This window comes from Rattus norvegicus, chromosome 6 (assembly GCF_021556685.1).
Source record: "Rattus norvegicus strain SHRSP/BbbUtx chromosome 6, alternate assembly SHRSP_T2T, whole genome shotgun sequence".
Classification (NCBI taxonomy): Eukaryota; Metazoa; Chordata; class Mammalia; order Rodentia; family Muridae; genus Rattus; species Rattus norvegicus.
In genome coordinates this window covers 98940174-99012262 of record NC_141539.1, presented here as the reverse complement: position 1 = coordinate 99012262, position 72089 = coordinate 98940174, and the positions used below count along the sequence as shown (strand labels likewise).

The 72089-nt window shown below is 40.3% G+C and overlaps 2 protein-coding genes, 1 long non-coding RNA gene and 1 pseudogene across 23 annotated transcripts in view; 2 read left to right on the top strand and 2 right to left on the bottom strand.

Moving 5' to 3' along the window:
- Snapc1 (small nuclear RNA activating complex, polypeptide 1) overlaps positions 1-5129 on the bottom strand; it is a 21428-nt gene extending 16299 nt beyond the window's left edge. Inside the window, 2 exon segments of the mRNA NM_001108033.1 lie at positions 28-187; positions 4941-5129. Of these exon segments, the coding sequence (NP_001101503.1) occupies positions 28-187; positions 4941-5125 (345 nt within the window). The 5' untranslated portion in view covers positions 5126-5129.
- Positions 730-1799, top strand: Tmem183a-ps2 (transmembrane protein 183A, pseudogene 2; annotated as a pseudogene).
- Positions 5130-17793: 12664 nt separating the features above from the next.
- On the top strand, positions 17794-46407 carry LOC120103553 (uncharacterized). The gene is made up of 2 exons (XR_015623124.1): positions 17794-17962; positions 45461-46407. It is a non-coding gene; the product is annotated as an uncharacterized LOC120103553 (long non-coding RNA).
- Positions 20468-65538, bottom strand: Hif1a (hypoxia inducible factor 1 subunit alpha). 21 transcript variants are annotated; one of them, XM_087552409.1, is made up of 16 exons: positions 65178-65502; positions 43930-44076; positions 41759-41952; positions 40373-40518; positions 40206-40290; positions 37454-37566; positions 36050-36252; positions 30750-30856; positions 29441-29588; positions 27552-27772; positions 26683-26966; positions 25612-25734; positions 25071-25504; positions 23187-23301; positions 22342-22468; positions 20468-21815 (listed from the first exon to the last, which is right to left on the bottom strand). In XM_087552409.1, exons 3-16 carry the CDS (start codon positions 41946-41948, stop codon positions 21664-21666), a joined length of 2448 nt encoding a protein of 815 aa, XP_087408535.1. In that variant the 5' UTR covers positions 41949-41952; positions 43930-44076; positions 65178-65502; the 3' UTR covers positions 20468-21663.
- Between the last annotated feature and the right edge of the window lie 6551 nt (positions 65539-72089).

Sequence of the window (72089 nt, the reverse complement as noted above, 5' to 3'; positions counted from 1 at the left end):
AACTGACCCCCCCCCCCCCCGCCTCACCTTTTGTTTCGGCTGGCACAGCTGTGTGTTGTACAGCCCGTACAGAAGATACAAGGCGCCAACTCTGATCTGGAACGTGTACGGAGGCAAGAAGTAGCACCAAGCCAAAGCCAGAGCTTCTCTTGTAAACATGTTCTTTTTTAGGTTTCTCATTTTCCCGCTGTGAAACAAAGAGGAAATATTTCCGTTGCTAGATGAACATGGACAGCGGCCACGGGAGGCGCATGCCTCTGTGAGCATTGCCTAGGAGTTAGGTGGAGAACGCACACCTGAGCCTCTGTAACTCAAGCAGGAAGAGCTTATTCTCTACTGCCTCAGGACCACACACTGCCAGGTAACCGTGACACAGCCACCGAGACTCCAGCCCTGCTGCCAAACCGATGACCATTCAGTTCACCGGTTCAAAGCTTCAAATTCGTAGAGAGTAAACCATGTACTATTGAGATAATCATGTTGTTACAGGCTCAAAAACTGTGTATTTTAACCTATACTATACACTTCTCCCATAGTCTCCAAGACTTTCATCATTTTAGGCCCAGGGGAAGCTGAAGTCGAAGTTGGAGAGAGCCCAACCTAAGCCACCTTCCCACTCCGCAGAGCACAAAAGCAAGTCTCTTACACGTCTGAACAAGGGGACAATGAAAGCAACTTTGAGCGGCCTCGGTGCGGGATGGCCTCGCAGCCAGGTGGAGGTGCCGAGACATGACCCGGGGCCCTGGCCAGCTAAGCGGGCCTCGTCTGGACACCGTCACCATGCCCAAGAGAGGAAAGCGGCTCAAGTTCTGGGCCCAGGACGCCTGCTCGGGCCAAGTGACCGTGGCGGACGATGTCAACCCAGATCCGGCAGTGGTGAGGTCCGGATGGGTTAAGAAAGCCATGGCCAACGCTGTTCAGCAGGAAGTAAAATCTCTCTGTGGCTTGGAAGCGTCCCAGTTTCCTGCGGAGGCGGCTCTTTCCGGAGTGGGGGAGCCGAGTGACATCATGGACAGCAGTGATGAGACGGACGCCCAGGAGGATGGGGCTGGAGAAGAGGATCCTGTGGATATCTGGCTGCTGCTGGCTTCCTACATCCGTCCTGAGGACACTGTGAACTTTTCCCTGATTTATAAGAATGCTTGGACTGTCACTTGCACTGCTGCCTTTTGGACCAGGTTGTACCAAAGGCACTACACGCTGGGTGCTTCTCTACCTTTGCGGCTGCGACCAGAGTCCATGGAGAAGCTGTGCTGTCTCTGGGCATGTGTGATTCGATCTCTGTACCATATGTATGAACCGTTTGCTGCTCGAATCTCCAGGAACCCTGCCATTCCGGAAAGCACTCCCAGCACACTGAAGAATTCCAAATGCTTACTTTTCTGGTGCAGAAAGATTGTTGGGATCAGACAAGAACCAGCATGGGAGTTCAACTTCAAGTTCAAAAAACAGTCCCCTCGATGAAAGAGCGAGTGTACGGAACGGTTGCAATCGCCCATTCAGTATCAAGATGTTCATACCAACCCTGACCAGGACTGCTGCCTGCTGCAGGTCACCTCCCTCAACTTCGTCTTTACTCCTTCCCATTGCCATGGGAATGATATTTACCTTGTTTACTATTAATGTGAGTTCAGACATGCGGCATCATCGAGTGAGACTGGTGTTCCAAGATTCTCCCGTCTGTGGTGGTCAGCATCTGCACGGTGAACAGGATGTGCAAGCCGTCCTGGACCCAGTGAACAGTGTTCGGCTCTTTGACTGGTGGCATCCGCAGTTCTCCCTGAGAGCATAGTTCCTGCTTCCTGTCCCCTGGGCTTCCAGTCAGTGCATTAGTAATGAGAATCTGTTTGGAACGGGGCTGGGGCTGGATCTCGTAGCTGATTAGCAATGCACAGGCTGTTTGGGTTCCTGGGGCTCCTATTACAGGAGGTGAAAAGGTTGAATCAGGAGGAAAACCAACTATGACTTATAAACATTTTAATGTAAGATTTGCATATCTGAAAGGAGAAACCTGGCCTCATTTTCTGTGTTAAACTTCAGTTGGTGCTGTTGAGTTTGTTTTTTATTCTTTTATCTCGGCAAATGGATGATCTTGTGTTAGGGGAACGTTAAACTTACTCCTCAAGGAAGAATGTTTTCCCTTAGGGATTAGAGGAACCCAGAGGCTTAAAACGGTTGCTCCAATGTTGCTGCTCCTCAAATTCAAGTGAATATTTTTTCTTCTCCCTTTACCCTTCTCCAGAAATAAAGCAGGTGACAGGGTTATCGGGGGTAAAAAAAAAAAGCAACTTTGAGTGCCTCCTGAGAGAATTCTGTGATGGGCCTTAAATTAGCAGATTAAAAATGTTCTCCACGTTTTGAAGCCAGACATGTTAGCATTTTCTGGAAACCCGAGCAATTAAAAAAATAGAGGGAGAAGGATCAAAAGGTTTAAAGTTATCCTACATACTGAGGTCAAGGCCAGCCTGGGCTACAAGAGACCCAGTCTCAAAACAAACCAGGTTGGGGGTAGTAGCCCAGACTGTAATCCCAGCACTCTGGAGACAAGAGGTAGCAGGACTGCTACAAAGTCAATCTTTAAATACAACCTTAGCTAAAACGCCTCAAAACACATTTAACACATGGAAACAACTGATATTCACATAATCATAAATATGTTGCATTCTTCACGTTAATAACAGCAAAATAAAACGGTAAAGACTTAAGCACCTTAGCTAATATAATTTATTACATTTCGTTACAAATTGGGGAGGAAACCACTTTGGCTCTCAAACAATAAATATAATAAGTACAGTAAAACACACACACACACACACACACACACACACACACACACACACAAAATACCTCCACGGTAGTGTTGAGACCAAAATGATTCCTAAAGAAAATCCAACCGGGGTGGGGGTGAGGGGTGGGGTGAGGGGGTAGAGATGGGGTGCAGGGCAGAGTGGTGCACACATTTAATCCCAGCTCTCACTAGGCAGAGGCAGGATGATCTCTGTGAGTTTGAAACCAGCCTGATCTAAACACTCAGTTCTAGAACAGTCAAGGCTTCACAGACAGACCCTGTCAGAAAAGAAAAAGAGAGAGAGAGAGATAGAAAGAAAGTCCACCACCTCTCCAGTGGAGTAACGTAGAAACACTTCCTTGGTGTTACCCAGCCCCCTCTCTTTAGTACAGTGAAAGAGTAAGGATTTTAGAAACAGACAACAGGTTGTGAAAGGTGGTACACATCTTTAATCCCATCCACCTGGTACTTTACAGGCCAGACAGGACTGTATAACAAAACCCTGTTTCAAATAATAATAAATAAAATTTAATTATATTTAAGAAAGAAACAGGAAGCCATAATAGATTTAGAATTTTTAAAGATGGGGCCCATTTTCCAGTCTGGGCTGACCTCAAACTTGCAATACCCCTGCCTCAGCCTCTTGATCACTCTAATTATAAGACTATGATGCCACACTTAATAAAATTAACTTCCTCTAAGCCTCAAATTTCTAACCTCTAAAACATGGACACTTATCCCAGCTTCCAGGGTTTTTGATTAGGTATATCAAACAGTGTTCACATTACAGTTAGCTACATAAAACATCAGTTGTACAATAGATAATTTCTGTTGTTATTTTGGTTTTTGAAACAGTGTCTCCTGCAGAATTCTCTTTGTAGCCAAGGATGACCTTGTACTCTTGGCCTTGATTCTCCCCACATTCTGGGCTTAGAGGAATGCAGCCCCATAACCAGTTAATTTCATCATCTGTAATAATTTACAACTTCATTTGTAATAATTTACAAACTACCTAGTAGTTTATATCAATAGTATAAGAAGTCCTATTTTATTCAGCAAAAGTTCTAGTAAGATTTCATTCAACCATTTACCCTTTTCAAGAACTTATATGGTATGGTAATTAATACAAACACCATATTCAAACCTGGGCAAGGTGGTGAATGCCAGACCGTAGAAGGAAGATGCTGGCAGATCTCAAGGCCAGGCTGGTATAAATAGCAAGTTTCAGGCCAGCCATGTCTACACAATGAGGGTATGTCTCAAAAACAAGTAAGAACAAGGAATACACTTTAATCACATCACTGTTCTCACGAAGTTCAGTCTAAGACGGAAACCAAAAAGTAGTAATAACTTCTGAACGTTAATTTCACACGTGGAACCACCAAATATATTGGTTCATTTAATTCCCACACTATCATGAAGTATTATTATCTGTTTTACAAACAAAAAAGTTTGTCCCAGATCTGGGCCGGCGGGGTGGGGGTGGGGGTGAGCCTGGGGAGCTGTATTCCAATCCTGATGCCCAGGACCCATCATCTCTGCTCTTCACTGTTACCAAGACTGCGTCTCCAATTAGGAATTATACTCTGGAAGGTGAGATAAGCACTTCGTGCTGGGGGTAGACAGAACTCGAGGTTCTCACTTTGTCCCAAAGGACAAAAGAATTCCCTAAAGAACTGTCATGAGGCTTCAAATATGATTGAAGAAGTGGACAAGCAAAAGGAGATAGAAATTTCCCAGGCTAGGAAATGCCAGTGGAGTACCAAAGGCAAGCCAAAGCAAGAGAGTGCAAGGTGTGGACACTGGAAATGAGGCTGGGGACAGAAGCTAATGGGCAGAATTTGGGCTTTATTCACCTAAAGGCGCTAGCTACACAGAGGCTCAAATCTGTATTTTCAACCTCGGCTGTTGTATGCTAAAGGAGTTCGTTAGTGGAAGACCCGGTGTTACTGTTAATACTTTGTTTCTAACGGTTGATTCATTCCAGGCAAACAAGTTGGAAGAGGTCGAAAGGCAAACGTCTGGGTGCGGATGGAGTCGGTGGAGATGCAGTGAGGGAGCCAGCAGAGCGCAAGGGCGACCCACGGAGACCACCCAGGCGGAGGTCAGGGACCCAGGCTGCGTTCCCCCAGGAGGGGCGAGGCACACCCACCAGAAGATGGTCGCGAACTTCATGCTGCGCCAGAGCTCCGCGAAGTCCTCGAAGCGCACGCTGTCCATCTCTTGGAAGCGGCTGAGCAGCGTCTCACAGTCGGTCTGCAGGCCCGGAGGAATTCCCACGCCTTCAAGGGTTCCCGCGCCCATGGGCCGGGTGCTGGAGCCCGCAGGAGCCTCCATGCTCCTTCCCTGCTGGGCCATCCCCGCTACCAAGAACAAGCTCCTGTAGCACCGCCCAGACACGTCACGCTCGCGCGCTCCGTGACGCATTATCCGGGACCTCAAGCCCCGCCTTCATCCGGGTCTTTCATGGCGCCTGCCGTGCTTCTTGCGCGTGCGTGAATGCTTGGCGCTTTTATTCTACGAAGCCGGGCGTGGTGACACACCCCTTAAATTTCAGCACTTGAGAGGCAGAGGCAGGAGGATTTCTGTGATTTACAGGCCTGCCCGGTTTATGTAACGAGTTTCAGATCTACATAGACCCTCAAAATAATTAATAAATAAATAAATAAATAAATAAATAAATAAATCCCTCAAATTAGATAGACAGACAGATAAAATAATAAAAGTGCCCACTAGCTCAATTGGTAGAACATGAAGACTCGATTTCAACAAACCCCCAAAAGGATTTGAAGTCTTCATTGCTTCCTGGCTTATGTAAACTATACTCAGCCTGCCAGTCTTCTTTAAAGTGACCCTACAGTAGCAACCACCCTAACCTCCCTCCATGTGGGAAGATAATCTAAAGAAAACTTCTTAGGAAAGGTTCTTCCTCATTGCCAAGATCCCCTACAGTCTATACCTAATTGAGTGATTAATTTGTAGCTCTCCTAGTAATATGCAACTACTGTGTGCAACACTTCTGTCTCTTACCCTTGTTGCCTCTGACAATCCCACGCAGTACTGTGTCAGGAGCACCTACTGGCCACACTGTTGTTTGGCTGAAGTGGCTCTCTGGAAATTCCACTTCTTAGCTTCTCCCAGGAGCTTGATATGGGTTAGCATTCCGTATTAACGGTATTTCTGTTTTGAAGGCATACTAATCTTTAGATAAGGCATTCTGTGGTGTGCTTGTATGGATACATTTATTGTTATAATGGTGTGTGTGTGTGTGTGTGTGTGTGTGTGTGTGTGTGTGTGTGTGTGTGTGTTTTCACGAACACACCTCCTGGCCCATGTGGAGGCCAGAAGTCAAAGTCTAGAGTGTATACATATATTTTAGTTGTAGTTGATTTTTAATTGTATGAAAACAGAATTGCAAGCATATTCTTCAAGTTATTTTTAAACATTTCAGGGTATATCCATGCAGTTATTTGTAGCTATAGTTCATATTTTCACTGTTCTTTAATACTCAGTGGAATTAATACTAATACTTTGTTGAATAAATACCCAATTTGTCCCTCATTCCCTCTTGGAGTTCATTTAAATTCCAGATTATGCTATCATAAACAAAGCCACTACAATCACATGTCTTCACCTACTTTTTAAGGATAAAATACAGAAGACTCAATCAAATTTGAATTTTCAGATCAACTTTAAAGCTTATATCCTGTGACAAAAATCCTTTAAGATAATTGACTTAAAATGAGAAAATGTTAGCTGGGTGTGATGGTGTAAACCTTTAATCCCAGCACTCAGAAGGCAGAGACAGGCAGATCTCTATGAGTTCAGGGCCAGTCTGGTCAACAAAGTGAGTCCAGGATAGCCAGGGCTGGTCACACTTAGAAACCCTGCCATGAAAAACACAAAGAGAAAAAGAGAGAGGGGAGAGGGAGAGAAGGAGGGAGGGGGAGGAAGAGATGGGGAGAGAGAGAGAGAGAGAGAGAGAGAGAGAGAGAGAATGTTCATTTGGACTCACTAGTGGAGAAGTTTTGATTGATTATTACTGAGCTCTACTGCCTTGGGAAGAATACAAATGATGGAGCTCTTAGGGGTATGTGTGCATGTGTGCATGTGTGTGTATGTGTATTGTGAATGTGTATGTGTATGTGTGGTTGTGTGTGTGTGATTGTGTGTGTGGTTGTGTGTGTGTGGTTTGTGTGTGGTTGTGTGTGTGTGTTTATGTGTGTGTATGTGTGTATGTGTATGTGTGTGTGGTTGTGTGTGTGTGGTTTGTGTGTGGTTGTGTGTGTGTGTTTATGTGTGTGTATGTGTGTATGTGTGAATGTGTATGTGTGTGTGGTTGTGTGTGTGTGGTTGTGTGTGTGTGGTTGTGTGTGTGTGGTTGTGTGTGTGAGTGTGTTTATGTGTGTGTGTGAATGTGTATGTGTGTGTGGTTGTGTGTGTGTGGTTATGTGTGTGTGGCTGTGTGTGTGGTTGTGTGTGTGGTTGTGTGTGTGTGAGTGTGTGTATGTGTGTGTATATGTGTATGTGTGAATGTGTATGTGTGTGTGGTTGTATGTGTGTGTGATTGTGTGTATGTGGTTGTGTGTGTTTTAGTGTGTGTGTGTGTGTGGTTTTGTGTGTGTGGTTGTGTGTGTGTGGTTGTGTGTGTGGTTGTGTTTGTGTATGGTTTTGTGTGTGTGTGTGTGTGTGTGTGTGTGTGTGTGTTGAGGTTCAAGAATCGCCACCCAAACCATACAAACACTGATCTAAAGCAAGAATTAGTTTATTGACCGGACACCTTAATACTGAACATTCAGGACTGCAAAAGGGATGTGGAAGTGTAACTGTAGTACTTACTAGTCTGCTCTCGGGATAGACTTTTTACAGGTAAAATCATGTTCAGAAGTTTAAAGGGCAAGGAGGGGAGCAGTTGGCTTACTAGGCAAAGTATTATCAGCTAAGCTTTAAGCTCATTGGTCCTGAGTAAGGTAAGGGGAGTGGGGTGGATGGGTGGTGAACAGGGGAATTTCAGAGCATTGAGATAACAGAGCACGTGTGCCATAAACATAACTTTTGTGCTTATTACTAGCCTTCTTCAATGTCAGTCACGGAAAAACACAGTGAGCTCATGCACAGAGGCAGGAAGGGCTTCTGCAGCTCTGACTCAAGATATCTTAGATAGTACAGCTCATACTGACCTTTGATTTGATGGGTCCTATGTAACATTTTGCAGAATTTCTTAAGATTAGCAAACCTCATACTGAACAGTCATACAGAACAAAACAGGGTATGTGGTCAGGATGTCCTTACTCTAAGCCCAGTCACTTCTCTGTGTCAGTGACTGGCAGGCATGTTACAGCAATAATATGAAATAGCTGGTAGGCAAGGAACAAAATGGCCACAGCTATTCTGGGGCGAGGGGATGTTAGACCATAACATGTTGCTGTTGTTGTTTTATTGACATTATTTTTAGGGGTCACATGTACATGGAGACTAATGCACACTTTCACCCAGTCACTTCTCTCCTGCTGTACACAGATCCTGGTATTCTTAACTCAAATCTCAGGTTTTCCCCTGCAAGAGTTTCACTAAGTCATCTTACTGGCCCAGTTTTTCTTTTTCTAGTTAGTATTACTCATTTATTCATTCATACATTCTTTCGCATATCAATTTCGAGAGAGATCCTTACCTGGGACCTCCTAAATAGTTCAGTCTAGCTTAGAACTTGAGATTTTCCTGCCTCGGCCTCCCTGGTCCTGGGATTGCATGTGTTCACTACCATGCAAGGCAAAATTTAGCTGTAACTGGCAATAGTTCTCCCTATCCTGGGTTATAATATAACATTTTGATATTTTTATATTCTGTGGGAAGATCAAATTGGGCTAACTAACATACCACCACCATCTCCTTACTTAAAATTCTTTATTTTTTTGCATTTTCATATATATATGTGTGTATATAGATACACACACACACACACACACACATATCCAGGTTGGATTGCCCCTCCTCTCCTCCCCTATCCCTCCTCTCCTTCTGCCTCCATTCCCACATTCCCACTTAACTCCTCCCATTCTCCCTTGCAGCTGTCTATCCTTTACTCTTTTGAAGCTCATCATCTCAGGCATTTTGTTCCCATACTGAGCTTAGTAACACAAGGAGGGTCTAGTAAAAGCCTATATTGCCTGCATCATATCATGATGAAAATCAATCTGTGTGTGTGTGTGTGTGTGTGTGTGTGTGTGTGGTGTGTGGTGTGTGTGGTGTGTGGTGTATGTGTGTGTGTGTATGTGTGGTATGTGTGTGTGGTATGTGTGGTGTGGGGTGTGTGTGTGTGTGTGTGTGTGTGTGTGTGTGGTGTGTGTGTGTGGTATGTGTGGTATGGGGTGTGTGTGTGTGTGTGTGTGTGTGTGTTACTATGTAGCTCCAGCTGGCTTGAAACTTGCTATTTTGGTCAGGCTGGCCTCAAACTCACAGAGGTCACCTGCTTTGGGATTCCTTCTCAGTGCTGATATTAATGCATGCACCACCATGCTCAGCTCTCCGTATATTTCTTTGTTGCTGAAATTCCTTCCCTGTAGGAAACATAAACAAAATTTGTCTTAATCTAAAATCCCAATGACAGACTGAAGCATGATTCTACCAAAGTTTATGCTGAGGAACCAATGACTCTATTGGGCTTCCTTAAGGAGAATGGGTAAGGGGTTACTTACAGGGGTGTGTGTACTCCTCACAGAAGTCATACATGAAAAGCCTTCAGCCAGCAGAAATGAGCCCCTACCATCCGTTAGTCTTCCCCAGTCTTTATATTCTAGTTCTTCCAGAGGCCTTGTTCAGGTAGGACAAAGCTGTAAACCATAGGTATCATGATAATCTGTAAGTGGGCATAACTGAGCTCCCCAAGATAGAGTTTGCTTGGTTCCATGGACAGTCAGGCTGTAACAGGCCCCCAGACCTTAGCATGATTGACGACATAATGAAGAACCACTCGGGCCTTGGAACCCAGCAGGTAGACAGTGCCACCTGCCAAGAGATGAACAGAGGCCTATTCTAGCCAAGTCCATAGCTCTGTGAGTCTCTAAATGCCCTAACCTAGCTTTTGGCCTCTGCAGTTCTGCTTCTGGCTAACTGGTCTTGCTAACTGAGGTGTGTTCACCCAGGATGTGGGTTTGTTTGTTTGTTTGTTGGAATTAAAAGCCCACCCTCTGAAAGGCCCAGGAATGTTAGCTCCCAGTGTAGTTGCCTAACAAGCCCTGGGTTCTGTCATCAGCTCCTGAGGGCAGGGTTGTGACAGGCAGGGGTGTGGCAGGCAAGGGTGTGGCAGAGATAGGGGTGGGACAAATAGAAAAGTTTCTAGGAAGTTTTTCCTAGAAATCTTTGTCCTCTAAGCTGTTTTCGAAATCTTAAAAGGATGAGGACTTACCTTGCCTTGGGATTTCAGTCTGTGGTTACCTGACTCCACTGTGTCTGTAGTGAGGCAGAAGAATCTCACGGAGGGAGGTCGTGACCTCAGCAAGCTGCTCATATGGTAGCAAGAACACAAGGGAAGGGCGCAGGACAGGATCAGCCCCCAAGAATAGCAAGGTCCTACCTCCGAAGGCTCCCTAAAGGCTGCTGAATAATGAATTAAGCCAATGATGAAGACAGCCATCACAGACCAACCACGTCCCCACTGCTCCATCTCAACCCTGTACTGAAGACCGAGACTGTAATGGGGGCTCAAAACATTACTAATGCTAAATTTAAGTGTTGAGCCTCGAGCAAGTGTCTGTGAAGGGGCTGGTTCCGGCGGGTGCTCAGCGAAGCATCTGCTGGCCTCTTCGTTTCCATTATTTTACTCTGCAGCGCTAGGATGTCTATCTAGTGCGTTAAAATAATTTTAATTAAAAATACTGTCCACTGTAGGCTCACTTTTCTGATGGAAGCACTGCTTGGAAAGACATGGAAGCTTCGAGAGGCAGAGAGCTTTGCTGGGGGAAGCCTCTCTCTCTCTTCCTCTCTCTCTCTCTCTCTCTCTCTCTCTCTCTCTCTCTCTCTCTCTCTCTCTCTCTGTGTGTGTGTGTGTGTGTGTGTGTGGTAAGTCTGGTTCCTGACTGCTGGCCCCATGCTGCTGCCCTGACTTCTCCTATAGGGCACTAGATCACCCTAGAACCGGAAGCTAAATTAAACCCTCTCTTCTCTTCCTTCTTTTTTCTTCCTTCTTTTTTGAGACAGGGTCTCAGTGTTCAGGCCTGACCGGCCTGGAATTGGCTGTGTAGACCATGCTGGCCACAAACTCACAGAGAGAGGTCTGTGCCTCTCAAGGGGTGGAATTTAAGGGGGACACTACCCAAGAACTAACTCGCTTATCACCAAGCTATTTTATCACAGAAACAAAAGAGAAACTAATACGCTATTTATCTGCATCCTGCCTTTGCTGTGACGCTGTGTTCATACACTCCTTGGACTCTGAAGTGTGCTTCCCCTTGGTTCTCTGTGTGTATTTTGAACGGCTGCTTTTAATGCTTTTGTCAAATTAGCCATCTGGGCTCTCTGATCATGTACCTTTTCTTCATTGTTTTTCTCGGGTGATGTGCCAAATTTCCCTGTTTCTTTTCATATCTCATAATTATTTTGTTTCAAGTTGACTCTTTTGGGGACCTTGCTATAGCAAGTGTTGATTTGTGTGTGCGTCTGAAGTCCTTCACACACTCCCTATGGCTCGCTGCTGTTACTTGGTTATTAAGCCACTTGGCGGACTATTTTACTCATTTACTGAACCTCTGAAGCTGTAAGCCAGCCCCAGTTAAAGGTTGTCTTTACTGCCTTGGTCATGGTGTTTTGTTCGTAGCAGTAAAACCCTAAGACATGGATAATTTTAAATTATTTTATATTGTTCTGCTGCTATTTTAAACCATTTTGCTTTATTAACAGCTCTGAAAATGGATTATTGCTTACCCTTTTCAGACACAGACGTGGTTTTAAAGTCCAGGGTCAAAAAACAGGATTATTGACTTATAAATCGTCGGGTATGGTTAAAGCTCATAACTCAGGGTTAGTAATTGAAAGCCTATGTTTAGTTAATCTTAAACCAAGTGACGTGACTCCATTCTGTAATATAAGCAACGCACGGCTGTTGAGGCAGTGGACCATGCCATGCCATCAGACAGGAAATCCAGTAAGGATGAACAGATTCAGGAACCCCAGCAATTCTCATAATTGAGAACAGTAGATACTTGAAACTACTCCTGACCAGGTTCCTGTCTTGGAACACGTGACCATGACATCCCATAGAGAGGCCTGTGACAATCAGTCACGTAGGGGCAACACTTAAAACCCTTCCACATTCAGATGAGGCATTCCTAACATCTCAGACCAAGCCATCTGCCTTTAGACCCCAGCCCACCCCAAAATGTTTATAAGATCCTATCCATAAGGAATAACGTGCATGGATTATTTCACCAAAGACCACCTGAGAGTGCCTGTCTTATGGAGCTCTGGGGAAGAGGATTCTCTCCTGAAGCTTTCTTCACTGGAAGCTGCACAAACCTACTGAAGCCACTTCCTGCTCAGTGGCCTTGACCTCGGCTCCAAGCGGCCTGCTGCGTCCCATCGCCTACTACCGACTCTGGGGCAGCCACAGCTGGAAGAGGAGTGGCAGCCTACCTCGCTCTGGCTTCCGCTAGGAGAGCTGAAACTTTTAGGGCACTTCAGCTGACCAGAGATCTGCAGATCCTTGCAGAATGCGCCTGGTACAAAGACCAGCATATGGCTATCACCATCTTTGCTAAGGGCAGGAGAAGGTAGAGCCATAGCTTCACCGCCATCTTTGTTATGGGCAGCCCCACATGATGTTAGCTCCCCAGGGTAGCAGGACTCCAAAGATACTTTTAAATTGGGATAAGAATTTTTTATGATTTCTGTTCTGTCTTGATAAATTGTTTACATTGTTGTTCTATGTCTTTATCCTTAAGGTGTCTTATTTTAATATTACTAAAAACACTAAAGTAATAAAAATATTACTTTAAACTTTTAAACTTTGGAGGGTTACAACATTAAAACGACTAAAACTAATTGCCTTGAAAATATGTTTAGCGATGTTTTCTGCTAATATTGTTAAGCTATGATATAGCTTTAGATTTTTGTAAGCTACAGATATTTTATAAACATAGACAGAAAACTGTTAATGATACACCACATATAGGCCAAAAAGCTCCCAGTCTTTTTGTGGACTATGTTTATAGATTAAGTTTTCTTTTGATACCATAAGATTAAATCTTTTAACGCTTTCAGAAATATATTTTAAGTCATTCTAGGAACTGATGTAGTTAATTACAAGATAAAGCTTTATTTAGCCCACTGTTTTACATTTGCAAGGTACAGTTTAGAGCAGATGACTAAAAACAAAGCTTGTTTAACTCAGATATACTTGATAGGTAATAGCTCTCAAGCCTGTCAGAGATCTGCTGAATATGGCATTAAATGTTAAACTTACTGTGATAGACAAAGACTCCCAAGTCCTAACAGTGACACCACCATCACCCCACCCCACCCCACTATCCACCCCCACCCCCCACACACACCCAAGGTCTCCAAGAAGATATAGGACAGGGACAAAGAACTCTACCTGGATTGTCATACACTAACCACTATTAGAGGCTGCTTCAATGCCTTGCTTCCTGCCAGGACCCAGGCTAAACTGTGGACAAACAGAGGACACCCTGAGAATTGATTGTCTCATGTTGCCTAAAACAAGGTGAGGTAGTCTCTTCCATGTTCCTTCTCCACAGGGAAAAAAAGCCTCTCATCTTCGGTGCCTGATGGCCAAAGACAGCTTCTGCCTAAGTTGCCTTGGAGAGCACAGGAACCTGGGACAACTGTCCAAGTACATGGCCTTTAGATTGTAATTTATCCTTCTCAGATCTCTGATCAGACTGATGGTTAACTGTAGCTTGACAAATAGAGAACAGGTTCCTTACCCCGAGGTAATCCACCACCGTGTTAGTTCCATAGTCAATTCATTAGCTAGTTTGAACACCAGACCTCTTATTAGAAAAGCAAACAGGTTTGCCTTGCTCACAGGTCATGGTAAAGATAAACTGGTTTCAGATGTAATGTTTTGCTATTCCTTTATCTAAAGAGACTTACTTTACAGTGACTGCTCTCAATGATCAACCATCTGTGTCTCCTTCATGGTAAATAATTAGATAGAAAAAAGTATAAAGGTTATACAAGGTCTGAGGTTAAGTCATGAAGCTCTAAGAAAGTGTTTTAGCGGCTAAGACTGTGTTTTAAGGTTGGCAAATGCAAGCGAAAGCCGAAGTGGTGATAAGAACGTGATTTAAGGTATATAAAAGGACGAAAATGCTTCAGATTCCTCCCCCTCCACTTGCTACCGTTGGATTCAGACTTGGAAAGTTCAGACTTCTAACATGGATCCATGGAGTTCTGATAAGTTATTAGTCTAACTCTGCTAAAACATCCCACTCTCCGGTCCACTATCATAGTCACAAGTTCAAGATTTTAAGTTTCCTTTGGTTGTCTTTTAAATATAGGTTTAAAGGTGTTTCCCATTATGCTAGATTTATATACACCCAGTCTTCTGGATAGAGGGGTGATGCTCCTCTTGCCCCTTCTTCTCCACGGAAGGTTTCTGTCTTCCTTATGCTTTAAAAAAAAAAAGTTTAGCAAGCCTTTACTATGACACAAATATGGTATCTGCTACCCTTTTCTCCAATACGCCCATGAATCTTAAAAGTCCCACCTCTGTCTCCCTAGCCATTGGCCACTGACAATCTTATTTACCAATCAAACCCAACTAGGGGCAGGGCCCCTCAGTGTGAGACACTGCAAATAGGTTTGGGGGTGAACCTAATTAGCATGAAAATACAAACAGCTACAGAATTCCTCCCCATTCCTTACTTTGGGGATTCCCCCTCCCCCAACTCCAAGACCATGTACACCTAAGAAAAGTACCTTCTCCCTAACTTAGCCTTATCTTTCTCTTTGGCCTCTAGCTATGTGCGTGTGTCTCAGCATCCTGCCCAACCCAGGTACTTCCTTGAGATCTGCATCCAGGACAGCTCCAAAATGACTACCCACAGGTGCTCTGGGCTAGCCTCTCAGACTGTCTTAACCGGGCTTGCCCTTTCCTAGTCACAGATATTCTCCCAGATCCTGGACTGCAACGAAACAGCCAGCCATCCTTGGATGTGGCCAGCATTCCAATTTTCTTAGAAGTCCCCAAAGACGACGTTGCCCCCAGTCAGCAGGAAGTACTTTAAAGACTTCACTCCTGCCCCACCATCGTCCCCTCCGAGTTACTCATTTTTTTTTTTTTTTTGGTTCTTTTTTTCGGAGCTGGGGACCGAACCCAGGGCCTTGCGCTTCCTAGGTAAGCGCTCTACCACTGAGCTAAATCCCCAGCCCCGAGTTACTCATTTTTAATTAAACAGGAAGGGAGGAGGAATGTTAGCTTACAGGCGATTCTGCTAGGCTCCTCCCAGGGACCTGGCAAGGCTTACGTCATCACCTGTCATCATTATCTGCCAATGCCAAGCACCGGTGAGGTGTGAAAGGACTGCTCACTGAGAAACCAAATCTTTGGCATTCAGACTCCATCTGAGAGAACCTGACCAAAGGTTAAATTCAAGCTAACTAACAGGCTGGTCCCTAGCACCAGTTTCCAGGCTATCCCTCAACAAGATCTGTGTCTAGCACCAGTTTCCAGTTCCCAACAATTCTGCACCTCCAGGTTACAAGCCTGCCCCTGACACTTCACTTCCTAACAACCACCAGTGAGGAGAAAAGCAGAAGTTAAATTTAGAGTTTGGCTCCCAGCACCAGTCAATTACGTTAAAGGCCATAATCCCACCCCTCACCCCGCCCCCATCAGATGTGTACCACCCCCTTCTTGCCTCAATAAATGCTTTTCTGAAACTGGGCTCAGGGCCCCCTCCCGTTCTCCTGCATCAGAGACAGTGGTGGGGCCCAAGCTCTGGCTTGAATAGAGACCCTAATGCGATTGAATGGGATTCGGTTCCTTGGTGGTCTTTTGAGGTTCACAAACTATTCACCATTCAGTTCTCTTTCTCTTTCTTTGTTTCCCATCAGTCTTTCTCTCCTCTCTCCTCTCTCTCTCTCTCTCTCTCTCTCTCTCTCTCTCTCTCTCTCTCTCTCTCTCTCTCTCGCCCCCCCCCCCCTTCATTTCCCCAAATTAACCTCCGTTATACCAGGTCTGTCGAACGGCAGGGGCCTGCCGGGCTACTCCCCCCTCCCCCTTCACCGCATTATATTTCATAATAGAAAGATTGGGAAACAATCAAGAACTCAGAACTGGGGGCTGGGGATTTAACTCAGTGGTAGAGCGCTTGCCTAGGAAGCGCAAGGCCCTGGGCTCGGTCCCCAGCTCTGAAAAAAAAGAACCAAAAAAAAACAAAAAACAAAAAACTCAGAATTGGAGGGAGGGGGGAGGGGGAATTCCCAACATCCAGAAATTATCACAGAAGACTTGAGAGAGCCGGTGAGGGGGGAGTTAAAGAGGAGTGATGAGGATGTCCACCCAGGTGACAGGTGTTTGCAGTGAAGTGCATGCTGGGACTTACTATGGTTAGGTTCCCTTTAAAGGTCTCGAGCAGATAAGGAGCTCGGACCAGTAAACACTGGCCACCACACAGTTCGGTTTGCCCTCCTGTAAAAGATTTTGTTGTGCTGATATATGCGGTCATTTGAAAATCCGTCTTTATAAAAAGCATTTGGAAAGCCTCTCTATATAAAGCAAACAAAACTCACCGCGTGGGGCAGCTAAAATTCTCACATAATTAGGCACATCACAATTAATTTTTGATTAATTCAAAGACCTCTTGAAGATAAGTTTGACTTTACCGAATCATTGCCTTCTTGTCAGGAGACACACACACACACACACACACACACACACACACACACACACACTCACTCACTCACTCAGATATATGGTATTTCAGCAGACAATAGCTATTTTACAATTTAAACATCCACAGGACCAAAGGCACTTTTTAATTAGCACCTCTGGAGTCAAACACATACTACAGGCTAGTTTTCATTAGCCAAAATTACTTATTACACCTTGACCACTTATTTTAAAAAGTGTATCCTTACTTCCTACGAAGACAGAAACATCAGGAGCAATGGCTATGCTGAGGGAACTTCCTTTTTTTTTAGCAAATTTCGGCTTTGTGCCTCACGGCAAACTGCAACTGTAACTCGGTAAGATTATCAGAGATTAAATTTAAGGCCCCAAGCGCCTCCATATTCTGTAAACTCATCTCCGTCTGTCCAACAAGATTATCTTCTCCCAAATGATTGTCAATAGTAAGCATTCAATAAAAGTGGGGCAGGGAGGGCGTGGACAGGTGGGACCAACCCAAACCAAATAGAATTCAACCAAACTCACCACCTGGGGCAGCTAAAATTGTCATATACTTAATTAGGCATATCGCAGAACCACTTATCCAAAATAAGCTTGAAGGGGCTGTTTAAGCAACTAAATTATTTATTTACTTTTTATTTATTGAAACATCATCTCCCTTGGTACCCGAGGTTGGCCTTAAATTCCAGAAATCCTCCAGCCTCAGCTTCTGGAGGGCTGAGATTGGGTCAGTCACCCTCGAATCCTGCTAGAATTCCTCGGTTTTATTTTTTGTTTTGTTTTGTTTTTTACTACATTAGATGAAAATTTATTTAAAATAGCGAAGCTCCAACATGTTCAGAGACCTGAGGGATTTCTGTCTCACAAAGAGCAGCTGACAGCATTTACTCGGGACATCCCAGGCTCCGTCCGAAAGCGTACCAGGAACTAGGTCTCTGCGGGCTGCATGGGGACTGAGGCGCGGCCAACCCCCGCCAGCTTAGCACATGCACTCGCACACGTAGGCGGGAGCCGCGGGCGGTCCTGCGCCCCGCACACAGGCCGGCTGCGGCCGGGCGCTGAGCCCAGGCACGTACCGGGGCGGGGCCAGCCGCCCGGGCTAGGTTTCCAACCACAGCAGGTAGCACCGCGCCCTGAGCTTGGAGTACTGGGCTCTCCGCCGGTCAGAGAGGGTCAGGCTCTACTGCCCTCAACCTGCCTTTCTCTACGTTCCGGAATGCAGCCAAGAACGAATAAAGGAAATTACATAGTAAGCGGAGATCGAGTGTCTGAGCAGCGCCTTGGATAAAATCCACTCATGACAGGTAAGAATAAAAATGATTCCCCAACCCCCGAAGGGTGTGAACACAAAGCTTTGGAGGAACCGGTGTGGTGAGGTGTAGCTTTTATCTGACAGGAGACTATGTAGGATCATATGCCACAGATTGCTCTAACTCGCGGACAACAGGTTCAAAGCTACGTAAAGGAAAGAAATAAGGGCAAAGTGGTCTGGGGCAGGCTTGAAACACCGAAATCGTTTTTTCGTTACTCTTTTTTTCTTTTAAAATCCCAGCTAGCAACATGCTTGAGGTTTTATTGAATTCAACTTTAAAGAAAGAGAACCCCCCTCCCGCCCCTCATTTTTCCTTTCCCCAACTCTTTGCTTGACATTCTTGCTTTAGAACTTTGAACTTTTCACACCTCTTATCGAGGCTTAGAGGAGGAAGATTCGAAATGGTAATCATAAGGTTTAACCATGTCTGTTATGCCGTTAATTCCAACAGCTGAGAAAGCTACATGCATCTTTATGTAAGTCTCTTATATGTCAAATGTTTTGTCATACATCACACCTCGAACCACTTCAATGTCTCTATATTCAGAGAACTGAAGTTTTAGTTAACTCAAAACCAACTAAGCAGCTTTAAAAACAATTCATTTGTAGCTTGCCACTCCTCTTCTACATGTCACCTCACTCTTCTCAAGGGACACCTGGCCCTCCATTTTCTACTCTCATGCGTTGTCCTGTGTTCTTTAAACATTCTGTGATGGGGAAACCAGTATGCTCTGTGGATTGATGATTAGAACTGTAGGCTCTCAAGTCACTGATGGCCAGAGTCGATAATGTGTAAAGTGAGATGCTAGCATGACATTAATAGAGGTTATGAATTAACGGGCAAAATTATTCATCAGACATTCTTGTCATTTAGACTCAGACTTTGAGAAGCACTTCAGCAACTGTCAGCCATGGTAATGAAAGGGTCACCATTTTCAGTTCTAGGTCAGTGACATGGAGCAAACAAAATATATTAATTCCCTTTGCCTACTTTTGTCAAGGGAGAGTAATACTAGTCATGCATTCACAGCAGCACCGGAGAATAGGGCAGGGTGGCATAGATATCCTTGCCAGGAAATGCTCGGGATACTACAACAGGGTTATAAAAGCCCTGTAGAGAAATTCAAGATGGTGGGCAATACTAGGAAGGAGCAGCTGACTGTATCTGGAGCCTAGTATCCCAGGTGACTTCTTTTCTGAGAGAACACATGTAGGTACTTAATTTCCTGAACAAGTCCCTTCTGAACCATTGGTCACAAGTCATTTCCCCAGACTTCCATAGATAATTGACAGATTTACAAATATTTGGAAACTGTACATAAACTTTGTTTTCAACTAAAGCTAATTTGTTAAACATACTTTTTTTAAATTTTGTGAACTGAGAACATTAAGGAACCACTTTATTATAAAATGTTCCTTCTAGAGCTGTCTATACTTAAATGTGGATGGATGCACATTGGCTCCTGGTGCACTTTGGATTAATATTACCACACCATTCCAAAATTGTTACCTATCTGTAACCAATCACTGGTCCATCCTCAGACTAAAAACAGCTCCCTAGGCTAAACTCACTGTTTAGGATTAACCCCAGGCTAGAGGACAAGGATCTCACTGGTTATGTAACTGGTGAGTGAAGACAGCTTTCTGGTTGGAGTTTGGGACATGGGAGCGTTTGTCTAGTATGCACGAGAGGCCCAGTGTTTGATCCTCACTGTCACCCAGATGGGTTCTAAAACACTGTTATCTCTAGGCGTAGGGATGCAGTGACCTCTTTCCTCATATCTTTTTTTAAGACAAGACACGTATGTGGCCCCTTTAAAAAATGTTTTTAAAATGCTAAAACAAAAAACGCTATACGTATAAGCTGGAAGGTTTGTGGTGTTTATTTAGAAGTTTCTAAAATGCACAATTGCATAAGATACTGGGTTTCCTTTTTAAAGCTGGTAAAGTAAAGAAACATCGGGTAATGTGTGACTGTCTATAAAATGCATCTGCATTTTAATGTGTCATGTACTAATATCATTAAATAAGAGACAAACCAGCTGTGTTTGGAGACCCGAGATTGCCTGACATGCCCTATAGTTCCCCGAGGGCTTGGGAAGCTCTGGTCTCACAGCCCTAGCTCCCTCCATCTGCTAATGGCACAGACTGGACTGTGCACAGGAGCCTGAGCCTCACAACAGGGCGGCTGTGTTTCACGATTTGGTTCCCTCGCCCATGCATATGCAGATACTAAAGGATTGTGTGTTATATTTTAATAGACTCATACATTTATAATGGCAAATCTCTAAAAATCCTCTTTACAATGCAATATCATGATTTGTCATTATTTAACATGACATTTGGGGACACATCAGACATTAGAAAATGGCAATAAAATGAATGTAGAAGTGTACAGTCTAATTTTTATGAAGAACTTAAACTTTTGAGAAATCATTTTATGAGCTGGAAACACTGAAACAAATGTAATTTAAACATAAAAGCTGACCCAAGGGGGCCTGGTCCACAGAAGATGTTTATTTGATATAACAAAACAGTACAGTTAGTGTTAGACCCAACTACAAAGAGCAAGGGAATGAAAAATTTATACAATGTACATAGAAAAAAAGAAAAAAAAACAAGATGTTTACTATGACAACTCTATATTTCTAAAATAATGCTTCTAAAATTACTCAATTATTGAAATCTATATGAAAAAAAGGATGTTAATAGCGACAAAGTGCATAAAACCAAACATCGTATTTTCAACAAATTAACATACTAGGCAATTTTACTAACAATGCATGATTTTTTTGTTTACAGTATGCTCAAAATGTCTTTATACCAACAGGATAGGCAGAACATTTAATGTTTAATATCAATTACACAATATTAGCATAAGCTTCCACAACTACATAGGGACTGTTTTCTTTTGAGCCGGTAAAGTAAAGAAACACCAGATAACTTCTCAATTGAGAATTTTATCCAAATAAATGCCATATACCTTCCAGATATAAGCATATCTCTCTATATCATGTAAATGGCTTTACCCATATAAAGAAACCATACAGTTTAAGAATCATTATAAGATCAACAGCATCATGATCCAGGCTTAACAATTCCATAGGCCAAAAAAAGTTTCTTCTTAAAAACTAGTTTTATAAATGCAGAATATATGCATGAGTAACTGCTGGTATTTTTAAGAAAATATATTGTGCAATTGTGGCTACCATGTACTGCTGGCAAAGCATTATTTTCATGTAAAACATGAAAAAAATGAGTAAAAAATTTTCAACTGCCTATCATCATGATGAAGATTTACTGCCTTCTTAAAAAATTATATTGGCATTTCATTAAAAATAATTCAATAAGGGACAAACTCCCTCACCAAAAATAAATAAATAAAAAGGTGCATTTTAAACGACACTACAGCAATGCATTGGTGAAATGCTGGGGAGCTGTGAATGTGCTGTGATCTGGCATTCGAAGGACATGGTAAAAAGAGCATCAGTGAAAATGAAGGAGGAAGGGGCCCAAACTAAACTATCTGAGTTGGTGCAGTACTGTAGCCAGGCCTCTAAATGAGATATAGAAAATATAAATAGACTGCTGAGCCACCAGTGTCCAAAACAACCAACAGAAACGAAACCCCACAGACAACAACAACAACTGAACACAAAAATTAACAATCAAAGGAATGAGATTAGGAAAAGCTCAGTTAACTTGATCCAAAGCTCTGAGTAATTCTTCACCCTGCAGTAGGTTTCTGCTGCCTTGTATGGGAGCATTAACTTCACAATCGTAACTGGTCAGCTGTGGTAATCCACTCTCATCCATTGACTGCCCCAGCAGTCTACATGCTAAATCTGAAAAACAAGGAGATGCCTAATATTATTAAATTGATTAAACACTTATTATGCAGTAGGTATTGGGTAAAATAAAACAAATTTCTAGAGGTTTTTTTTAGCCTCCTGGGCAAACCCTCAGGTATATAAACAAGTAAGTGTAATCAAGTTTATGTCTGCTGTCAGAACGTTTATACAAAGTGTGCTCTGAAATAAATGCCTTAATCCCCGAGCTGTAGGCAGCAGACAAATGTACTGTACTTCTCCTTCCTTATGTCTCTCTGAGACAGCTTTTCACTGTGTCTTTGTAGTCCTCATTGGTCTGGATCTTATTTTGCAGACCAGGTTGGCCTCAAACTCACAGAGATCCACATGCCTTTGGCTCCCAAGTGCTGGGACTAAATAAAGATGAGAGCCACCACTGTCTAGTCACTTTTTAATCTTTCTAAGAAACCAACATCACTGTCACTTGGGGGAAAACCTCATAAATTGTCTTTATATTCAAACCTTTCCTTGTGCTGGTTAAGAGCAGAGAGAAGGCACTAACCAGAGGGTATTAAAAAAATTGTCTTCTGCTCCATTCCATCCTGTTCACTAGATATGTATCCTTTCACTCGTTTCCAAGAAAGCGACATAGTAGGGGCACGGTCACCTGGTTGCTGCAGTAACGTTCCCTAAAAAGAATGAAGTTAATATTCAGTATGTTACATTTTTTTAAAATAAAAAACTTTGCAATTAGTATATACTTAACCAAAAAGCCAGTTTCTTAAACAATCCTCTGAAATTTAAATTTTTTTCTTCTAAATAATCTTTCATTTATTCTTATAATAGCAATGACAAAGTTATTTCTTACCTATTAACATCCCTCCCATAAAACATTCCTTCCATAAAACATAATAAGATATTGTTAATGTGTTTTGAAATACTCTCCACTCACTCTGTTCTGACAATAGGCTAGCCTCAACTATCTCTAACGCACAGTGCTTTTTTAAAAACAGTTTTAGATTTATGTTATGGTATTTTGCCTGCAGGTATGTCTGGAAACCACACGTAGGGGTAGGTAGTGCCAGCAGAGGCCAGAGAGCATATTAAACTGGCTGGAACTAGCATTCCAGAGGGCTGTGATCCATAGTTTAGGTACTGGGATTTGCATCTAGTAATCAGTACTCTTGACTGCTGACCCGTGTCTCCAGCCCCAGGGCTTCTGTAAGAAGGGGAAATAACTTAGAGAAGAAAATTCCTCTAAATTTATCTGTCATGTTTGGTTTTGAACACCCAAATTTATTTATTAAATGTAAGTTTTTGTTTTTGTTTTTTTTTAAAAAGCCTGATGACAGCTTTTGAAAGTACAACTTTAATATTGTACATATTGGAACATAGTGCACTACTCACACTTACAATTCCTGCTGCTTGAAAAAGGGAGCCATCATGTTCCATTTTTCGCTTCCTCTGAGCATTCTGCAAAGCTATTGTCTTTGGGTTTAATTCTTCTTCAGGAACAGTATTTCTGGAAAAGAAAAAAATATTATATATAAAACCACTGTTGTTTAGTGGACTTATATTTGGGGGACTACTAAAATACAAGATGATTCATTTCTGTATAGTATTTTCAATTTATAAATGTTTCAGCTGGACACAGAACTACCTATATATAATTCCTGTTTGAATCCAGCTGGCTACATTTTAATTTTAAGGCTATCCTTGACTACATAATGAGGCTTTGCCTCAAAAACAGGAACAACAACCAAACAAGAGTTATGTTCATTTTAGCCTCATTTTAGCACTGAAGGATGATATGACAGGAACTTTGTAACCATTTTATAAGTGAGGAATTAAGGCCAGTTAGGTAGTTTGTTCTAAGTCCCACTGCTAATTGATTATAGCTATGGAATATGGAAGTACATCCCCAGCCTTCACATTCCTGCTCCTCAGTGACCTTTGTACTCTGCTAGTTTGACCTCAGTACTGATCAATATGCCTGAGTTGCTGTATCTGAAATTAATATTATGCAACAAGGAACCACTCTGAAGTCAATTAACCTTGTTGTTTGTTTTGGTTTTTCAACAGAAAGCCAAGTAAATGGTTAAGTCATATTCATCTATGATTAACTCCTCTATAAACGTAGGCTTTAAATTTTAAAATACATATAAGTCATGCAGTGTATAGATAAGCTGGCTTAAAATTTTTATGCAAATATGTTATGTTCATGAAATATGTCAGTTTATCATGTAAATATCACCTCTAGCTGTACATCTATTTATTTGGTGTGTGTGTACACCACAATACCAAGTCTTGATCTTAAGCTTGTAATTCTCCTGACTCAGCTGCCTGAGAGCCAGGACTAAAGAAAGGCATACATTACTATACCCAACTGCAAATACTGAATTCACCTAAAGCCCCACACCTTTTTTTCTGGCTCAAGAAAAAGGGAGGCCTGTCCTAATGCTTCAGGTGATACAGGGGAACACAGCTCCCTGTAGTCACAGCAGAGTCCTTCCTTCTGCTAACAGCCACAGCTCGCTCTGTCTAGACATAATGCAGAAGTCATTTTTCTTCCACTCACTAATTAGTGAAAAGTATTTTCCTTGCCTCAAATTTAAAACATGTCAAATACCATTACATATTATATACAGAAATTTTAAATATTTGCTCCAGCATTGCTTCATTCTATAGAAATGATATTGTAAGTCATGCTAGGACTCTTGGTAGATCTAATAAAGGCTTATTTTCTTTATAATAACAAACTATGTAATGAAGAATAATAATAAGTTTAAGACTTCTTGCAGTTATACACAAGATTTCAGAAAGGAGGTCTGCAAATATCCACATTTACCAATGAGAACTGAAGACCAGTCTGATTAAAAAGGAACCATGGAGCTGAAGGTTTTTTTTTTTTGTTTTTTTTTTTTTTAACGTTGGCTTCAAAAGTCCCAGGTTAGAGGGATCTAAGCAGGGAGACAGCTATTTCCCATTCTGAACAGCAGCATGAAGAGATGCCTCGCATTTATAGAACTTACTGGTTGGACTTGATCTTTAGAGACTTTGGAAGACATCCCTCTGACCTACATTTAGACAGTTGATAGGATTGTTTGAGAGAGAAAAGTTAGAATGTAACTTAGAAACTGGCTTTTGAGTGTCTGTTTTAATTCAGACAGTGAGTGTATGAAATGAACTTTATGATTTTCCTTTCCAGAAAGTTGTCTCTACATTTAGAAACCACTTAACATCACAGATATATCAGAACACGGCAGAACTATGTTCCATATAAATAAATACCTTTGATTCAAAGTGACAGATAGGTTAAGGCTCCTTGGATGAGCTTTGTCTGTTTTTTCTATGACTCTCTTTCCTGCTCTGTCTGGTGAGGCTGTCCGACTGTGAGTACCACTGTATGCTGATGCCTTAGCAGTGGTCATTTCTTGAGGTACTTGGGTAGAAGGTGGAGATGCAATCAGTATTTTAATGTCTTCTATATTGTCCTTCGTCACTGCTTTTGATTCATCAGTGGTGGTGGCGGTGGTGGCAGTTGCGGCAGTGACAGTGATGGTAGGTTTCTGTAACTGGGTCTGCTGGAATCCTGTAACTGTGCTCACACTCGGAGGGCTTGGAGAATTGCTCTCTAATGGTGACAACTGATCAAAGGAACGTAACTGGAAATCATCATCCATTGGGATATAGGGAGCCAGCATTTCCAAGTCTAAATCAGTGTCCTTTCAAACAATAAATACAAGAGTTTTTATAATGGCCAGTCTTGTAAAAGAGAAACAAGTTCAACCCAGTCCCTTACAGTATGGAACAAGCAAGGTCACAGACGCACCTGAGCTGAAAATGGATTCTTCGCTTCTGTGTCTTCAGCAAACAGTTTTTCCACCAGTTCCAACTTGAATACATTGACCATATCGCTGTCCACATCAAAGCAGTACTCACTGGGACTGTTAGGCTGTGAAAAGAGTTAGGAGTGTTTACTTTTTCCTGAAGATTTCTGTTTGTTAAGAAGTTTTAGACACACGAATATTATATAAAGTTTTATCTAACTAAAAATTACAGTTAAAAGACTTGTTTAGTTGATGTGGTGGTGCATATCTCTAATCCCAGCACTCACTCAAGAGGCACAGGCAGAAGAATCTGTAAGTTTGAGGCTAGCCTGGTCTACAAAGTGAGTTCCAGGCCAAAAAGGGAAATATGTAGAAGATATTTCATAGCAAAACCCTGTCTCAAAAATAAAATAAAATAAAATAAAATAGAACCAAAATACAACCAGGCAAAAAATGTTGTCTATCCCCATCCCAGATGTGTTTATTCTACAAAATAACATTCACCAAATAATTCAGATCCCACAACGGTACATAATTATCCAATTAATTAGAGATATTTTCACCATCATCTCCAAATGCCTATTCTACTGGATATTTTAGAGGATACTCTGCTATGTTATGAGTTATAGACAAGAATTTCAATAATGAATATGGTAGGTGGGTAGACTGAGCATAAAACTTTACTTTTCTTCATTTTCCATTACATTTATTTATTAGATCAAGGACAAAATGAATCACACACTTCTGTGCTAGATAAAGCATCTGGGCAAAGAATACCTTCTCTTCCTTGGGTCTGAGATACCATGTTGTTTAACTTACTCCTAGAGTTTTCACCCACAAGAGTTTAATGGAGAACCAGTGCTTATTTGTGTCTCACTAACCAACTAAGCTGTTCTGCTCTCAAGCACAGTGTGACCAGGGGAAAGCTCTGAAATGGAATTGTTTTGAATTTGGAAGCAGCTGTTTATGAACTTTCTGCTCTGGTCCAACCTAGATATTAAAAACCGCCTCTGAGGAGTTTTGGGTTCTATCAGTGTCGGGCATTTATCCCTGACCTTTTCTATGGTACCAACCTCAGGTGAGCTTTGTCTAGTGCTTCCATCAGAAGGACTTGCTGGCTGATCTTGAATCTGGGGCATGGTAAAAGAAAGTCCCAGTGACTCTGGGCTTGACTCTAACTTCAATGCAACCTCTTGATTCAGTGCAGGATCAGCACTACTTCGAAGTGGCTTTGGAGTTTCAGAGGCAGGTAATGGAGACATTGCCAGATTTATATTTAATTTCTCATTAGAAGAGGGGAACATTACATCATTGTACAACGGGACATCTTCAAGTTGTTGGTCTTCAGTTTCCGTGTCTGCAGAGGAAATGTTCATCAGTGTGAAGAACATCAGGATTTTAACAAAATGATATTTTCTGCTTTCTAGAAGATATATAAATATGTAGAAGATATTTCTTTACTTGGAAAGTTTATAGGTATTACAGTGTGACCATTAAGTATAAGTTATCTTTTCAGTCCACCACTGATAGGAGTAAGACATGTACCTTCAACCTTTCTATATGCCTGATTTGAAGTAATAGTTTCCATTTTCACGTTTGCTTTTGTGCTACAGCTGCTTTGTTAAACCCTTTAGCATTTACCCAGCTGCACGTGCTGCATTTAACTGGACTGAATGGTGCAGTGAGGTGGCTGGGAGGAAATTAAGGGGGCATCAAGAAATTCCTTCAGGATACTCTGAGCTACAATTCTCAAAAGAACATAAAAATAAAAGTGAGAAGGCGATGATATTTCAGAAACAAATATTAAACAGAATATTTTGAGGAGACTATTTAAAACAGAACACGTAAGCATCATTCAAAGGGTTAAGCCAAGAGAGGAGACAGAGTGCCACTGAACCAGCAGACACAATGGAAGAGGTGGACAGCGTAACTAAGCACTTGCCATCGCTGCCGAAGTCCAGTGATATGATCGTGTCCCCAGCCGCTGGAGCTAGCAGAGTCAGGGCATCGGGCTCTTTCTTAAGCTTGTCGAAGAGGCAGCTCGTGTCCTCAGATTCCACTTTAGTGAACAGCTGGGTCATTTTCATATCTGAAGATTCAACTGGTTTGAGGACAGATTCTGTTTGTTGAAGGGAGAAAATCAAGTCGTGCTGAATAATACCACTGTCAAAAAAGAGAGATTAGTATTTATAAAGAGCACTTGAAACAATGACAGTAGGGGGACTATAAAATATGATTTATATAGTAAAAGCATTTTAACATTCCTCGAGATGAATCATCTTTCATGCATACTTGCAACATTTCTTTTTTCCCCCAGTACTGAGGATTGAGCCTAAGACTTTGTTCATGCTAGGCAAGTATTCTACTATTGAGAAATATTTATTGTTTTAAAACACCAATATGAAGATAAAAACAAACGAAATTTACTAATTAAAATATTCAACTTATTTAAATTGAAACAGCATTGAGAATAGAGGCGATGACGAGAACATCTACAGTTAAAGTACGTGGAGGATACAAGCAGAGAGGACTTCTGTCCTGATGCTACAATGAAAGAGGCACAAAATAACTGTTCAGCATGAATACGTAAGGCACGTCTACAGATAATCTTAGAATACCATAATGGCTCCAGTCTTAATGAGGGGGATCATGTTTTCTTGGTGGAAATAATATGGGGATGTCATTCACAGGATAGGAAAGAAGAAAGAGAAATGATGAAAAGTCCACTCAGCTTCATGTCTGCATCAAGGTCCTCCAGTTAGCATATTAATGTTCAATGTATGAAATGAGGCTGAGCACAAAGATGAACGCATAAAACACTGTCTTCAAGCAGTTTATAATTCAATGGGAAACAGATAAACAGTTTCAATATCCTGTGATCACTACTACAATGAAGAAAGGATGTTTCACAGAAAGGCTAATAAGCAAAACTTGGGATCAGTAACAATCATGAGGGAGATAAGAAAAATAATTTTACATAAAGGCAAAAATCACAAGAGAACTCTTTGTGATTAGAAGTGGTAAGGCATTATTAAGTTTGATCCTAGCACTAAATATCCCCCTGAAAGAAACAACAACAAAAACTACAAGTTTTAAGATGCCCCCCTAAATGGCCAAAGTGGGGTAACTTGGATTTGGTGGCATCTATGAAAGTTGTGCTGGAAACTTCTGGTGCAGCCCTGCAATCCCACAGAGTAGGTAAGCTATGAACTCAAGGCTGGACTGGTTTACAGCGAGTTCCAGGCCAGTCAAGCCTACTCAGTGAGACAGGGTAAAGAGTATGGAACGTAAGAAAATGACTAACCACAGGAGAGCGCTCTGTCTGGCCAGCAGATGAAAATGTTTCGGTAATGAAGAGGAATTGACCTGAAATAACTTAGAGTTCATAAACAAAGAATAAAGTCCCAGGTCACATTATACAGCCTGTCACAAAGATGGTCATTTAACCTTCTTGGGAAACTGAACTAGGAAAATTGATCCATAGACTGATAAACGAATGATATTATTTTGTGGGATCACTGGAACAGCTGGCTTGAGAAGATGGGTCAGGATATAGCTCATAATGCAGTAGAAAAAGATAAAAACAAAAGTTTTTATTTATTTTTCTTTTCAAGACAGGGTTTTTCTTTGTAGCCTTGGCTGTCCTGAAACTCACTCTATTGGCCAGATTGATCTTGAATTTATGGAGATCCACCTGCCTCTGCCTTCCAAGTGCTGCGATTAAAAATGTGTACTACCACTGCCTGCCAATTTTCTATCTTCTTAATAAAGGCACAGTAAATCCAAAGAGTTACCACTTTCTCTCACAAAAGTGTCTCTTTCCAAGCTTACCTTACAACATAATTCACACACACAATGCACTGTGGCTGAGAGTTCTTCGTATTATATATAACAGTTGCTTGAGTCTCAACCCAGACATATCCACCTCTTTTTGCAAGCATCCTGTACTGTCCTGTGGTGACTTGTCCTTTAGTAAACACTAGGGATAAGAAAGTACCACAAAGAAAATGTAACTGAATTTTCCATCAAATAAGTGTCAAGTGTAGATTGTTACATTTTGTTTTATTTAAAGACAGGATTTCTCTGTGTAGCCCTGGCTGTCCTTAACTCCCTATATAGACTAGGCTGGCCTCGAATTCACAGAGAACCACCTGCCTCTGTCTTTCCAGTGCAGGGGTTTTGGGGTAGGTAAGGGTAATGGTATGTGCTACCATGATTGGCTGGATCACTGTTTTATTTTTAAAAGGAGAGATATTTAAATAATATCTTTTATTATTTAAAATAGTGTGACTGTTTAAGCTCACAGAGAAGCCCAAACACAACTGAAAATAAACCTCAAAGTAAAACTCCTACCTTACTGAAAAAGAAGAAAGTCAGAAGTGAGGGACAGAGTGGCTGCGGTTCCTTTAATGATGTATGGTTACAGTCAGACTAGAGACTAGGCACAAGCTCATTCAAGAAAATGGTACAACTATTTCCTCAAGCAGCAGAGAAGAAACTATTCTACAGAAATTTGAATGTATAAGCTGTTATCATACTGTAGTCTTCCAGCAATTCGTGCAGTCTAAATTGATTCCTGACTGAGGAGAATGCAGTAAATCAGCCATAATAATGCTATCGTGAGTACCTATGCTCTGACTACAGTTTGGGCAAATCACACTAATTCAGTGATATTCAATTTGAAAGTTTTTTAGGTCCAGATTAAACAGGCCAGTGAGAAATTATGAACTTTAACTTACTTTGGGATCTTAGACTTCATCTGAGAAAAACCCCAGAAACTTAGCATATGTCAAGAGTGTCAGATATTAATTACATGTGTGTAATACTCATTCCACTCACTGATTCACGGAACACATGCTCTGACTACCTTCTATTGACCAGCCATCGATTTCACAATATGTGTATGGAGATAATCTATCATATTTGACTTTTATTTAGTTCTGTTTTTAAAATTCTAGGGAAGCTTTATGTATTATTAAGTGAATGGCTGTAACAAAACAGTAATTTCATGATCAAGATGTCTTAGGAAGAATCTGGAGACTGGGTAGCAATTTTAACTAGAAAGTTAGAGATACAACAGTAGAGACTGCAGGGCTTAAAGCAGTGCGACTACCTCCTTGAGTTCTTCTATTGTACTTACTGTCATGATGAGTTTTGGTCAGATGATCAGAGTCCAAAGCATGATAATATTCATAAATTGAACGGCCCAAAAGTTCTTCTGGCTCATAACCCATCAACTCAGTAATCCTGTTACAAAACAAAACAATATTCTTCTTCACTTAATAAGTTTGAAACGCACCTGTAACAATTCTATACTTAGTATAATAGCCAGCCTCTCTGTGTCATTTAGATCCATCCTTGATATTTGACTCTTATCCCTTTTACCCGAAATAATGACCTGTCTTAAAAAAACTTATTATACATACTATAGTTGTGGAAGCAAGATATTAATAAATACTGATAATGCAAATTAAATGACAAAAGTTCCAAAGACAGTTCACAATTAGCTTCAAATAAAGTTTAAATCTCAAGCAGTATTTTTCATAGAGCTAACCTGTTTACCTTACACTTTTTAGGCCCACTGGCAAGGCCTCACTTTAAAAGCTCCATTATTGGGGCTGGGGATTTAGCTCAGTGGTAGAGCGCTTACCTAGGAAGCGCAAGGCCCTGGGTTCGGTCCCCAGCTCCGAAAAAAAGAACCAAAAAAAAAAAAAAAAAAGCTCCATTATTATTAAGCCAAGGACATTCATACTAAATGGAAATTAAAGGAACAACCATTGTTATGCTTTAGAGGATAAGTCTTTTACTTGGCTTTAATATTAATTTTATGAGAATCAATTTCAGATGAAAGAATGGCATCTAATTGAGTATGGTCTGAAAACCAATTCCAGTAGCCTGTCTGGTCCCTGGCAGTTCTTTTAGGGAGGGAAACTCGAGCTGATACCACATGAGCCTTCAGGAAGCCATGAAGACACACTTTATGAGAAAGGCAAGGCTGTACTCCATATACTACGCCAACTACAAACGTTTTCCTCTAAAATCTTTCTGGGAACAAACATGAAGCAAGTGTTAGACTGCTAGGCTTAGACTTCAAGGGACTTTTTTTTTAAACTGAGGTGCTGATAAAGATATCATAGAATGGGCATAAGCAAGGTATGCTCACAAGAGTATATTAAATAACATAGCTTGTGCTGTCCCAGTTTAAGATCTGCCAACAAGGGGTTGGGGATTTAGCTCAGTGGTAGAGCGCTTGCCTAGGAAGCGCAAGGCCCTGGGTTCGGTCCAACAAAACAGATTTTTAAAAATTTTAAAAACATGAATCAAACTCGTACTTCTTCACAAAGGGACACACCAAAACACATCAACACTAGATGGCAGTGCTACAAATAAAAATAAACTGCTTTAAAAATACTTGTTTTCCCCTCCATTCAAGAATGGCAGTAGGGACAGAATCTAGGAACTCACAAATGCTAGACAAAAGCCACCTCCACCCCCATCCTCTTTGTGCTGGTAGTGAGTGATAGAGCTGGGGCCTTGTGCATGCTAGGCTTTCTGGTTAATTTTTTTTTTCTAGAAACCTCTTGCATCAACTCCTCAGAATGAAGATATGGAAAAAAACTGCCCAATTATGAAAATCTTTCAGTCATTTCTATTATCTAGGGCCACCAAAATGGGCCAGCAGGTAAAGGTACCTGCTGCCAAACATGACAGCATGGGTTCAGTCTCTATGACCCATGTGGTGGAAGGAGAGAACCAACTCTCACTGTCCTCTGCCCTCTACCTTTGGGCTATGGCACACGAGCCCATGCATAAACAGTCACACACTCCGCCACTGAGTGCGTGACTGCATCCGGCCCTAAAAATCTGTTCGGATTGCTCTTATATAGTTTTATATGTTTAAATGAAACGCCTATAAAATGAACTATTTCTCACTAAGCACGTTTCTAGCACTCCTGTAGATATGGAAACGCAACCTTCTGGTGTACTTGCCACTACTTATGCAAGAGACAGGTAAACAGTGCTAGGAATCAGGGGAACTACATTCCTTATCCAAGAGAGGAATGATAAGGTGAGAGACTGATTCTTACAGGGTATGTACACATTCAGTGTGGAAGAGTGGAGAAAAGAAGTTTACAAAAACCAGGAAGTTTGCATTTCAGGAAGAAGTTACAACACAAAAATAAATGCATAGAATAGGTGGTAGAGTCTGATGTGGCTATAGTATAGGCAATGGAGGCAAAGAATTCAGGAGATGCAGGCAAGAGGATCGGATAAATGAAGATTATGCATAGAGTCTTAGGACGTCTTGACTTAACCACACATCAACCAGTGTTTCTCAATTTAAGGAATGTTTACTATTAAAGGACACTGAGAACTCAAAATGGAAATACCAGACAGTTTCCTGGTAGACTGACTTCATGTATTTTGGGGGAAGCAAGAGAAAACAGACCAAAGAGAACTACACTGTAATTCAGTACCAAAAGAAGGCAAGAGACCCAGAAAATAGTTTCCGTGCTAGGTATTGATCCTCAGGCCTTGTAAACACTCTGTAAGCACTGTACCAATCACTTCTCCAATTCTTACTAAGTTGTTCTTAGTGTGTTCTAAAGCAACTGTGTAGTATGGCATTTGTCCACATCTTGCATCTTAAGGGGAGGAATCATCATTTCCATGAACACAGTAAATATTTAAATATATGTGCCAAATGATTATACCTGTACTTTACTAAGTGAAATAAACAGCTATTTGCGGATAGTCTTGATATTAGAAGTTTAAACGTCATTGTGTTTTCTTTATTTGCTTTGTATGAGTGCATGTGTGTGGGTTCATATCACAGCAAGAAGGTAGAGGGCACAGGACAGAGTGTAGGAGTTGGATCTCTTCTTCAACCACATGGGTCCCAGAAGTTGAACTCATGCTGTCAGGTTTGGGATCAGGTGCCTTTACCTGCTGGCCCTTGGTGGACCAGGATGTTAGAAATATGATGTAAGATATTCTTAAAATTGAGCAATTTTCTTCCATGCTGAGAATGACTCTGTTGGGCTATATAGAAGCAAGAAGCTCCTAGAATACACATTTAACCAGAAAACAAGAGTCTCTGGTGTGAGTGAGTTATCTTCAGGCTGGCTGTCCTTTAACTGATGTCATGATCATTGTATGCATTTCTGATAGAACCAGAGGGGAATGCCACAACCTTTCTCATTTTGACTCCTTTGCTTTCCTTTCTCTCCAGCCTGCCCTAGTCTATTCTACAGACGTTTAAAAATAGATGAGCCTTTCATTTCCACTACACCTTTACATTCTGGCAATAAACAACATAATATAGTTCTTAGTTTTTCTCCCTTCCTGGTATTAAAATTGACACCAGTATTAAGTATACTGGACCTAAAACAAACTCCTAAAGGCCTCACAACAGACTTTTGAGGTCTGACCCTTCTAGGTAAAGATTGCCAGTTTTACATCAACTAAGTACCAGAAAGAAATCCAATATTGTGCGACTTTAGTCAGGGCTCTGTCAATATTTCTTTGTCTAAAGCATGAAGAATTATCAAAATGCTAAGAACTTAAAATTGGTGTTTTGATAAAATCATTACATCAACTACCTCAAACGGGACAGGAGGTAAGAAAGTTAATGTGCTTTCTGGTTGTAGTGGCATATGTCTGTAATCCACAGGGATAGAGGCAGGTGATTTCTGTGAGCTGGAGACTAGCCTGGTCTACAGGGAAAGTTTCAGAATATCCAGGGCTGTGTACTCTTTCTCAAAAAACAAAACAAAACAAAACAAAACAAAACAAAACACCCTAAGCAGCTAACCAACTAAACAAACAGAGAAGTGATCTGTGAGAGGACTGATGTATGTGTTCACTGTTCTCTAGGGAGCAGGGTCAGAACTTCAGTTGGCTACACAATCTCTGTCTATAACTAACAGGCTATACAGCTTGCAGCAAAAAAGAACCAACAAGACAGCAGCAGAATACACACTACGACATTAGCATGTACAAGGAATACTGCCTAAGAAGATGCTCTTAGGCATCCTCTTAAGAGTGAGTGTATGCAAAGGCACAAGACATTCAAAACGAACATGGAACTCTTGGTTAGGAGTGTTTGGGACCATATCCAGATGGGTGATTCTCCTACCTCCTGATTAATTTGGTGAACTGAGAAGAGACTAGACAGTAAATACCTTTCCTCGACATTTTAATACATTAAGATTTAACTGCACATGACAGGCAGGCGTTCATATATAGTCCAGGTCAGCTTTCTTGTCTTATCTTCCCAAGTGTTAAGATCACAGACATACAATACCACACCCAGAATATACTATCTTTTGATAAATAAAAAATCTCCTTCCACCTATAATACTACAAGAAGCAACGGATGCATTTCTAATAAGAGAATGGCATGATCTGATCCTCACCTTGGGAAGCCTTTAGATACAAAGGATATACAGGTAAAAAGGCACAAATCTGTTGGCAGAAATGCAGCTTAAGAGTTTATGGTTGGGGCTGGGGATTTAGCTCAGTGGTAGAGCGCTTACCTAGGAAGCGCAAGGCCCTGGGTTCGGTCCCCAGCTCCGAAAAAAAGAACCAAAAAAAAAAAAAAAAAAAAAGAGTTTATGGTAACAATTCAGGCCAAAAGTAATGAAATAAAGAATTTGGAGCACAAGGTAGATACAATGGGAGAGACAGTCAAACAGTGCATTTATAATATTTACCACAAACTGCACTTAGTCAGGTTTCAACAATGCTATGTCAACAACATTAGGAATCACCAGAGGAGCAGCAACTTACGCTGTCTGGGAGCAGGAGAGTAGTTTAGTAGCAGAAGTATTCATTCCATTACTTAGAAAAGGATGTGGACGGAAACATTAAGCTGGCAATTACACAAGTAGTAACAGACTTGGGAAATGGTAACTAACGGGTGGAATGGAAGGTGCTCAAGGAGAGCATGTAGGCTAAAGGCCAACTGTTGTTGCCTACTCTACAGAAACTGTGTATCTTTAAAAGTTACTTTCTCAATTTAAGCAAAATTCCCTAAAACAAAAGAACTTCCTGGTTTTTGTGTTCACTGTTTGCACAGTACCAAGGCAAGAAGTCAGTGCCTTTTGCACATTGGACAAGTGGTCCACCTGACTTACATCCCTAGCCTTTAAAATGCTCTTTTGAGACAGCTGACTTGGAAATTACCTTCCTCCTGTCTCAGTCTCCCCATAGCGACATTACAGAAGTATACCACCAGATGTGGTCAAGAATTCATCTTAATGGATTTTGTATAATAGCTAAGTATAGTATTTATAGTAAAAAAGCTAATCTTACATTTTTGGATTCTAGTATGCATCTTCAATATTAAGCTTTATGAACACATCAATTAAGTTTTTACTACAGTGAGGTAAAAAAAAATTAAATCTAAATTTTAAAAATATAAAATAGTTAATTTACCTTTCATCACAGTAAGAAAATTTCATATCGAGGCTGTGTCGACTGAGAAATGTCTTGCTGTCTAAAGGAATTTCAATGTTTGATGGATGAGGAATGGGTTCACAAATCAGCACCAAGCACGTCATAGGCGGTTTCTTGTAGCCACACTGCGGCTGGTTACTGCTGGTATCATACACATGAATGTGGCCTGTGCAGTGCAGCACCTGTGAGTAAGAAAATAAGCAGTTACCTTTTTAAAATGAAGAGGAGAGGAAAGCTGCAGAGATGGCATAGCAGTTAAACATTAAGAGATAATGAGGTATTCTTAAGAAGGCACTGTGAGGTAGGATGCTAGATGAGCCAGAGGTTTGAATGCTGACTGTTTTTCCAGAGGACCAAGATTTGATTCCTAGCACTCGCATGGCAGCTTACAAGCATCCTATTTCCAGAGGATCCGACACCTTCTTCTCATCTCTTAAGGCACCAGGCATGCATGCACTGATATATACATGGAGGCAAAACATCCATGCACATAAAATAGAAACTAGGGATCACTTATAATCCAGAATATGGATCTAATGCCCTCTTTTGGCCTCTGCAAACACATACACTTACATATATCCAATTAAAACACTAAAATACACACAGACAAACATACATACACACACATGTTTTTAAAAAGAGGTATCTTTGTATTAAGTCTAGGCTATCTTTCCTTCTTCACTAATCTGGTCATTTCAGTTGATTTTGCTCTGGTAACTATGGTTCAACACTGAACAAGAAAATGAAACTGAATATTAGAATTTAAATACTAGTTGGTAAAGCCAACTAATAAGTTAGCTTGGTATAGAAATACCGTATTTCCAATAATCTATGTTTATATCTCAAATCAGCAAATTATTATACTATTTTGAATGGAGATTACATATACTAGATATAAATGCAAACATGCAAAAGGGAACAATTATACCTTTTCCTTCACAACTTCTATCTGTATGTATGTGTGCACGCTGTGTGTGTACCTGGTGCCTGAAGAGGTCAGAAGAGGATACTACATGTTCTGGAATTGGAGTTAGAGATGACTATGAGCTGACACAGGTTCTTGGGACCAAGGCCAGGTGCTTGGCAAACAAGTGCTCTTAATTACTAAGCCCTTTCTCCATTCCCCTCATAACTCTAAGCAACTCATTTGGAGGGGTTATGTTTATTTGTTTTGCTTTCTGAGTGGGGCTCGCTGTGTTCCCCTGGCTGGCCTGGAACTTGCTGTGTAGATAAGGCTGCCTTCAAATTTGTAGCAGCTGTTTTTCTGCTTCCCAAGTGCGAGGGCCAGCTAACTTTCAGCACTCCTGGTGAAAGCTCTTGATACTAGCATGTAAGTGTATAGGTTTATTTATCTATAAATCAAGCCATACTCAGTTTACTTACCTTCCACGTTGCTGACTTGATGTTCATCGTCCTCCCCCGGCTTGTTAGGGTACATTTCATTCTGAGAAAAAAGCTTCGCTGCGTGTTTTGTTCTTTCCCCTTTCTCACTGGGCCTAATGAAAGCAAGAAACAAAGTTTTTTTCTTTTTCTTTTTCTTTTTTTGGAGCTGGGGAACAAACCCAGGGCCTTGCGCTTGCTAGGCAAGTGCTCTACCACTGAGCTAAATCCCCAACCCCAAGAAACAAAGTTTTAAGTCCTAGCTAAACATAGAAATCTGTTAAAATGAGAGCAGCAAAGTGAGGACCTCAGCATTAACACAAGGATTTGCTCCCTCTTCACCCACTCCCACACATGGTGGGTCTGACAGCTCCATCCAGTGAGAGCAGTTAAAGACTGCAGTGATTCCCTGAACTGTGGGAGGAGCCCACACTTTACATGATTAATTTACTCATCTGTGCTGGTGAGTTCGGTCCAAGTAATGAAAATTAAAAAATGGTATAAATTTACCCTGTTAAGTGTGCTGTCGGTATATAAGGATGTCCCCCTAGAAAGAACCTGAATAAATACTTCAATGTCTTTTACCAATTGTGATAACTCAATTTTGAATAAGCAGCAATGTGTTTATAGAACTTTAAAAATGCCAGCTTACCTTTTGTAAGTGAATAGCATATGTGTGTATGAAAACCAGGCAAAATTCTATCAGAAGTTACAGAAATCAGCCATAATGGTCCATGTCAGCACTCTCAGCACTAGGGAGGCTGAAGGAGGAGGATGGAAAATTCTAGGCCAACTTGAGCTACATGAGACCTTGTTTACGATTTAAGATTACAAAATTAGGGGCTGGGAATGTAGTTTAATGGACAAGTACTTCCTTAGTACATACATGTGGGTCTAGGTTTGATCCCCAGAACCACAAAAAGAAAAAGTCACAGAAATAAAGCAGAGAAAAATCAACTCAAGTCTAATTTAGTCTTAATGCCAATCCTCATAACTAAAAAATTAAATTACATTTAGATGGCTCTGAAACAGCATCTAGATTTCCTATTTTTATTGCTTAGTCTGGTTCAAAACAAATGCTTCACTTATTTGAAATGTCCAGAGAAGAGGACTGAAGGTTGCTCAGGACTGAATTTATGGAGATTGTTCATCAGACGATAGATGGATGAAAGCTAAAGATACAGAACTTCTTTTTTGAGAGACAATGAGTGCAATGGTACATGCCTTTAATCCCACCATTTGGGAGGCAGAGGTAGGTAGCCCTCTATGAGTTCAAGAACAACTTGGTCTACTTGGAGTCCTAGGCCAGGCAAGGCTACATAGTGAAACCCTTCCTCAAAAGAAACACACACAATAAAACAATACAGTTTTAAAAATAAAGTCTATGAATATACTAGAGAAATTATTGAAATTTATCAATTGGTTACATTTTAAGATATATAAAATGGAAGTATTAGGAAAACAAAACAAAACACAAAATATCCATTGTTCAGGATCGGGTGTGTATACCGTGAGTGAAGCAGAGACCGATAATTAGATGCAATGCCTTTAAGCAGGTAATAGTTACATCCAGTAGGGCCAATAGCAATGTAATACAAAGTAGTTAAGGCTTAATAAGAATGTTTTCAGAGAGCAGAGACAGAGGGAATTAAGAAAAAAAGACCAGTATACTCTGTTTAAGAATTCGTATTAAAAACAAACTGTTAAAAGTCTCTGTAATTCAACAAGGATTTCAAGAGTTACAGAATTCTCATAACTTTTTTAAAAAAATTATTTATGTGCATTGGTATTTTGCTTGCATGTCTATGGGAGTGTGTCAGATCTTGGAATGTCAGGCAATTGTGAGCTACCATGAGGATGTGGATTTGCAGTGGGGTCCCGGCAGGAGAACAGTCAGTACACCTAACCACTAAGTCACCTCTCCAGTCCCTCTCACTTCTCTGCTTGGCTGACTTGAAACTAGTTAACATAAACCAAGATGGCCTAGAAATCAAGAGATCTGCTTATACTGCCTCCTAAGTGCAAGGATTAAAGGTGTGTACAACCACATGTGCTCCAAGACAACATAACACTTCCAACTATAGTCCCAAGTTACTGAAACATCCGTAGAAGTCAAAGTGCCTTTGTGCTCTTAAAATCCTGGCCATGCCCCCACCTTACCTCTTTGGGGCATTAAAACAGCCTGAACCCAAACTGTCACTATGTATCCATAATCATCTAAAATCTTATTACCTGTCATTTGTATTATAACTTGCTTTAATATTGCATTTTTACTTCTAATTGTCTTGGTCTTTATAAATTATCGTTCCATTTTGTCTACTCAAGTATGTAATTAACTTATTAATTCATGTAATTACTTATGAAGTCAATGAGTTTTTAAAACTTTTGTGAATTTTCTAAAATGTAGAATAACAGTTTTTTTTTTTTTAAAGATTTATTTATTTATTATACATAAATACACTGTAGCTGTCTTCAGACACCAGAAGAGGGCATCAGATCCCATTACAGATGGTTGGGAGCCACCATGTGGTTGCTGGGAATTGAACTCAGGACCTCTGGAAGAGCAGTCAGTGCTCTTAACCACTGAGCCATGTCTCCAGCCCCAGAATAACAGTTTTAACAACAAACAGAATTTACATTAAATGTGAAATAACATTTTCTCTTAAAATCATTACTAAAAAAATAAAAGTAGTAACAATATCTGACTGAAAAAAAATGACCTGTCATATTAAATCAAACAATAGACTTTTCTCACCATTTCTGTGTGTAAGCATTTCTCTCATTTCCTCATGGTCACATGGATGGGTAAAATCAAACACACTGTGTCCAGTTAGTTCAAACTGCAAACACATTAAAAAAATTAGATCTATATCACATAATCATAAAGTACCCATAAGTGCTCTTCATATGTGGTGACTTTACCTGAGTCAACCCCATGTATTTGTTCACGTTATCAGAAATGTAAATCATGTCACCATCATCTGTTAGCACCATAACAAAGCCATCCAGGGCTTTCAGATAAAAGCAGTTCATCTGTGCTTTCATTTCATCTTCAATGTCAAGATCACCTGTAAGGGCACATGTGGGAAGAAACAAAATAAGGTTTTCTCTCAGATACTTTTAAATATCTATAGTACATATATTTATTTCTATATATTTTCTAGTTATTTTACATAATTGTTTAAAGTAAACAAATTTGCAAACAAGCAGATCACCAAGGGAGTAAAAAAGGATATTTTTAAAAGATAGGCTATGCCTTTATACCCAGTCCTAAAAAGGAAGAGGAGGATTGGTCCCTGTGAGTTCAAGGCACCCTAGATACAGATCAGCCAGGGCTACATGGTGAGACCCTGTTGACAGAAAGGGGGAGGGAAGGAGAGAGGGAAGGAGGGAGGGGGAGGAGGAAGAGGAGGAGGAAGAAGAGGAGGAGAGAGACAGACACAGAGGAGTAGAGAGGAGGGAATGAATGGAATGAGGCTTTAAAAGCAAGTAAGAAAAAAATGCTGTCATGTGGAAGAATCAAGAATATATTCTACAGAACATAACAATGACGACTTTACTGGGTTATAATATCTATTCACTGAACATGCTATAAAGTACAAGGGGCTATAGAGTTAATGGATTTTTACTTATGTGTTTAAAAATAAAGGGTAAACCAAAACAACTTACAATTACAAAAAGGATTATTCCCACCACTAAGCAAAGCCAAGCCTGATAAAGGAGTAAAGACCACTGAAAGACATAATTAGGTACTTTAAAACAGCATTGTGTGGGGGTCATGCTGGAGGCATGGCTCAGCAGTTAAGAGCACTGGCTGATCTTTCAGAGGACCTGGGTTCAATTCCCGGCACTCACAACTGTCTGTAACTTCAGTTACAAAAAATCCTCTTCTGGCTTCTGCAAGCACTAGGTATGCAAGTACTGAAGGCAAAAATGCTCACACACATGCAATAACAGCTGAATTCATGTGTTTGAAAAGGGCAGCATTATGGGGCCAGAGAGACAGCTCCACACTTAGGAATGCTTACTGTTTAATTGACAGGACAACATTTGGACACCAGCACCACATTAGGTTGCTCATCAATACCTGTGACTCTAGCTTTAAAGGACCTGATACCCTCTTTGGCCTCCATAGGCCCCTTCATAAAGGCATATCAATATGCGCACAGGGCACGGGGATGCATTCTCCTCTGTCCCTCTCCCTCTCCCTCTCCCTCTCCGGGAAGTACTGTAGCCTCCTGCTAAAAGGAACTTCTAGATGTTCATAATTTCTAATTTTCAGGTCTCTTACGCTTTAGCAGAACTCACCAGCATCTAGAAGTTTCCTCACACGTAAGTAACTGATGGTGAGCCTCATAACAGAAGCTTTATCAAGATGGGAGCTCACGTTGTGGGGAAGTGGCAACTGATGAGCAAGCTCATAAAAAACTTCAGACTCTTTGCTTCGCCGAGATCGTGCTGCATCCCTAGACTTTTCTTTTCGACGTTCGGAACTCATCCTACTTAATGAGGTGGGGGGGGAGGGAAAGGGAGAGAGAGGAAGAGAGAGGAATATAATTTATATATTAGTTTGTCTTAAATAAAACTAATTTTGCATTTTTCTGTTTACTGTATAAATAAGGATTAGAAGAAGTCATGTAAAATTATTATATAGGACTTGTATGGAACATGAACAAAATACTATATCAGATAGCTTTTATATACAAATTTCAGATTATTGAAAACATAATAAATTCCTTTAAAATGTCTAAGCCTTTAACATTTCCAAAGTAGATGTTTTCACCCCCAAATTTACAGTAGCTTATGTATCTAATACCTCACAATCATTCCAAAGTATCTCAGTATAGAAAAGCCCTAAATAAATTTGAAGAAACTAAAGTGTATGATATAACAGTTTGAGAAGAGGTAATAAATTTACGGGCAGGTTAAGACACTGGTAGCTATGCATGATTTGATTAGTTTCTTTTGACATCAATACCTTCCCCACCTACTCTCTTACATTAGCAGCTATAGCAAGCTACCACTTTCAGTTTGCCTACCTCCTCAGACACTGCCTATCTAGTGCTGGCATAATGGACACCAAATAAATGCAAGAAAAGCAAAGATGAGCCACAGTGCTGACCCATCGGTGGGCTAGTAGGGGTAAGGAAGTACCAATATAATGATAAACATTGAGAATTCTTTCCAAACAGTCAGATGAGTTTATGTCATATCAAGTAAAGCTGTCTTCCTTTGCTAACCCTTCTAGCAACAGGCTCTTCTTACTTTGAATTGAATATAAGGCTAAGCCTGGCTGTTCTTAGCTGCTTCTCTAAGCCTGCCATTACCAAATATTACTCTGTACCAGGTGCTTAGTTCTTTCATAACAACCCATAAGTATATTAAACAGGGCCCTCATTTTATGAAAAGAAGCTGGGGTTCCACAGATTAAAAACAGCAACTGTGTGGCAAATAGGATAGGAACATCAGTGTTTAAGTCTTTCCTTTTCCACAGTCTTCGCTATTAATGGAGAATGCTGCCTCTATTTCACTCCTGCTCCAATCTTACTAGGTCAGGTATTTGCTAAATGTTGAAAACAGCACTTAGAATTCATTAAACATTAACAATACAACAGGGACTTCTTTCATTCAGTTCTTCTTGTACTTTATGAACAAAGCACATAATCGTCTCTTCTTTAAGTCTCCTTCTTTTCAATATAAGGCTGAAAAAGCTACAAGCAGAGAAACAATTTTCTTAAGTAACTGTCAAGAATTCTCAGCAACTCTCTTGTTAAACAGTTTTCAAAGTTTAATAAGGAATATGTATATTTGTTAGATACTAAGCTGTGATAAAAAAATTTCAACTCAAACATTTAGTGGGTGTGTCCAATTTTTTGACATTGGGATACAGCAGTCATTAACTGTGCAATTGAGTTACAAAATGTTTCAACAAACCTCAATGTTTTGTGTGAGTACAACTACTTGTGCTAGCCACATTTGTACATATTGTGGGGCACATGTGGTGTGTAGGTCACTGGTTGGATACACCTCGTTGTAGAGCAATTTGACTCAAGAATCTTAAGATTTTAAGTAGGGCTATTAAGAAGCTTGTCACAAACAGGGGGTTAGGTCTGATACACTGCATACAGGTACAAATTCTAAAGAAAAGAAAAATCACTTGGAGCTACTTATATAAATGAATCACTATATTCTATAATAAAAATATTGAGGCCATATGAGACTGCCATAAATCAACAGTTTGAAAAATTTTTAAGTACATTAAAACTGCCTTGTTTTTCTCACTATTGATAATTTGAACTTTGTAGTGAAATAGTTTCAAAACTCATTTCAATTTATAATACTCTGGAAGAGAGGTAAGAGAGATAGCAGAGATCTACTGGGTTACAATGGACACTAACAAATGTTGTGTACACACACACACACACACACACACACACACACACACACACACACGCACTGACAGGGTTTCACTTGTATACCTCTGGCTGGCTTGGAACTTGCAATGTAGTCCAGGCTTGCCTCCAATTCACAGAGATCCATCTGCCTGTTCCCAAAGTCTGGGATTAAAAACATGAACCGTCACACCAGGCACATTTTTCTTCTTTTAAATTTGTGTGCAGTGGTGGCTGTGGGAAGCAGCACATTACTTGAATGATCAGCGATCAGCCTGGATTTTAAATCAGGCTAGGTGCAGAGAATCATATAAGCAAGTTGAAACACTTAGCTATTCTCCCTCACAACTTAACAAATCTAAACCACCGAAAAACAGCCACTCAAACGAAATACCTGACAGAAAATTTTTGAAAAAAGTTTTAAGGATTTTAGAACCTGAACTGCCTACTTAACTACTCCCAGGAAGGCTCTGTATCAGTCAGTCATTTACCACCGAACTTTAGGATTCACAAAGAATTTTTTTTAATCAGACCCAGAAGTCTAGGTTCCAGAGACAGATCCTGTACTACCTCTTACCTTAGCTTTCAATCATGAGCTGTGCAGATTTGCAGCATGCAAAGTACTATATCTCTGCAAATTACCAACTCCATCCATGTTGTTGTAAGGTACAGATCAAGTGAAATTCTGCTTCTTCTATGTCTATTTGAGGTGGTTTTTCAGCCAAGTATATAAAGTCTTGTCTTTTGAATAAATTGTTTACCAATTTCTACAACTATTCTAGATAAAACAGAAACTAATAAAATAGCTAAATCTTTTTAGCACTGTGGTTTCTGTTTAAAAAATTATCAGGCACTACACATAAAACTAAAAAAAAATCTTTAATTTTTACAGAACTCCAGAAAGTATTTTAAACCATTGCCTTATTAAGTTTACATACAAAGTTTGGAATAAATATGTTGTTTTACAAAGAAACCCCAATATTCTTTAGGTTAAGAAGACAAAATAAGTACAGATGGGTTAGGACATCTATTTGTGTCATCTATTTAATTACACCAAAAAACTGTTAACTTTCTGATTATAAAAAGATGTGGCTTTACCAGCTGAAATTAGGGGCTCACCCTGCTAGTGTGCTTGCTGTTCTTGCAGGTAACCAGAGTTCTGTTCCCAGCACCCGCAGCAGACAAATCATAGCTGCCTGTAACTCTAGCTGCACAGGAGTCCAACACTCTCTTCTAGCTGCCACAGGTGCTTGCACATATGAACACACATGTATGTGCATATATACATAAACACAATAACGTCTTTTTTAAAAGGAATTAAAATTATGAAGACTGAGGCAGGAAAGAGCAAGTTTGCTGTTAGCCTGAGTTGCAGAGCAAGAAGATGTCTCAAAACAAACAAATAAACAAACAACAAAAAGCCCTAAAGTTAAATCATAACATTAAAAATATTGGCAGATGATTAGACTTATTCCTAAAATAGTTCATGTATAAAATGTTTAAGTTATCCCTGAACTCTATTATTTGACAAAAAAACAAAAAAATCTCTGTAGCTTTGAAAAATAAGTTGTTCTTTCCGGTTTTGTTTTGTTTTAAAATTGTGTTTGTATTTCTACAGGACAGACATTCTGAAGCAAATGTTCAAGATAATGACTACTTAAGTTTTTGAATCAGTAGGAGCTTTCCTGAAAAGTCTGCACCCATTTTGTCTCTGCCAATCAATGAATACATCTATGTATATACACACTTTCCTATGTTCTGTGCAGTATTATACATTACGATTAAAGAAAAACCTTAATAGTTTTGACCAAACTGATGAATGAGAACTATGCCTCTTGCTTCAATCTCATAAACCTTGTATTTATTTATGTGTGCACCTGTCTGTCTTGCATGCATGAAGAAAGGTCTGAAAAGGGTCTGGAAACCCTTGGAGCTACAGTTATGGATCTTGTGAAATGCCTGCCTTGCTATGTTGGTGTTGGAACCTGAACTCCAGCCTCAAGACTGCAGAAGTTTTCTACTACTAAGTCAAAAGTCTCTGTGTCTGAAGAAAATGTCAAGGAACTTTCATGATTCCTCCTTTTTAGCATGCTTGTATGTACTTATGGTGCTTATTACTTAGGTAATAAGTATTCTTTTCCTAATATTCTAAATATTTTTCAATTATTAACTTATTTAATCTTTACTATCATCATGTTATACTTGCACTGCATTTACACACACACACACACACACACACACACGGAGTTTACAAAGTTAATAAATGGTCAGACCTGTATTCCAGTTTAAACAGTTTTACTGATTGAGAATCCACTATTAACAATCATCAAGACAAATACTCCTAATTCTAGGCTATTATTACAAAGTTTAAACACTGTTGATTGCAAAAACCCAATGCTTAAAGAAGTTATACAGGTTAGCTTCTTTGAATACAGGACTAAAAGCTGAGCTACTCAGAGGGATTCATTACCAGACTGATAAACCTAAAAACCTTATTGAAAAGCACCTACTCTGATGGCAATGAACTGCTTACCACTGATCAGTAACTCTTCAAAGCAAGACAACTTTTTAAATGAAAAGTGAATCAAGCTGATGATTCAGTCTACCCTCTGTCCTCCCACACACTGATATCTGCAGAGCAGCTAAATGAACATCTTATTTCAGTAAGATTTGTTTATTTGCTCAGTATCAGTCTGCTATAGCATCTTCCTTATTTCGTTTGCACTCATTCTTACTTCTTTATAAGTCAAAACTAAAGAATAAAGGTTGAAGCTTTGTTTTTAAATACAAAGCAGCTCTCAAAAGAAGTGGTTTTTAAGTAAGGGGTCTGCTGTTTTAACACTGCAAGATATCCCAACTAAGATTTTTAACTTTCATAGAAAAACAAAAAGAGAGTTTACCAAGTTTTTGGTTTGTATTTCACAGCACGTTTGAGGAGATTAAAAAAATACCACTGGGCCCAGAAAGCTAGCTCAGTGGTTGAGAGACAGCATTGCTCTTGCAGAGGCCGTGACTTTGGTTACCAGTACCCATGTCAGGCAGCTTCACATGCTTTATCTAGGATAGGAGATCTGATGTCCTTTTCTGTCCTATGAAAGTACCTGTACCCCCATACACATACTTGCCCATATTAAAAAATTAAAAGGAAATTTAAAAATTACGCACATGTGTGCATGCCTGTGCACCACTTGTGGTAGAACAGGGTGTTGAACTCTCTGGCTCTGGTTTAGTTGGGAACCAAACCTGCCTCTACAAAAGCAGCAAGCGCTCCTAACTAAACCATCTCACCAAAAAGGAGGCTTACAGACAAAAGGAGAGAGCAAAGATACCGAAACAGTTTGTGGAAGAGGGCAGTGTTTAAGACGTTTCCTGGCTTAATCATTTCCACACTGTTTTTTGATTTGTTTTCTTAGAGGTCCTGCTGTGCTGACCACGCTGGCTTCAAACTCTAGGACCTTCTGTCTCAGCTTTTCAATGTTAGACGACACATATAACACTTAAATCTTTTACTATTTTGTTCTAAAATAATGTGGTCAGGAAAATGTACAAATTACAATGTTAAATTATTCAATCAGCCGTCTGTGTATGTGTGTGTGTGGTGTGTGTTGAATGCACACATAAGGAGGTTACAGGATAATGTTGATCTATCACTCACTCGAGACAGGGACTCTTACTGAGACAGGGTCTCTTACTGAACTGGAAGATCTTCCTAGCTCTACCTCAGTGTTGGGATTACAGGTACATGCAGCCATACCAGGCTTTTAAAGTGGATGCTAGGATTTGAACTGAGGCCCTCATGCCTCCACAGGAGTGTTATTCACTAAGCTATTTCCTTAGTCTATTGAATCAAAAATTTTATTATAAATATAACTCCTAAATCCAGCCAAAACTGATTAGTTTTGTTCTACAAATCTTTCCCCAGAAAGTGTTGTTAGTTTTCAGTAAATTGACTCCGTATCAATTTTCCAGTTTAAAAGGGGGGTAGAGGTACCTCTTAAACAAGTATTTTATATTTGTTATTAAGAGTACTTTTATTGGGGCTAGAGAGATTGCTTGTGGTTAAGAACACTGACTGCTCTTCCAGAGTTCAATTCCCAGAAACCATCTGGTGGCTCACAACCATCTATAATGGGATCCAATACTCTCTTCTTGTGTGTCTGAAGAGAGTGACAGTGTACTCACATATATAAGATAAATAAGTAAATCTTTGAAGAAAAGAGTACTTTTATTATTAGTAGGTTCTTTTCATCTGTTAGTAAAACTAGAATATCTCAACCTAACAATATTTAATAAGAGAAAAACCACAAACTGGAAAACCCAGCAAAAATTGATATTTTAACATGGGTACAAATTTAAATTGGGACTATAATCTAAAGCATCTCCTAAAGTCTAATCGATAAAAATGAACTTTTAGCTGGGCATGTGATGCATATCTTTAATCACACTCTCCAGGCAGGCAGGTGGATCTCTGGAAGTTTGAGGCATAACAAATCTAGATCAGTCAAGGGTACACAATGAGACCCTATCTCAAATATAAAATGGACTCCTGACTGAGTTTATTTTCTTCCTCTACCACCACCACCACTACCACAAAGGAAAAGAAATAAAGTAGGCTAGAGAGAGAGTTCAGCAGTTGAGAGCTGTACTTCCAAAAGACCTGAGATCTGATCCTATACTCAAATCTAGCTCCAGGGGATCAGAAGCCTCTGGTTTCCACAGACACCTGTACTTATATGCAGACAGACAGATGGACAGACAGACAGATACACACACACACAATTAAAATAATAAGGAAGGGTGAGACATAATAGAATACTTCTCTAGTTGCATCAATGTGAAGACAGAAGCAGAAAAGTAGTAACCTAACCTTTTATATCTTCCTAGAAAGACTAGAAACTTAATAATCTAATTTTAAGATCTTGAAAATCCGGGGTTGGGGATTTAGTTCAGCGGAAGAGCGCTTGTCTAGCGAGCGCAAGGCCCTGGGTTCGGTCCCCAGCTCCGAAAAAAAGAAAAAAGAAAAAAAAAAAGATCTTGAAAATCCTATATTATTCTAAATTAATACCAATCCTATATTATTTAAAGGAAAAAAATAAGTGGTTATATATGCCTAAGGTCAATCTGGAAACTGAGGGGCAAGGTCTAGATATCTTTTTAAATTCCTTCAGGGAATTGTAGAATACATTAAAATTTGGTATCCTGGGCTAATGAGATGGCTTAGTGGTTAAAAGCATGAGCTGCTCCTTGCAGAAGGCCTAGAGTTCAAGTCCCAACACTCTAGTTCCAAGGGACCCAATAACTTCTGGCCTCCAGGAGCAATGTGTGCATGTGGTACTCAGACATATACAAGGCAAAATACCCGTATACATAAAATAAAAATAAATCTTAAAAAAAAAAATCTGGTGTCTTTCACATTATTATAAAAACCACACACACTTTCTGTTTATTTAGCAAAATACCTTATGGTATACCAGGGATAAAAGATTTAGAGTGATTCAATAACTGTAGGTCAAGGAACGTTTCTTGTCATTATTTAGTAATAATCTTCTAGCAAATCAAATTTCAACAAAAATAAAACTAAAGAGGTAATTATTAAGCCATAGAAACTAGCAGAGAACCATTAGGAGGTTTCATAACAAATTTTACAAATATAGGTCACTAATTTTTGAAATATGATAAAAATATTTTTTACTATAGCAACTATAAAATATTGTATATTGTGAGTTATAATTGATAAAAATAAACTATAAAAACACTCAATGACAAAAACAGTAAGAAAGAATGCCTGCATATTTTATTAAATATACAATAACACATGAGTAGGGTTCAAAGACAGTCAAAGGAATAATTTTTGTGGTTCCCCCAACCCCCTATTTCTCTGTAACTCGTGTGTGTTTGTGTGTGTTGCTGGGGATGGAAGCAAGGGCTTTACACATAAAGAATTTAAAAAAAAAATCTTTAAATACCTTTATGAATCTATAACTATCAAGAGTTAAGAATCACTGGTCCATCAATACCAGCTGTAGTACCCTCCCCGCCCACCACACGCCCCCTCAATGTTTCAATTCCTGGTTGGCTGGGTGTAGATGTGTGCCCAAGGCTTACAAAGCTTTTAAACAGCACTCTCCCACCCCCACCTTCTGCATTCATTAGTCATCCTTCTGTATTCTAAGGAATACTTCCAAAAGCCCCTCCTACCTCCACATTCTAGATACCAATATCTGCAGAGAAGTTCCTTTCTCATACAAAATGGTAACATTTAGATGATTTACAATACTCATGTGTAGGTATATAAATCAGCTTAACTAGTTAAACTGTTGAAGAATGACCAATTCTGTGCTTGTTCTATAGAAATGCTACTCATCCAAACCAAATGTTTCAATCCCTAGCTGGCTGACAGATACAGCACCGAAGAACATAGAAGGCAAACAGTATCTCCTTTCAGTTTCATAATATACTATGACAAAGTAATGGATTCAAATTTAGAACAGGGAAACTAAACTTTGTGTATGTATTCAGAAGAGTGTGTCCTTTAAAACAATTTCTTTGAATATGATGGAAGATGATTAAGTTTGTACAAGATCAGAATAAAAGTATATACACAAAAATCATACTTTGAAGTTTTTCCCTCTTTAGTTCTAAAAGTTAAACATGATGAAGAAGCTATCAATAACAAAGAAGTTCTTGTGAGACAAGAGTCTCTACTCACCATCTATATTAATTGCTCCTAACAAATGTTAACTAATTTTGAGTAATAACCCTCTGATCTTACTTCCTTGTCTGTGAAAAAGATAATGTTCTCATATGTAGTAGGTCTCAGACTCCATGTAAGAAGATCCTCCATTTTAAAGTGGTCTATGTCTTTCTATATTTCAGACACTTAATACATAAGTTAAAAGATTAAGACATTATAGGACTTCTCGTAACAACGATAAGAAGAGTGAGAGTTACCTTCCGACATTTAAAAGGATGTTATCTGGAAGGCAGATTTGGTGGTTTATGCAATTTCAGAGAACTGTTAGCAGAAATGGAAATTTTGTCCCATTCAAAGAGGTCAAAGCAATGTTAAAGGTACATTTTATGAGAATTGTAAAACTTTCATTTTGGTATCAATTAAGTATATTTTGGATTATAAATGATCTCTCTTTTTTAATGTGCATGGATGTTTTGCCTGCATGCATATATACATGCCTGGTGCCAGAAGAGATGAGAAGAAGGTGTCAGAGTCCCTGAAAAAGGAGTTACAGATGGCTGTGCGGCACCATGTGGACACTGGGAATCAAACTCAGGCCCTCTGGAAGAGCATTATTGGTCTTCACTGCAGAGCCATCTCTCGAGCCTGATCCCTGCATAGTTTTATAATCCTGCTACAAGTCTGTATTTGAGGTGATCAGACTGGTATCAAATAACCACTAAAAAGGCTACTCTGTAGCTCAAGGTAGCTTTGAACTGGTGGCAACCCTTAGCTTCCCAAATTCTGGGATTGCAGATATGACCAACACCCAGAGTTGTGTTAGATAGGACCATGCCATAGCCAGGGTAACCTGGGGTCCCTACCCTCACTCTTGAAATAGTGAGGCTGAGCTTGAACTTGACAGTCTTCCGGCTCAGCTTCCTGAGTGCTCGGATTACAGTCATGTACCATACACTCAGCTCAAGACTACATGCTTGTCAAATGCAGTATACTTACACTGAAGCCTCTGGGCATGTTCCAAAAATTCACAAGGATTCTTTTTCTTCCAGAGGACACCTAAACATGAGTCAGAATTGATAAAAACGGGAATAAACTACCTAACGACAGCTTCCAAAAATGAGGCTTTCGTATTAGGAGGCTTTTAATATCTTTAAGAAAATAAATTCTAATTAAAGATTTACCAAATTAGCAAATATGATTATTGACAATTTTTTTCCAACTCTGTTTTTTAAAAACCTTTTAATGGATTTTTTGGGAATTTTACATCAGGAACCCCAATCCCATTCATCTTCCGATCCCTTCATATATGTCCTCTGCCCTTGCAACCTCCCTCCCAAAAGAACAAATATTTAGATGTGTTGAACAGCTCCTTCACGCATTCCAGCAATTCACAGATGGGGTGGATGTTGGCAGGCCATCTCAGAGCCTGTCAGGACCTGGGTGGGAGCTGAGTTGGTCAGCCCACCAGCTCTCCTGTGCTTATTCCACCAGACAGCTCTGTGGCTTTACCCAGTTGAGGGGCAGGGCCAGCTCTCTGGAGGGCCGTATGTTCCAAGAAGCTTAAAAAAAAAAATAATCATACTATACTAAAAAAAATAGGACACAGTAAAGAGAATTATATATCAAAACTATTCAATTGTGGCCAAGTCATCAAAATTTGTTAGATTCATTAGTAATTCAATGCTAGCTCTGTGATCAACAGCTCTAGGAAATATTTGTTCAAAGATTTATGTGTGTGCGTGTGTGTGTGTGTGGGGGTGTGTGTGTGTGTGTGTGTTCATTTGTGACATGTATATACAAATGTATGTTTGGGTGCATGTGGATGCAGGAAGAGGATATCAGACTCTTTGGAACTGGAGTTATAGTTAGTTCTGAGTGTCTGTAATGTGGATACTAGGATTTGAACTCAGGTCTTCTGAAAGAGAAACAAAGCAAGTGCTGGAACCATCTCTCCAGTCCCTAAAAAAATAAAATGACACATGGACTTATTCACATTTGTTAGCAAGGCTTTACACCTTACTCCATTCACAGTGAAGGCTCTAACTTCAGAATTCACTTAAGTACTATTTTAATTGTATTATCTACGAAGACAGGTGATTTCCGACTGTCCTTTACTAATAATTTAAAAGCTATTTGAAAGAATTTGTGATACCAAAAGAAATGGAAATAAATACTTTCCTTAAGTTCCTGCCCTCTAATACTCGAAATATGATACAAATTTCTCCCTTTATTATTATCACTATGAGAAATATCTAGGATAGTTACACCAAACTAAACCGTAATGTATCAAGGCTAGAAAAGTAAAGGAGAGCATTAACTAACCACTGCTGCAGTTCATTTTAACTTGACTCAAAAGACCCCCCCTTCCTTGGTCTACCCCCCCCAAAATCTTTAATAAAAACAGAATCTTCAAAGTCCTAAAGAACAAAACTCTTCTGAAAACAATTTAATATTATTATACTGAAGGTTGCATACCAAGGACTGTTCCGAGTGTTGCACACAGGCTAGTGTTTCCTTTTATCCTGACGGTCCTCTAAAGCAATGATTCCTATTATCTTAATTCATACACAAAGAAATGAGACCCAGAGAGACAAAGCATTGTGTACGATTTCCACATTTCTTTTTTTAATTGGTTATTTTATTTATTTACATTTCAAATGTTGTCACCTGTTCTGGTCTCCCCTTTGCCTCTAAGAGGGTACTCCCTCACCCATTCACTCACTCCAGCCTCACCCCTCTTGCATTCCCCTTCACCGAGGCAAGAAACCTCCACTGGACTAAGCACCTCACCTCCCAGTGATGCCAGATAAGGCCATCCTCTCCTACACATGTAGCCGGAGCCATGGACCCACCCATGTATATTCTTTGAAGGGTGGTTTAGTCCCTGGAAGCTCTTAGGGTTCTGCTTAGTTGATATTATTGTCCTTCCAATGGGGTTGCAATCCCCTTTGGTTCCTTCCATCCTTCCATATCTCTTCTTCCATTGAGGTCCCAGGCTCAGTCCAGTGGTTGGCTGTGAGTGTCTGCATATCCTAGTCAGGTGCTGTCAGAGCTTCTCAGAGGACAGCCCTACTGGGCTCCTGTCTGCAAGCAGTTCTTGACACCAGCAGATACCAAACCCTGACACTATTGCTGATTCCACTTTATTTCTTAAGATGAAATCACAGAAAATGTTTGATAAATTTGCCAATCATAAAAAATTTAAAAATGGCTGCAGAATACTAAAGTTGACAGAAATTTCTGTAGACTAAATTTGACTGATTTGCAACAAAAACCCACAGCCTGCTATGGCAGTGCCAGTATTAGTCACAGTCTTGCCCTATGTGTGAGGTGATGATAATCTCAGAGACAACCAAAAAAAACTGGAGTGAGACACTTAACTTATACAATCAAGAAAATCCCATTCACATGGTTAATAATAAATAATTCAAGCAGGGCAAACTGGCGTTATTTCAGGTAACTAGTGCCCAGATATTAGGAAAGGAAGTTTCTTTTCTTTTCTTTTTTTTAAATCACAAACTATATGCAAGCAGATGTGAGATTGCTTCACTCTCTAATTCTACATAGACAGTCTGTGAAGGGCAGAGTGACTCTAGCATTCAAATACAGAAGTATACATGCTAAGTACAATTAGATAAAGCCAGAGATTATTTGACACAATTTGAGATTCTCAACTTAACTGTTTCTTAAACCAAAGCTAAACTGTGTGAGCTACAACTGCATTTCCTTCCTTACACTAGTCTAAGTTGTATTTCATAACATGCAATAGAAATAATACTGCTAGGGTTTCAAATTAAATATTAAGATGATAAAGTTCAAGAAAATGGCACTCTTGGAGCTAGAGATGGCTCCACAGTTAAGAGCAGTCACTTTTCTTAGAAAGAGCCTGGGATGGACTCCTAACACCTACAATACAGCTCACAATCAGTTGTTAACTCTGGTTCTAGGGGATACAATGCCGTCTTCTGACCTCTGTGGGCAAGGTACAGACATGGTACATTTAACATGTACACAGACAAAACAAACATAAAATAAAAAGTAAAAAAAAAGAAAATGGTACTCTGAAATACTGGGCAAAGTATAAACTAGCTCATACTTTCTCCAAGGTAAATAATCACTAGTATTAAAAGTATTCAAAAATGACACGGTTTTGACCCAACGATTCTACTTCTTGGAGTTAAGAAATATGAATTAAAGGCTATTATTAATCTTGCTTGTGTTAATGACAGGGAGCTTTAGATTTACTCTAAATGTGCCAAGCAGGGGAACATTTCTACAATGTACTACCATTGAAGCCATTTATTCAGCCTTTCAAACAGCACTACTTATTGGCAATATTTAAATGTTTACAACATACACCAAGGCAAACATTTTTAGTTAAAACTTTAATAACCCCCTGCAAAATCACACCCTAAACTATGGTCTTAGGAAGCATCTACTCCTCTGATGGTTTTTGAGAATTAGCTTTGCTATAAAGCTAATAAGCAGACAATATCTGATATCTAAAGAAAAGCACACTTTGTTAACACAGTCATCACTATTATCTTAACTCCATTAACCATACACAGCCGTCTCTGCTCTTAATACTGGACAAAATAGATTCTCTTAAAAAGTAGGTTGAAAACAATAGATTCATTCTTGTCTTACATTTTAAACACAAACATATTGCACACACACCCAAATATGAACAAGGGTTTAGGTAGTAAAATAATAGGTGCTCATAATTTCTCTGTATTTGTAAACTTCTCAAATCTTTTCCATCCACCAAAACTTTGAAGTTTCACTAAATATTTTTAAAATGGGTCGAAGGATTTTGAATATATCCAGAGAATTCCTACTTACGTGTGAATGATCGAGCTCCATTATAACTTGTTTAAAAATAATATACCTGTCTCCAATGTCCAGAGTTTTCTGTTTTCCTGTGTGGGAGTATATATGCGTGTAGAGGCCAGATAATAAAATTGTATGGTTCCCCAAATATCGTCCAACTTTTTTTCTTTGAGACATGGTCTCTCAGTGGCCTGGAACTCACAAGTAGCCTAGACTGACTAACCCAGCAAACATCAAGGATCTTCCTGTCTGTTTCCCATTGCTACGATTACAAGTATGTGCTATACTGTAGCCAGCTTTTAAAATAGGGGTCCTAGGGATTGAATTCAATCTTTCTATAAACACCTAGTACTAAACTATCTGCCTAACTTCCTATTTCAGTTAGTTTTAATTTTAATATCATAGCATGACTAGGACGACAAATAAGTACGGCCACCTCCATTAGTAGTCTAAACGCCTGGAATAGTTTACTGAACAAAATTCTGAAGCCAGGGTTGGGGATTTAGCTCAGTGGTAGAGTGCTTGCCTAGTAAGCGCAAGGCCCTGGGTTTGGTGCCCAGCTCCGAAAAACAAAAGAAAAAAAAAAAAAACAAAAAAACAAAAAAAACAAACCTCTGAAGCCACCATGAGACACTGGGCAAACATGATGCTGATGTCTGCTATGAATGTGGGAGAAGTAGTTGTGCCAGCCTTGCTATTTGTTACGGTCACCCTTACCAAGGTGTGAGTAAGTTTTGTGCATAAGACAGGAAGAGAATTTAGGTATCTGAAGAAAAGTCAAATTTCCTTTTAATTTTCTTCTCCTTAGGCAATAAAAGAGGAAAAAAAAAGACAGAAGATGGAGAAAATACAGGTGAAGTGAAACAAGGAATTAAAGAGAACCAAAAAAAAAGCTTTAACTAAGTAGTCAGATGTCTGAAGAACAGATCCTCAGACTAGACGAGATAATGAAAAAAAAAAAACCAAAAACCAAACAAAACTGAGCTGTTCTGATCTAAAGATCCTGCAGAATGCAGAACTCCAGGCAGGGAACAGCTTGTAGACTTTGTGTGGGGACAGTCAATGAAGAAACGTCACACTTCAGTGCTAAGTCATGGGCCTTCATCTTTGCCTTTAGAGACCTACATTACAGGTCTAAAACCTAATGTTCCCAAGAAGAAATACGGCACTCAATGGCATTCAAAAGAAGATTTATGCTACTATACACACTTAATAGATTTTAAACAGACTCCATAGGTTTTTAAAGCTTTGTTTCACCATGGGTTATGTTTACTATCTGTAATTTATATTCATTGATAAAATGAATTGATCTCCAACTAAAGGTCATCAATTATGCTTCAAATTACAACTTGAACATTAAATTCATTGTAGACCTTGACAGCTCAAAATTAGAAGTATAATTTCATATTAGACATTAAATGATATTTATTTGTACTGCTTAAAGCACTATGTGCTTTTTAAAAAGATATTATCAAAACTACATTATATTAATTCAAGAAGAGGGGAAATTCAGTGGATCAAATACTGAATGTTAATATTTCTTGGGGTAAAAACTGTTCAGGAATGTGTGTGCTTCAGGGAAATGCAGATGACACATTAATCTCCACTTAAACACTTTTTGTTTTATTTTAGGTTTTGATTTTCTGAGACAGGACCACTATATTGCCCAGATTTGGCAATCCTCTTGCCTCAGTTTCCAGAATGCTGAATCATAGGCTTGTACCACCACTTCCAGCTTCTAAATACATTTTTTTTGGTAATAACTTTCAACTTTGACACATCTCTGAGCCGAAGTCTTTCTATCACATAAATTCATAATCATCTCACAGGCCTTCTAAAATTAAAGGGAGAGATGATTAAGGGATTATCTCAAACCAACTAATCTTTGACTTCTTGGTTATGAATAGCAATTGTTAATCAGTTAATAATAACAAAAGCTAAAAACAATGCCTAACACGGGTTGGGGATTTAGCTCAGTGGTAGAGCGCTTGCCTACCAAGTGCAAGGCCCTGGGTTCGGTCCCCAGCTCCGAAAAAAAGAAAAAAGAAAAAAGAAAAAAGGGGGAAAAAAAAAGCCTAACAACACAAGGCATCTACTAGTAATACCAAATAAGAACAGTAAACGTAATACAAATATTAGGTCACACTAGCTAATTAGCAATAAAACTGAGTTTTAAACTTAGGCACTCCTTTTATGTTTTTGTTTGAGACAGTGTCTCTCTATACAGCTCTGTCTATCCTGGAACTTGCTATGGCCTCAAATCCCGAGATCTGCCTGCCTCTGCCTCTGCCTCCTTAGTGCTAGGGTTAGAGCTGTACATACTGCCTGCATAAACCCAGGCACTCTTAATTGAAGTACTTTCACTCATAAGAAAGACTAGCTCTCTAATGTCCCTATACTATAAAAGCACATAATTAAAATACAAACAGGAAATGGTTACAGAATGTGAAAAAGGATATGGAAATATACCAAAGAGTATAATTTTAGTTTAGCTATAGCTAATGAAATCCCATCTGTGTGCTTATATTAGAAACCAGATTTGGGGGTGAGAGGGAGATGGTTTAGTCACTAAAGTACTTGACACATTAAGCATAAAGACCCAAATTCAATATCCAGAAAAGTCAGACTTGGTATTGCACACTTGCAGTCAATCCCAGTGATGGAGAGGCAGAGATAAGCAGATCCCTGGAGTTCACTGAACATCTAGTGAACCTTAGGTTCCACTGCCTCAAAAACAAGGTGCACAGTTTCTGAGCTAAGACGTTGGAGGGTATACATACATATATAACACACTTGTACATTTGTGTACATATGCATAAACACACATGGGACAAATATTAAGTGTTAATTAGTAATCTTTAAGTGACAAAATTACAAGCATACTTTTTACATACTTTTAGGTATTTCACTAATGTTCGGTATGCTTTTGATCATTTTTAAGATTATTTAAATCCAGGGCTTTTTAGTATCTTCTTCATAAAGGCACATATTATCTTAGTTAAAAGGAATGAAGTAGCTCTTAAGAAAGATAGTCAAGATAGTATTAAAGAAAAAAAGATTGAATTAAGAAATATAAAACAAGGGGCTGGGGATTTAGCTCAGTGGTAGAGCGCTTACCTAGGAAGCGCAAGGCCCTGGGTTCGGTCCCCAGCTCCGAAAAAAAAGAACAAAAAAAAAAAAAAAAAAAAAAAAAGAAATATAAAACAAAAGGGCCAGAACACATTAACTTATGTAAATAGGATGTTATATGAATTAAAATTATCTCTCAAACATTAAACTGTAGGAGCAATTGTTTTCTCAAGCTGGTAGTAGTGAAGTGAACTTTCCGTTTTTTCTTTTACTCTTATTTATAATTCAGGATTTTCTTTTTCTTACAATGAGACATAAACTGTATAGTAACTGTAAATTTTTTTTTTTTAAAGAAAAGTTTAAATGCTCTCTGAGAAGGCTTGGACTATAGTCTGGCCATAAAAACCTAGAGGCCAGATCTGAAGTTTTATCCAAATTCTTCAAGAGATTCTGGAATATTCTGTAGAACTGAACTGATTACCTTCTTTAAGGCAGTAAACAGAAACCAAAAACAGCCAGTTAATTCTAAGCTTGCACAACTATGGTTGACTCAAGGATGACCTTCCCAGTGGATGAAATTTTTTTTTTTTCTTTTTTCTATTTTTCGGAGCTGGGGACCGAACCCAGGGCCTTGCGTTTGCTAGGCAAGCGCTCTACCACTGAGCTAAATCCCCAACCCGGATGAAATTTTTAACGTAGTATCTCTATTTCAATAAGTTATTCCATCAGCAAAATACCTTCATAGTTAACAACTATCATCAAGTATTTTATTTGTTATATATATTTGCATAAGGATACATATAATTAATGCACACAACAAAAGAAACAGGCCTGGGAAGTTAAGTATTTTACCCAGTGGTACACAATGGAATCTTTGGCAGTCAGGCTTCAGAGAACATGCACTTATCCATTTAAGATACACAGGTGAAGCACACATATTCAATAAATGTTTGTTAAAGATGAAACAAGAATGAATACTTTCCACTTGTTTACCTAGCAGATTTTCTAAAGCAATACACAGATGCCTCATGTTTACTCAGTGTTCTGAACATGGAGATCTGACAGGTATTTTTAATATACGTTAAAGGATACTAACTTACTTCCCAGGCCTGGGACATGTGTATCAATAATATATGTCCCCTAGTCTGGTTCTAATAAATAGAAAAGGTATCAAAAAGGTGACAGAAAATTAAAATTCAATATTAAAAAGAGTAGCATGAGAATTCCAAAGCATAAGAACAGTTTTTATGAAAAAAATAACCAGGGGGTGAAGGAAAAGACTTAAAAAAAAAAAAGCAGCCTTTAAAATCCTCTGTATTCTTTGTTCATCAAATTGTCCATCAGTCGTTTGATTTGTTCACTTGAATACTTAGGGCTCATGTGTTATCTGTATTCCCTACTAGATGTTTTTCAAATCCAGTCTACTTGGGACTTTGCCTATAGAAACATGTACCCAATTTTATAACAGAAAATAGGAAGTACCTCTTTACAGGAACTTGCTTAGTGTCTAAATATATAAGAAAAGGCCCATAAGAACTAAAACACATCACACTACTTTAAGACTCCAAGTTTCCACCCTCAAACTCTGCTTACTTTTACCAGTGTTTTTAGTTGGGCAAACTTATCTTCACAAACTATCAGGAAAAGGGGCAAATACATAACATTTGTAATTCATCAGTGAAAACAGCACTATTAAAGAACATTTAATTTGTCTAATTATGACTGTTCTAAACAACCAAGGACTACAAACATAAGCTATGCTCCACCACTAGTTTTTTCCTATTAACAAGAAAATAAAATTTCTAAATGATACCCTAAAATAATTTTTATATTTAGCATTCCAACCAAGTAGAATTTAATAAGAAAACACTAATAAATGATAGTGGAGATGGGCAGAATGACTAAATGGGTACATTTTGTTTTATAGAAATTACTATCTTAATTGGGGCTTTATCTTCAATAGAACATGTATACACACACACACACACATTAGTTGACACTAAATATTTCTTTCTGAGAAAATTTTGAGATCAAATCTTTCTAGGTTACTAGAAAATTTTCATTCCTATTTTAAAGGTATTTAACATTCTTTTACTTACAAACTGTTATTTGACATTTTGTTCTGTTTGTTTAAAAGTAGTTCCATGTCTACCCATCATCCGCAAGCCACTAAAGATACAATCTCTTCAATATATTAGGATGGCCACCACAAAGGACAAATATTCTGCCCCAAAATCCCCACAAAGTGCTAGGGAGGCTACAGAGAAATAGTTTCTGTGCACAATTGGTAGGAATATTGTTTAAAGGTAGAAACTGCTATGGGAAAAGTATGGCAGTTCCTCAAAAAATGTATTTGCTGCCTTATAATTTAACAGGACTGATGGAACCTTGGTGAGATATTTACACATACACACACAGCAGCACAACAGACACAAAGAAGAAGCAACCCAAGTGTCAATGAACAAAGAATACAGCATAGTGATACAACAGAAGTCTTAGAAAGAAGAGAAATTCTAAACACACTTCAACATGTATGAATCATCTGAGGTGAGTTCCACAAAAAGGCAAAACCTACCACGATTCTAGTTACATGAGGTATCTATCAAGAGTAGTCAAGTTTATGATTCAGAGAGAATGGTGGCACCAGAGGCTAAGGCTAGGGGGAAGCTGGGAGCTGTAAAATGGCCATAGATTCTGTTTTGCTAGAAGAAAAAGTTGGTAACATGACAAAATTTGCCATAGCTAAAATTTACACTTAAATGGCTAGACTAGAATAGTTTGTTAGTTTTTTAAACAATTAAACAAAACATGCACAGTCACTTCAAACATTATAGGGAGAAAGTCATGGATTAATCTCTTTTGATTTTGTTTTATAATGAATTCTTTATATTACATTTGTCTAAAAGACTATATCTGGCAAACAGATGAGTCTGTTTATATTTATTGGAGAAAGCGTGAACTTTAATATCAAATTCAATACACACACCAAGTAGTTCATTCTTGATACTTCAAGAGATGAAGACAAAATTGCTATAATTAAATTTTTATGATTAAACATTCTCACTATACTTTTACCAAAAATGCTGAGCAATGACAACATTGGCTTGTTAAATTCTTTTTCAAACCCTTCAGAGTCAAGCAGAAAACCTGCAATAAATACCTACACCACAAGCAGGGATGGCTAGGTAAAACCTACCTATTGCTGTCTAGTCCCAAAGGGAGGGGAACTGAAACAAATTTAACTTTTTTCTTATAAGTTAAAATCAGTTTCTTGGTAGGAAGGTAGTTCAACCCCACAGCTGTATTAGGTTACTTTCTCCTGATGAGGAGACAGACCTTTGTTAATAACCTCAGATTAAAAAAAAAAAAAAAAAAAAAAAAGGTCATGTAGTGTTTCAGATACCCATCTTTTAACCTAAATCTCTAGTATTCATGTATGGAAATAATCATACAACTAACATCATAAACTGTTTAATTCTTTTTTTTTCTTTTTCTTTTTTTTGGAGCTGGGGACCGAACCCAGGGCCTTGCGTTTGCTAGGCAAGCGCTCTACCACTGAGCTAAATCCCCAACCCCAAACTGTTTAATTCTTAACAACAACAAAAGTCAAGAGACTAATCTGCCTTAGCCTCCTACACCATCCACGGCATACAAAACACTGGGATGTAAGCACAATATAACTGATTGAGCCTGGACACCATCAGAGACACAAAGCTAAACCACAGAAAGTTGGGACAATCTGTAGACTTCACAAAGTGCTTTTGGAGTGGACTGGAACATGTTAAAATACTCTGATAACTAAGTAAACGCTAAATAAGAGTGTCCTTAGTTTTTTTTCATAAAACTAAGCTGTAAACATCTGATCAACACAAGTTGAAAGCCTTGCCTTGAGATGAAGGCCAATAGTCTTAACTATGGAGGTAGACATAAGCAAAATACCATATTTCTATTAAATTCCTGCAGAAACTAGTATTTATACTTGTCTACTCAAAACTTGAGCATCAGGGCAAGGGGAAAAAAAAGTAAGTCACTACCAGTTCTAAAACTACATTACCTTAGGTGTCTCTTGCTAGAGTGAACAGCGTGAGCCGCATATGTTTATGACTAGAGCCCAGAGTAGATTCAAAATGACCTAGTTAGGGAGGAAACACTGGGATGGGGAACTGTGATAGGTGCCTAGAGTCTATCATATGTTCAGTGAAACAACTGATCCTAGATGCCAGATGCCATGGTCCAAGGACAGGGCTTCAGTAGGAAAGAACCTTTCTAGCCTTTCAATTCAGAGCCAGTCTTCTCATTTTTTTGAATATAAGAAAAAAAATGCATGAAGGCACAGAAGAAAGGTTTGAAGATTATGAAAGTCTGAACTATAACAGTTAACACCCATGTTCAAGTATATAATGTGTTACAAACCATGTGCTGGCCTAAGGTTTTTAAATGCATTATCTTATTTTCAGAAGGCTAGTATTATCCTCTTGGGAGGGGGGGTATATAATCCACAAGTATTCAGTAACTTGCCAACAATCACAAGTGGAAAGGCTTGGGACTCCAACTTGTGGTTATCTATCTGTATCCTCTATCTAAATCAGTAGACTACTGATTCCTCAAACAAGGAGGAAAGCTAAATTATAATAAAAATTTTATTAATAAACTTCTTGATTTTTAGTGACCAACGCTAAAAGGAGAAATTAAGAAACATCTTTAAGAGATTTTATTTTAGTGACCCAATAACTATTTGGGGGGAGGGATTTGAAAGTTCAGCTACAAGCTAGAAACAGAATGAGCTTGACATTCTCTTGAAATCTAAGAATCCATATACATATTAGGTCAATCAAGTTCAGTACCAACAGCTAAGGAGTCAGACACAGCACATACCTACTGTTAAATCTATTATTCACTTTCTGTTCTGCTTTCTTCCAAATCTTTGAGATTTGAGTTTTCTATACTCTCTATTAAAAAAGCAAATTCTTTCCCACCTGTTCACTTTGGAGGCTCATTTAAGATGGACTAATTGGAGAAAGAAAAATTTTACCTCTCAATCTTTCAACAAAATTATGATTACAAAAAGACATACTTAATACATAGCACCTAAGTGTTGAGTGACCCATCACTCATGTTTATTATCTTTTAGTGATATTAAGAACCTCTATATTAAGAAATATAATCCCATCTGATCTAAAGCTGCTAACATCTCAAACAAGAAAAATTAAATTAACAGATGGTTCTGAGGAAAACCTAAAAACCATTTAGAACTGGACCCGATGCACAATTAACTTACTTATCCATTGTAAGACTACTTTTGATTAAATACACACACACACACATACACACACACAAACAGTGTATATGAAAGAGACATGATTGGTGTATTACTTGGTATAGTGTATTAATATAATATAATTCAGCATTTAATAAGGACAGTAAGTACACAATGGCAATCTGCCTAAGGTTTAGAGAATAGCAGCCCATCATTTCATCAAAAGCATTGTAGTCACTTCTGCGAAATTAATTGCAACTAATTCTGGTAACTCCTGGAGTTAAGTCTAGACTTGCATGCTCACTTTAAAACATTTTCAAAGTGCTTTCTTTGGTGCATCCAAGACCTGGACGTTCTATGGAATAAAGACCAAGGTAAGGAAGGGATGTACAGAAGAGCAAGAAAATGAGTACATTTATCTCTTCTGCGGATATGGATAAGGGGAATTAATCTCTTCCAGAAGACTGGAAGGACTTAAGAATTAAGCCAGCCTTGTAACCACAGCTCTTACAACAAACCTTCAACTTCTTAAACTGATTTTCTCAAGGTTAAAATATCGAAGTAGACAAAACTGTGTGCTGGCGGCAGGGATCGATCTTACCACTACTAGCTGCACTCGTAAGCCTATAATGTTCTCAGACTCAAACCACAGGATGTTTCATAAACTTACACTGAGTTCTCACACACGATTTCTCACTTCGGATGTATGTTTTTTTGGATACAATTCTTTGCAGGTGTTCCAATAAACTTGCAACATTCTAACTGCTGGTTTTCATTTGCTTTCATTATATACACCCCCCACCCCATCTCATTAAATTATCGGCCTAAGTTTAACCAAAACTATCGGTAAGTTATTTTCAGGAGTGAACGAGGCATACTCATATTCATACATAACGTCTGGGCTCTCCTGACAGGTGATGCAAACACAAGTTTGTAGGAACTGTAAGTTATTTAAAATGATGCCATTTTCCTAAATTCCCGTTACTCTGATGGTGGCAAGTGTTTCCAACAAAACCTGCACGTGCAAACTAGAAAGTTAGCATCTTCCGGCCCCCCGAAGAAACTCCCTAACCTACAAAGGCAGCGGCGGCCGCGGTACAACGAGGCGGCTCCGGGGAGCCCGGGGTCGGCCTCGGAGGGCCTCGACCCCAGGAAGCTGGCAGCGCGCACAGGGTCCGCCCGGGGCCCGGTGCTCGCGGCAAACGCGGAGGTCCGGGGCGGGAAGGCGCGGGAGCTAGGGGCGTACTCGGCCGGGGCCGGCTCGGCCGGATGAGCGCGCGGGGCAGGCTGGGCTGCGAAGGCGCGGGGCGGGTGTCCGGGGCGGAGACCCCAGCCCCGCCGAGCGCTGGGCCCGCGACTCCCACCCCCCGCGCCAAGATGGCGACGTGGACCGCGGGGGAGCCCGGCGCGTGAGGCTGGGGGGGGGACGGAAGGGGAGCAGAGACAAAAAAAGGCCAGCCCACAGAACGCGGCGGCCCGGCTTACTTTTTCTTCTCGTTCTCGCCGCCGGCGCCCTCCATGGCGAATCGGTGCCCGCGGTGTCTTCCCGGCCGGCAGCCCCTGGGCTCGCTCCGGCCTAAGCGCCGGCTCTGTCCTCACGCGCAGAGAAAGGGGCAAGTCCAGAGGCGGGGTGTGAGGCGGGACACCCCCCCGGGACGGCGAGGCGGGAGCTGCAGGCTGCGCTCGCCGGGCTCTGGTTCGGGTTCCTAGTTGCTCCTCCGGCTGGCTTGTCAAGGCCTGGCCAGACACTGCTCGCGACGGTAGCGAGGACAGTCCTCGCGTCCCCTCAGACGAGGAGCCTCTGTGCACTGAGGCGCTGAGGCAGCGGCAGGGGGCGGGCAAGGGCGGAGGCGCGCTCGGGCGCGCGGCGAGGGGAGGGGAGCAAAGGGCTGCGCGCGCCCGCTAAGCCCGACGCGCGCACCCGCGGGCCCGCCTCACCTGAGCGGAGGCGGGTTCCCCGAGAGCCAATGGGAAAGGACGCAGGCGGCCAGGCCCCACCCCAGCCCACGTTGCTCTCAGCCAATCAGGAGGAGGTCAGCTGAGCCCCAGCTGGGGCGAGCTGCCCAGCTCACGTGCTCGTCTGTGTGCAGCTAGGGAGAGAAGAGAAAGGGGCGACCGACGGGTGCGGCTGAGCCCAGGTCTGGGGACTCTGCGCCTTCAATGGAAAGCTGCGTCTGGCCTTGGGAGGCGCTGCTGGAGCAAGTGGGATGCTAAGCCTGTGTCCGAACGTGCTCACACTGCCCTGCTCTCTGTGGAGTTGTCTGAGGCTCGCTTACTCCTTAGTTGCGTGGTTGGACCGGGTCCCCGCCCATCCCTCCTGAGTTTCCAGTTGCAAAAACAGCCAACTTTGCGTTCTGGCAGCCAGCCCCCTGCTGTTAGAGTGGGGTCTCTCCTTCCCAGGTGACCGGACGAAGCTCAGTCTCTGCTCTCTGCCACAGAACAAGGGAAGTCTCCAAGTCATTAACGATTTTCTGGGCCAAAGTTTGACTACTGAGCAAATGCAAATAAAAATATAAAACAAATCCCTCTTGCAAAACCTCTCAAGGCGAGTGAAGTTGCAGGGCCATTTTAAAATAAACTATCTTAATTTACACATAAATAACAGCTTCAATAAGTGAGAGCACAAGCCTGAATTTGAGTGACAAGGCAGGAAAAAGCATTGAGTAGACTTATTTTGCTATTATGTTGCTTTGAAAAAAAAAGACAAAGATAATCTTAAATAGATGCAGAAAAGGTGCAAGAATTGTTTCAGACTGAGTTTATTAAAGTTCACTGTTTAGACTGAAAGAAGGAAGAATGCATCCTCCAACCTACAGACCTTGACAGGACTGCTCACCGGCTGTGCTGGGAACTATGGATTAAAGCAATCACTTTTGGTCGGTCTTTGGAAGCATGAATGTTAGGTCTGTGGGTATGATGTTTGTTAGTTTTTTTTTTTAATTTTAATGTATTCCAAGCCCAACAAAGGAACACTGCATGCACCTGCGTGTGCACACACACATGTACACACACACACGCACACACACACACACACACGTGTTGGAGATCTGAATCTGAGGTCTCTGAAACTGACCTGACACTTGACTGTTTAATAGCTCTTCTTTGCCTTGTTAGTACATCGTTACAATCTAACGTTGGGTTGTATAATAATGTAGACATCTGTGGCAGATTTAAATTGCATTCAAATCCAAAAACAACGCCCCCCAATAAATACAAATGGTGTCCAGGTCTAATAAGACAATAAACAATGTATAAAGCCTCTCAATAGACCCATGAAGACACAGCTGGAGATTTAGCTTAGTCAGTCGGAGAGCAGTGGTCTAGTATGCACAAGGTCCTGGCTTCAAAAAAGAAGCTAAGACTATATAAATTGACTTGAGCAGTATTTTTGTTTGGAATCTAGAACATACCTCTGAAAGAGCTACAGGGAGTATAGATAGATAGATAGATAGATAGATAGATAGATAGATAGATAGATAGAGTAAAAGACCAAAAATAATTGCTTGTCCTTCATTTGTTTTTAATCATGGAAATATTTTCTGTTGTGACACCCGGAAAACACAGTGTTAAGAAGAATGGCTGCAGAATTCAGAGTGAGCTTGGTTATAAGCACCAGTGCTCACCATCATGTCACTCTCTGTGCCTCAGTTTAGTCACTTGTAAGAGAGAGAAGGTGGTATTTATGCTCCTGAATTAGGGGTGATTATAGCATCCAGAAAGCACTTGAAACCACATAGGGCGATAGGAAGCCATCATTAAATGCTGGGGGTCTTGTTCTTCTTATCCCCAAATCCGTGCTAGTGGCAACTGGTCGGGCTTCTGTAGATTAACCGGTTCCAACTGCTCAAAAATGCCAACTGAGGGGTTGGGGATTTAGCTCAGTGGTAGAGCGCTTGCCTAGCAAGTGGAAGGCCCTGGGTTCGGTCCCCAGCTCCGAAAAAAAGAAAAAAAAAAGAAAAAGAAAAAAAAAATGCCAACTGAGGTAGCACAAATGCTTATAGACTCCCCGCCCCCTTTTCTGACATTGTAACTTCCCAGAAGGTTTGTATCTCTGTAAACAGGGAAGTTGCTGAAGCACCAATCTTTTCTCTCCCGCCAGAGATCACAGCTATAGAATATAATGCTCTTGGAATAAAAATATGAGCACCGTGTAATAGCAGGTCTAACTCACTCAAAGGGTTTTTTTTAAAAAATCATTTCGAAAAGTTTAAACAGAACGATAATTCAGCGAACAGGTTATCTTTGACTATGTATTACAATTTCCTCGTTTCCATTACCTTTTAAAAGTTTACAAAATATGATATTTTGTGCATGGCTACAAATATATACAACTGTGGAGAGCGGTAATATTTAACCAAGTAGTTAAGTTACAAAGTGCCAACTACTATCTCCTAATTCAGATAATCCTGCTAGCAACAGAACCCTAAAAGGCGAATTTTCCCATTGAATAAGATGAAAACCACTCTATTTCTGAGCTATCTATTAACACATGCATTTCTGTTGCTACCAAATAAGTACATGTGGGTGAGCAGTCTGCTTTCCTCCTTTCATAATCTGCACAACTGTCCAAGGTCCACTCCAACTCACTTTGCAGACCTTACTAAGGCGTCTAAGAGAACATTGCGAAATGACGTCGTTGACCTTTAACCTCATTGGCACTGATTCACCAAGGAGTCGGGGTAAAACTTGAATTTAAATTACTTCAGAAAAAAAGTACCGGAGCAATGAGCCTCCTGAAAGTGAAACATCCCAGGTGCACACAGTTTAAACGACATCGAACTGTGCAGGGAAGATGAGTGTTGAAAAGTGACTCCAGTTTTCATTCATATTTGCATCTGCTATCGCTGTTCCTTTTCTTCCACCTCTTCCTCTTCCCGGCCCCGCCTCCCCTCCTTCTCCTTTTTCTTTGTATATTTGTAATAGTAACAATGATAAAAATCAGATAGTTTGGGAAGAATGTGTTTAGAAAATGGGGGTATTAAACATACAATTTTTTTCTTAATGGGAATCAGAACGAAGTAAAGATGGATATTGCCTGAGTTTATGCAAAATACAAATAGATCATTTGAAAGTAACACTTTCTCATTCAGAAAGTGACACACCCACGGAGGTCAGATGCCAAGGATTTAACCCCCCCCCGCCCCCCTCACCCAATCTATGTGGCCTGCCTGGGCTTCTTTTTTTTTTTTTTTTTTTTTTTATTAACTTGAGTATTTCTTATATACATTTCGAGTGTTATTCCCTTTCCCGGTTTCCGGGCAAACATCCCCCTCCCCCCTCCCCTTCCTTATGGGTGTTCCCCTCCCAACCCTCCCCCCATTGCCGCCCTCCCCCCATAGACTAGTTCACTGGGGGTTCAGTCTTAGCAGGACCCAGGGCTTCCCCTTCCACTGGTGCTCTCACTAGGATATTCATTGCTACCTATGGGGTCAGAGTCCAGGGTCAGTCCATGTATAGTCTTTAGGTAGTGGCTTAGTCCCTGGAAGCTCTGGTTGCTTGGCATTGTTGTACTTTTGGGGTCTCGAGCCCCTTCAAGCTCTTCCAGTTCTTTCTCTGATTCCTTCAACAGGGGACCTATTCTCAGTTCAGTGGTTTGCTGCTGGCATTCGCCTCTGTATTTGCTGTATTCTGGCTGTGTCTCTCAGGAGCGATCTACATCCGGCTCCTGTCGGTCTGCACTTCTTTGCTTCATCCATCTTGTCTAATTGGGTGGCTGTATATGTATGGGCCACATGTGGGGCAGGCTCTGAATGGGTGTTCCTTCAGTCTCTGTTTTAATCTTTGCCTCTCCCTTCCCTGCCAAGGGTATTCTTTTTCCTCATTTAAAGAAGGAGTGAAGCATTCACATTTTGATCATCCGTCTTGAGTTTCGTTTGTTCTAGGGATCTAGGGTAATTCAAGCATTTGGGCTAATAGCCACTTATCAATGAGTGCATACCATGTATGTCTTTCTGTGATTGGGTTAGCTCACTCAGGATGATATTTTCCAGTTCCAACCATTTGCCTACGAATTTCATAAACTCGTTGTTTTTGATAGCTGAGTAATATTCCATTGTGTAGATGTACCACATTTTCTGTATCCATTCCTCTGTTGAAGGGCATCTGGGTTCTTTCCAGCTTCTGGCTATTATAAATAAGGCTGCGATGAACATAGTGGAGCACGTGTCTCTTTTATATGTTGAGGCATCTTTTGGGTATATGCCCAAGAGAGGTATAGCTGGATCCTCAGGCAGTTCAATGTCCAATTTTCTGAGGAACCTCCAGACTGATTTCCAGAATGGTTTTATGTGGCCAATCTATATGGCCTGCCTGGGCTTCTTAAGAAAAAAAAAAGAATTCAAAAAGAAATGCTAAGGGCTTTCCTGTTTCCTGTCTCATACGCAAAGAGCTTAGGATCTGTAGCTGGGGCACAACTGATTGGTAGAGTTGTGGCCTAGCGTGACCTGGGTTGAATATTCAGTACAACCAAAACCAAACCAGAACACACACACACACACACACACACACACACACACACACACACACACAGCAAAAATAATTGTCATTTCCATCTCTGACAAGGAAAAAGCTAAACAAACTGAAATCTGTAATTATCAGAGTTGAAGTCACAGAAGAACTACTGTCCTAAAAATTAGAGACAGATACGGACAATCACAGATTATCAGTTGTCCTACTTAGGGTTATCATTGAGATAAACACCACTGGCCAAAGCAACTTGCTGGGGAAAGGATTTATTTGGCTTTGCTTTCAAATCAGTGCTCATCAAGGAAGTCAGGATAGGAACTCAAACAGGGAGGGGCCTGAAGGGGTGCTGCTTAGTGGCTTGCTCTTCATGGCTTGCTCAGCCTGCTTTCCTATAGAAGCCAGGACCACCAGCCCAGGGATGGGACCACCCACGAAAACTCCCTACAGATTTGCCTACAACCCACCTCTTTTGTGTGTGTGTGTGTGTGCGTGTGTGTGTGTGTGTGTGTGTGTGTGTCTGTGTGTGTGTGTGCCTGTGTGAGCCTCTGTGTGTGTTATTGCTCATAAGACATAGGTAGTCTTACAACCCACCTCTTATGGAGGCATTTTCTTTTCTTTTTTTTTTTCTTCTACCCTACCCCCCATGGAGGCATTTTCTTAATTGAGGTTCCCCCTCACAGATGACTTGGGTCAAGTCGACAAAACTACCCAACATACTAGATCACAGTTGACTGGGAGCAGAGCCAGTGCCACGGCCAGAGATGTATCATCAGGAGCACTTGAAACTGCAGTCCAGGAATCATTGGTCACAGCACAGAGCAACTTGCAAACTTAAAACTCAGGTGCTCTCTCCCCTGTGTACTTTCCTTGAGGTTTGCTATTTTAAGATGTCTGAGTTTCCCTCTGGGAACACAACTAGTTCCAGCTATGAAAATCTGAGACCAAAGTCCTTTTGCTTTTGCCAAGGGGTTATGCACGTGCATATGGGGGTGGTGTGTAATCCTTTAAAAAATGCTCCTAGACTCAAAGAAGAACAAGATGTAAAGGGAATCTGTAAGGAGCACCGAGGGGGGACAAAGGGCACTGAAATCTACAACACAACATGAAAGCAGGAGGAGGGGCTACTGGAAAGAAGTGAAATGAGCTAGGTGGGGACCAGGGGACAGCAGTGAGGGCAGGAACAGAGTGAAATGACATGTATGTATGAAAAGTGTCACAGTAGAAACCACGACTTTGTATGGTAACCTTTAAAGCACAATAGAAAATACAAAAAATAAAATAAAAACAGTTGAATACTTACAGATTTCTCCTCCACTGGGTTCAGCCGCCCTCCAGGAAAGTGAGTTTACTGGTACCTTACCAATTGGGGTCTACCAAAGTCAACTAAATCTAAGCAAAGGGGAAACCCCAATTAAGGCCAGTTCTAACCTCACAGGGAGGAAAAGGGAGATACTCAGAGCAACAGCACAACTGAGAGCCAATCACAGGACTGCAGAATGCTGCCCCACCCCCTCACCATATTAGAGTGCCTGTACAATAGCAGAACATTACACCTGAAAGAACTCAAGCCTCTCACCCTATTGTAGGAGTGTTCAGGGACACCCAGAGACAACGCGGCAAACGAAACAGACAATACATGAAATTTTAGTCTCCAATTGCTTCAGTAAATAATAGCCTAATTCTTAGTCACACTGAAACTGTGTGCTATAGCCTGTCTACCACGTTCCTAATACAGCTCCTCTGTTTTCAAATAAGAAGTACCAAGACCAAAAAAAAGTGGCAGTGGGGGGACGGGGAATGGAGGAGGGGGTTGTTGGACTGATCGCTCGATTGTTCAGGTGCTTATGGCTCGAGCACGGGGACTTGTGTTCAATCCCACAATCCATGCAGAGAGTAGCATGTTTCTGTAATCCCTGTGCTGGGAAGGTGCAG

Bases quoted from the DNA above. Each gene is read 5' to 3' on its own strand.
- Hif1a (XM_087552402.1), bottom strand. From the start codon at position 65,212: ATGGAGGGCGCCGGCGGCGAGAACGAGAAGAAAAA. The intron at 23,302-25,070 runs GTATTTATTTAT...TTTCTTTTCCAG, and splicing joins TCTGTCACTTTGAATCAAAG to AAATACTGTTCCTGAAGAAG. The intron at 22,469-23,186 runs GTGAGTAGTGCA...CATTCTTTTTAG, and splicing joins AAGCAGCAGGAATTGTAAGT to GGAACGTTACTGCAGCAACC.